The sequence below is a fragment of the Ranitomeya variabilis genome, chromosome 1, assembly GCF_051348905.1.
Source record: "Ranitomeya variabilis isolate aRanVar5 chromosome 1, aRanVar5.hap1, whole genome shotgun sequence".
NCBI lineage: Eukaryota > Metazoa > Chordata > Amphibia > Anura > Dendrobatidae > Ranitomeya > Ranitomeya variabilis.
In genome coordinates, this window is record NC_135232.1 from 313602824 (window position 1) to 313674912 (window position 72089).

A 72089-nucleotide genomic window follows, 5' to 3' on the forward strand; every position below is an offset into this window, starting at 1 on the left:
ATAGTCGTGCAGAAATTACTGCAGCACACTTTCATTTCTCACATATAGAATGCAATCCTGCAAGTTTTTTTTTCTTTTAATAACAAATCTTAGGAGCATTGAGAGTCAATCTCATCCAACTCATTTTGCAGGGTGAAGCCTCAGCCATCCAGACATTTTTATACACCGGTCTTGAAAGATGGGGGATAAAAAAAAAAAAAAAGATTTTTGCTTTCTGTATAGTAAATAGGGTGAGATGTCTAAAGATATATACTTTAGAAAGTAGAGATTAACAAGAACGGGTGACATCCAGAGAGTGTTTCTTTATTCACACCAACAAATTTTGGCACCTTTCTCAAGGTAGATAAAAAAAAAAAAATAAATTTACCTTGAGAAAGTCACCAGTCTGGTGCTGAAACACACTGGCGCAAGTATTAAAAAAAAAAACAAAAAAAAAAAACACCTTGCTTACTCTCCTCATCTCATACTTTCCGTGAATGAAGCTTGTGCATCGTCATAATCTCTACTTTGCCAAAGTATTATTTCTAAAGATAGACATTTAGCAAATTGTAGCGCAAGGAAATTGGAATTAAGTTAATTTAATATTCATATGTGAATTAAAAAAACAAAAAAAGGCACTGGAGTGATTTTATTTTTTGAGCATTAAAAAAAAAAATAAAGTTATATAGCAGTTAACATGCTAAATGCTTTTATCTCTGACAGCTGCATTTAACATGCCCGCTCCAGGAGAGTCACTTACTCCATCTATCGGCACCCCTGCGACATGATCGTGAGGCGCCGATAGGTTGGCATGAGAACTGGGGGTCTGCAGAAGTTCCCTGTGGTTGTCATTGCCGATCTGCTATGAAGTTCAAATCAGCCCCCTTCACAAAAAAAAAAAAACAACAAAACACATTTGTTTTTGCCACATTCAGAAACGCCTGATCTCTCAAAGTATATAAAGAATTTGTAAATGGTGTAAGAAAAAAAAAATATTATATATATATATATATATATATATATATATATATATATATATATATATATATATATAATATTTTTTTTTTTTTTTTTTCTAGTCAGGCAATCAAAGCATATCAATGCCAAAATGGGATTAATAATAAAAGTCAGCTTGGTGCGTTAAAAATAAGCTCTAAATCAGCCGCACATCAGAAGAAAACCACTTGGAGTCCCCCCCCCCCCCCCCCCCCATTTTCCAGTACACTATATGGTAAAATCAATGTTTTCTTTCAAAAGCACAACTCGTCCCACAAAAAAACAAGTCCTCACATGGCGCATGTTAAAATCGGGCAAATAAAAAGTTATGGCTCTGGGAACAAGCGGAGCAAAGAAATGAAAAAGCAAAAACAGAAAATCCCCCAAGGTGGTTAAGGGGTAAAGAACGCTTGCACTCATTTTTTGAAGGAATTCTCCAGGAAGGTTGTCCTAAACTTTTGGAGAACTAAACACAGATCTTCTGTGGATGTAGACTAAAGCAAATCCTTCTGTCTCATAATATGAGATCACACAGACCCAATGAGGAGATCAGGGCACTGTGATGGTCATATAAGTTTTTCCAAGACTTATTCTTTGCACACAAGATAGTTCTTAGGCCGGCCGGTGTCCCACTTGCAACTGCAATGCAAGAAACTCGCCTCAATACCCGGCACTGCCACCAACACTCGGGATGGGAGTGTGCAGCTGCATGTATTTCTATGCAGCTGAACACTCTTGTCCAAACCGCTGGTGGTAGTCCCGGGTATTGAGGGGAGTGTCTCGCATTGCAGTTGCAAGTGGGATAACTGCCTTAGAGAAGCACTCCCATCAAATGTGTTATCCTCTTAATATATTGCAGTCATCATAATGCACTGTGGACTTACAATTGCTCATTTTCCCTTCTACCCACTTAATTCTTTTTTCCATTAGTTATATGATCTCTCCTGGTTAAAAACGGACTAGCTGATTCCTTCTAAGCTCTATGTGGAAACAGGAGGTCAATTTTCCTTCAGTATGACTCAGTCATTGCAAAAGTCAATGGCATGGAGGAGAGGTGGAGCAGCTGGGTCAGGATTTGGAGAGGAATGAGTCATGCAAACAAGAGACTTCCTGTTTCTACATAGGAGGAAAAAAAAAAAAAAAAATTAGCTGGGTAAAAGATGGGCAAAGTGAGTAAAATTGTAAGTACACAGTGCTATATAATGATTGTAATATATTAAGAGGATACAAACTTTGATGGGAGTGCTTCTTTAATGATATTAGCTGTATGTTTGGCTCTAAACTAATTATGCAGCAAGACACTAACCCCAGACACCTCCCTGATGCCATTACATGATGGATAAGTATCCGTCTGCATTTCTCAGGACTGAGGACACCATTATTATGGACCAAATCCCAAATTGTCTGCACACATTTGAGGAACATCCACCATGCTCCACTGTTACCGGCAGACACTTGTACTGCTCTGCAACTTTTTGGCCAATAAAACTGCCTTTCCTTGCAGTCAAAAAGTAAAAATTTTAACTCATTGGTCCAAAGTACCTGCTGCCATTTTCTTCAGCACCAAAGTTCCTTTTTTTGTGCATAGTTTAGTCGATCGGCCTTGCTTACATGTTGAAGGCATGGCAATTCTTCCAATGAAGAACACCTTTAGCCAAATCTCTCCAAACAGTAAAGGGGTATAGCTAGATCCCTTTGGTTGCTGCCCATTCTGAACATCCGATTTTGAAAGGAAAGAAACAATGTCTTTCGTCCGCTGTACTAAGTTTCCATTTATTGGTGCTTCTTCAAAAGTGCTTCAACAGCCCATCTTGATACCCTAGTCTGCCTTGAAACCTTTGCCTGGGAGAGATCTTATTGATGCAGTATATCCCCCCTGGCAGTATATATTAGCTCACACATACACATAATAGACAGGTCATGTGACCGACAGCTGCCAGATTTCCTATATGGTACATTTGTTGCTCTTGTAGTTTGTCTGCTTATTAATCAGATTTTTATTTTTGAAGGATAGTGGCGAGTTTTGCTTCGACTTATGTGGCGAGGTTGGTGTATGTGTGGTGAAATGTGTGCGGAGGGTGGTATATGTGTTCAAGCACGTGGTAGTGTGTGGTGCATTTTGTGTGTGTTCATATCCCCATGTATGGTGAGTATCCCATGTCGGGGCCCCACCTTAGCAACTGTACAGTATATACTCTTTGGCGCCATCGCTCTCATTCTTTAAGTCCCCCTTGTTCACATCTAGCAGCTGCCAATTTGCCTGCAACACTTTTCCCCTCACTCTCCCCCCCATTATGTAGATAGGGGCAAAATTGTTTGGTGAATTGGAACGTGCGGGGTTAAAATTTCATCTCACAACAGCCTATGACACTCTTGGGGTCCAGACGTGTGACTGCAAAGTTTTGTGGCTGTAGCTGCGACGGTGCAGATGCCAATCACGGACATACACACATTCAGCTTTATATATTAGATGTCTAATGTAAAATGATAAAGAGTTACAACATTTTTTAAATATATTTTTAATTTTATATTATTGCTACAAACACCAAATAAGCAAGGATACATTCTTCCGCTATACAGAGATAAATCTCTATAGAAATGTGCTATCGTGACACTGGTATACACAGTAGAAAGAGTACTTAGTAAGCAGAATGCAATAAACTGCTGACTGAGCCGATCTGTAAATTTTCCCTTAAAAAAAATGTGATCTGATAAAGAAAAAAAAAAAGTGACATCTGTACTGCTTAACGAAAACAATATCTGCAAATGTACAGAAACTCATCAGAACTTACACTGGAAGTGTAACAAGAACTTGCATTTTTTTTTTTTACTTAAAGACAGAAAAAGAACATACCTCCAAAACATGTAAAGGCACAAACATGACCCAACAATTACCGTATATTATATCCATTAAACAGTTATCCACATGTTCATAAATGGGTATCGTCAGATAGAACTGTTAAATACTAGCAATTTTGCCTTTTAGTGCCTTCTACTGCTAAATTTTACAACCATTCTTGAGATACTAACACTTATTAACAACTAATTTCTTTAGAGACTGACCACTACTGCTTGACAGCCGAACATGTGTAGTGCTTACAAACTCTTCTATTGAGTTTGTGCCCTAGCAATGCTTGCCCAATTACAATGTTGCCTCCTAGTCCCAGCCAGCTTCAACCCAGTGCTTACAAGCTAGACAGAAGTGGTGGTCAGTCTCCTAGATAAGGACACCATTACCATCTAATCCCAGCCAGCTTCAACACAGCGCTTACAAGCTAGACAGCAGTGATGGTCTGTCTCCTAAACAAAGCTGTGAAAAGAAAAAGTGTTCTCAAGAACGGCAGCAAATTTTAATAAGCAGTAAATTGCAAAAGTGCATCTAGGAAGATGGGATTAACCTTTTAAATAGCCCTCTTAAGATGAGAAATGCCTACCTTGTACAGTCTTAGTGTTATTAGGCACTGGTATAAATGAAAAAGTAACCACCAAGTATATTGAGAACTACAGTAAAAGTAGCCCCCGTAGCTCTGTGAAATAAGGCACTTACTACAAATGACCCCACGCACGACCGGGTGGAGCTTACAAATGTACGAGGTATATATTTACCTTTCAATAATAGGACAAGCAGAGCTCATACTGTTTAGTAGGATAACAATCAATTTCTGAACTAAATGCAAAAATGGAGTGTATGTAATAAGTGGGAAACCCACCATATGTCAATTTATGTGTTAGCAGTACTACGTATACAACAGAACGTCTCTTCAGGACACAGGGGCAGGATTTCTGTGCACTCCAGAATATGGTCATGGTGGACTACAAGAAGTAAAAACACCGTAAAGCTTAAAATTTAAAGCCCTATTGTTGGTGGAGAAAACACCGAATTCAACTAGATGTCATGAAATACAAATGTGTCCTGTTTGAGACAACAGGTAGTACACAAACACACAAATCGGAGCATTGCTTACAACAAACTTCACAAGTGCTATTTAGGAAAACCCAGTAAGGAAATTGAAGGATATTTCTTAATCAGTGGAAATGATCAGCAAACAATCCATGGATCAGATAATTTGATTTAGCCTTCGGCTCATTGGCACTGGATATACTGCTGTAGCAGCAGGTAGACAGTTCTCTTCATTGTCCATACTATTGCTTGAGATCGCATACCTCTAATATCAGAAGTGGACAAATGCTTAGTCAATACTTCTCATGTCTGTCACTGCTGCAGCAAGACAGGGGCTATACATTCGCTTTTATTTTCCTCCCGCTCAAGTAAAAATGTGATCACAGTGTCAATGACGTCTTCTGGAACCTATTACGAAAGAAAAACTTAATGTGATCCACACTTTCTAGGCAACCAAAACCTGTCACTTTCAAGAACTAATGCACATAAATAGGACACGAGAAGTTATTTGATCAAAAACGGAACCCTTTAAATCATGAAGAACAAACTTAGTTCCTTTTAATAAACACTACTGTAAATTTCTAAGCTAATGAGCACTAGTTACCTTGACCTCAGCCCCATTTTTAACTATGTAATTTTCTGAAATGCCGCAGTGTTTCAAAGAAAAACATAGTTGAACATGTGGCTGGAAAGGAGTTTACTAGTCACAGAGGTATGCCCCTGCCCACACAACTAGAAAGACATGCAGTTCCCTATAAAAAAAAAACAAACAAACAAAACACTATGGGCGCAAAATGTTAAGACTGGTGTTTTTCACACCAGAAATAATAAATGTACCATTGGAGTAAGATGCACCCAAGTCATTAATAGACAAAATTAATTAGGTGCACTTTACAAATGGTGTGCATCTCCACCAGAAATGCTACTTCAGTTCATTTCTGGAGTAACTTTGGATACATTTTCCAGGTGGGCTTCCAGACTCCCTGTCCAAGTCCCGACCACTTTATAGCAGTCTTAGGGTATGTGCGCACGCTGCGGATTTTGCTGCGGGTCCGCAGCAGTTTCCCCATGCATTTACAGTACCATGTAAAGCTATGGGAAATGAAATCCGCAGTCCACATGCTGCGGAAAAGCAGCGGTTTATTTTCTGCAGCATGTCAATTCTTTGTGCGGATTCCGCTGCGGGTTTACACCTGCTCCAATAGAAAACTGCAAGTGAAAACCCGCAGCGGAATCCGCAATAAGTCCACAGGAAAAAAACACAGCGGATTTATCAAAACCGCTGCGGAAAATTCCACAATGGAATCCGCAGCGTCTGCACATACCCTTAGACTGCCAAGGACGCTAAAAATTTGGAACATTTAGAGGAGTCTTATGCCAAAATTCTGGAGTAAACACCTTAGTAAATAGAACCCATAGTGCGAGACCTGTATCTAAAGTGGCAGGTAGCAATGCTGGCAAGGACATTTTACTGGTCACCTTGACCACAGCATTGTTCTCCATCAGGTTTGTTTTCTGAAACAACATTTCAGAGAAAAACAGATGTTTGTAATATAATGATGGTCTCCAATTCAAGCTGCACATGGTTTGGGCAATATGAATTGTGTGTCAGGTTCCTTTTAAGTGGAAAGGAGCTCAGTTTAGTATTGTTTCCTAGAACTGTGTGGAACCCCGACCTCTTATCACTTATTCCTAAATACAGCTCACCCCAGCCAACTGAAATCATGTCTGGGAGAAATACACACATTCTGAAGGATGCCACGTGCACTCCAGAGAGAATGTCACCATTACAAATGGAAATGGCTACTAAATTGTGGTCAAAAGTTCTTCTCAAACCTAGACAGATACGTGCACAGGTTGAAGACATAATTACAGCTACTGTTCTCAAAAATGTCAAAAGGGGCCAAGATCACATGAATCATGAGATTATATAAAATGGGGCTTACTCATCTGGACAACCCTGTCATTATGTACCGTTAGGTAACCATTAGTCAAAGCTGAAGTCTTAGGAAACTGTCTACCGTGCTGGAGGACTCTGACCATACAGTACACAGTTGCTCATTTACAGACTCATGCCTGCCCTTAGAAAAGGTCATCCTGAAGGGAATTACTATTAAAATAATTCATTATACCAAAACAAAAAAAAAACCAAAAAAACAAAACACATTTTTATCTAAAGGCTGTCAACTTACCAATGCATGGTCAAAATTAAAGGTGCTAATATAATAAGCGGATATATCTGCTGTAGCCAGAGTCCCCGCTATCTGTGCTACTATTCCACACTCATCTGTAAAAATAGGAAAGAATAAAATTAAGTGTGAACAAGGAACTCTATTTTCTAGAAACTACATGGTGAAAAGTGCTTACATATGTACTTAATCTATACCTCATTCCAAAACATTGGTTTGCAAAAGTGGGGCCAAGTCCATGTTAATGACAAACAGCAGTCATTGTTCTGGGAAGAACATATTGATATATTACGTGATGATACAGATGAAGCAAAAGTCCCGTAAGGTAGATGCTAAATTGCCGCGAATTAGGGGAAAAATTCATTACAGACTACACATATGGCAATCAGACTAGTTTCCTGGATCAAAGGCTCAACCCCAGAACCCAATACCCATAACTAAGATTATATTTCTCAATAAACAAGTTTAATTTTTGCTGTGTTTCCTCCATTGATACAGTTGGAAGCAGAAGTTTACATACACTACATAAAGAGACACATACATGTCTCAATATCTGACATGAAATCAGAATAAACCTTTCCCGTTTTAGGTGAATTAGGGTTACAATAATTACACAGGTCAACAAAAAAAATTTTTTCTGGTGTCCAAAATATTTTAATGAATTTGGGGTATTTTTGGGGTGCTGATTCTGAATATGTCATCAGTTTTGCCAGATTGGCTCAAGTTTTTGACATTTTTGGTACCTTATTTATAGCACTTGTTGGTAAATGCGACGCATCATCTCATTAATTTCTTTGGATTAGTACTTGAACTGAGCAGTTCTCAATATAGTTTTGTGTTAATTAGTGTTCTAAAAGTTTGTTCATAGCTTGATTTTTGCACTAACTTTATGTTGTTGTCTGTTTTCCAGTGAAAAGCATGAACTCATCAAGAAGTTGTCTTAACGATCCAGACTCATTCTGTTACATTTGTGGTGAATACACACTGCCAAAACATAGAAGAAACATAACAGACTTCGTAAAAAAAAGTGTATTTTGCCTATTTTGGGGTTATGCTTGGGGACCAAGACAAGTTTTGGGCACCACAGTGTGCAAAGCATGTATCGAATTACGAAAATGGAGCAAAGGACAAAGAAAAAGCTTCAAATTTGGTGTTCCAATGGTGTGGAGAGAGCCAAAAAAATCATCATGATGACTGTTATTTCTGTGCAGTGCAAGTGCAAGGATTCAATAAGCATAAGAAACGAAAATGGGAGTAACATGGAATCTGCAAGAAGGCCTGTCCCTCATTGTGAAGATGTGCCTGTACCTGTGTTTACCATAAATAACAGTCATCATGATGATTTTTTGGCTCTCTCCACACCATTGGAACACCAAATTTGAAGCTTTTTCTTTGTCCTTTGCTCCATTTTCGTAATAATTCGATACATGCTTTGCACACTATGTGTGGTGCCCAAAACTTGTCTTGGTCCCCAAGCATAACCCCAAAATAGGCAAAATACACTTTTTTACGAAGTCTGTTATGTTTCTTCTATGTTTTGGCAGTGTGTATTCACCACAAAAGTAACAGAATGAGTCTGGATCGTTAAGACAACTTCTTCTTGATGAGTTCATGCTTTTCACTGGAAAACAGACAACAACATAAAGTTAGTGCAAAAATCAAGCTATGAACAAACTTTTAGAACACTAATTAACACAAAACTATATTGAGAACTGCTCAGTTCAAGTACTAATCCAAAGAAATTAATGAGATGATGCGTCGCATTTACCAACAAGTGCTATAAATAAGATACCAAAAATCTCAAAAACTTGAGCCAATCTGGCAAAACTGATGACATATTCAGAATCAGCACCCCAAAAATACCCTAAATTCGATGAAATATCTTTGGCACCAAAAATGCTGTTGACCAGTGTTATTAATATTTGCTAAATGCCAGAAGAGAGAATGCTTTAAGTGCAGTCACCAGACAACCCCTCCAGCCCATGCTGCCATCTTGTCGCCACAACTTCTGACTGATCAGAAGTCAGATAACGGCCACAAATTCTCTATGGAAGTCCATGAGGGCCTTGTTCTGGCTCTCAGACTTACATTGAGGTGTGACTTCCGGATTGTCCTAGCAAACACTGGAGCAATACGGCAGGAAATAATGGAAATCACCTTTTATCTGTTAGTATGACCCATATGGGGGGGGAGAGAATATCGTTGAGGTGATTTAGGGGACCATCACAGAGTGTGGGATAACAGTGAAAGGGCCATCATACAGTTGAAGAGCTACTAAGGGATCACTATACTGTGTGGAGGGTACTACAGAGTGAGGGGTCAATATACTATGTATAGAGGAGCTGTACAGGGGAGACTCGGGACATTTATAAATGTAAAGTGGGCCCTTATTGTTATAGGGGAACGCAGGTTTTTGTTACAGTCAAAGGGGCACACAGAGGGCATTACTACTTCCTAGGGGCAAAATGTGGACATTGTTTTCTAGGGCACTTGCACAGGTAAGTAATATATTCTAGAGGTTTGTTTTAACTATCTATAGGCACACAGCAGGTGCAGTAATAGGGACTCGTATGGCGGCAACAGCAGCTTTGCATTGGGGCAGGATAAGGTGTTTGTGGAGGTTGGAAATAGATGGATACGGTGCTGAAAATGTGAGAAGTCAGATATGTCCATTTTAATCTCTGCAAACGAGTCCTGGCTGGAGGAGCTGTCACGTCGGTCTGGGCCAGTAGGAAAAGACTGTAAAAGTGAATGACACCACCAGAAAGAACGTCAGCTTGAAGTCACTATCAATAACTGTGCTGTAATCTATTACATGTTCTGCAGCACTGGTATCTACCAATTTATGGGTGTAATATCAATGTTGGTCTTTGAATAGCAAATTTTTAGTAACAGGTCGGTGATGTGATGAGGTACCTCCAAACCCATTATTAAGGGGTGCCACCATAGTTGTAATCAGGGCTACCTGGTTAGGGGCCCCACTTTGAAGTTTTGCCCCCCTGAACCAAACCCATAGCTACACCTTGGCATACACCAAAGACAACTGCTTAAAAGCAACAACTTGATTAAATTGGTACCAATAACTGATTTTTATTTTTTGAAGTTCTTCCAGACTGAAAAATAAAAAGGTTCCCAAATAGACCAAAATATAAATAGCATATTAAAGGTGAGCGATGGGAAGTACATTACTCTCATCATGTGTGTTAGAACAGTCCATATGATGAAAAATCTAATAGATGTCCCTTGGCTATAACAAGGAAATTAAATCAGCCCATGACGTGCGGCACTGCCTGCAAGCGGGGGGGCCCCGTGGCATGTGGCACTGCCTGCAAGCAAGGGGGGGGGGGGCACGTGGTGTGTGGCACTGCCTGCAAGCAAGGGGAGGCGCGTGGTGTGCGGCACTACCTATGGGGCTTAGTGAGCGTTTACACAAAGCGCCAATCACTCTTGATAAGCCCCATCAGCTCCCAGAGCCTGAAAGTGAGGTAGAATCTGATAAGACACCACAGGAAGAAGGCGATTCTCTCAGCCGGTGGTCATGTGACCAGGAGAGCAGCTAAGGTTACAGCAGGATATGCCAAAGCAAAGAGTTTAGTGAGCTGCTTATCTGTGGGAGTTCGGGCACATGAGAGGGACATGGAAACTAGTCGTCAACCCCTTTAACTCCTGCAATATTGGGGCTGTGATTCTCTGCAGTCATGTGACATGGTTATGTCATCATTAGTGAATTGACACAATGAGGTCACCTGCCCGCTGTGAATCACAGTGCCAACATCACAGGGGTGGCATTTGAGGGACCACAGCTTAAAAAAAAAAAAAAAAAAAATTATAACCCGATATGTTCCTTGACTTAGTTTTTACAGTGTCACTGTAAAGAACGGTACATAAAATACATGAGAACACAGCAAGCATCCTGCATCTGAAACATGTAGTGCAGTGTCCCCGATTTCCAGAACAAGGAGTCAGTGCAGACAGGAGCGGAGACCCCCCAATCCCATACTGCTACCAAGTCTGAAGTCACATCTGTTGCCATGACCGGCGCCACAAAACACTGGTGACAGCTAGCATCACATGCAATCCTGAGTGAGAAAGTCAGAGCTGATCACAACTACCCCACCAGCACTGTCACCAAGTACGACACAGGAAATATTTGCATTAGTTGGGGTGTGCATTTCTTCCTCTTCGGATGTCCCAATTTAAAAAAAAAAAAAAAAAAAAAGAAAAAAAAAGCTGGAACTTACCAAAGCCCAGGGGCTGCCCCCCGATTCTCACCATGCGCCATAGTTCCCCAGACGAGCTTGTTAGAAGTAGGTCTGTGGGGAATCTGAAGGAAGTTGCAAAACATTAACGTCAGAATACTAACACTAGGCTCACGCATCCTTTTCACCTTCTGACCTCATTACAAATGAACAAATAATAGCACACAAAACACAAGTTCCTTCTCAGTGTAGATTATATATAGAGAAAAAAGCACAAATACTACAAGTTCCTTTTTTCTATATAAATCAGATTATATCATAGGAAAAAAAAAAAATAAATAGAAGTGCAGTCCCATTTATTACATTATTTTCATTGGATCTAACTGCTAAGTAGAAAACACTCACTTAGCCACACTAAATCTACAGGGTGGCCCAAAAGTAGGTATTTTATAATATTAGAATATATAATTTTAAAATATAAAAAGGTATATTATTTTTTCATTTTGTGTATCACTGTACACATTTACCCATAAATGTACGGTAATTGATTCAACATTAGTTTGCCTACTTCTGGAGCATATTGTGCCAACCTCATTCGGAAAAGGCTTTCTTTGGTAAAGGTACATACCTGACTGAGCTCATACAATTAGTGTCTGATACATGTTGCCAGTAGATCAGGCAGCATGGATCAGCTGTCAGGTTCCCTTTTAAAGAGGTATTCCCATCTGCAAGATCCTATCCAAATATGCAGTAAGTAATAATAATATTAGCAAATACCTCCAATTAGAAGTGTAGTCTAGTTCTGATTCACTATGTCTCTTACCCAATATGCAGGGGGTTGCAGTAGCTAAAGTATCCATGGTTACGACTAGTGATGGGCGAACCCGAACAGTAAATATCAGGATCTGTAGCCAACACCTAGTGTCTGTGCATGGACCCCAAACAGGGACTTCTTGGAAAAGTCATGTTATGTCTCACTCACACTAGTGATTAAAAAAAAAAATTTGAACAAATGCAATTGTACCAATTTAATCCAATGCTTGTATTCTGTCGTTTTTATTTCCTGGGAAAAAAAACGAAGCATGCTGTGATTGCACACAAGGTTTGGATCACACGCACCAATATAAGTCTAAGTCTATGAGTTAAAGTGAAACATCACACTGAACTCAAATATCACACAACTGCAGTGCGATTCCCACCGACGCCAGCAACAGAGGAGATGGAGAAATTAATTTCTCCGTCTCCTCCGCAGCTGTGCTGCGATCCTCATGCGAGAGCATCGGAGGACAGATCACTGACGCTCTGTTCACGCTCACAGCAGAGCAGGAGCCGAGTGTCATTAGCATATCGCATCCGCTGCTCTCACATCCGCAAGTGTATCTCCAGCCTTACTTTTCTGGTTCAGAAGCCCGAATTTCCATGCTGTCATCTGCGTGACAGCGTGAGAAACTACTGCAGCTCTGATTGGCGGTAAGTTACCGCAGGTCTGAGTGCTGCAGTCCCCACACTGTGAAATGACAGGGTGTGAGCCAGCACCTGTGATCGGCGGTAAAAAGGTTACCGATGGTCACAGGTCTCTGGCTGATGAGATAAGGGTCCCATGCTGTTTTTTTTGTTAATTTAAATAAATTAAAAATAAAGGCACAGCATACCCCCCATTTTTGACAACCAGCTGAGTTAAAGCAGCCAGCTGCTGGGGGGAGGGGGGGGGGTGGAGGAGGATTGTATCCTCACGCTAGGAAGGGGCCTTCGATATTGCCCCCCCAACCTAAAAATAGCAGCCTGCAGACACCCAAGAAAAAAGTTTCATCTATTAGATGCACTTTTCCCGGCTCTTCCCACTTGCCCTGGGGTGCGGTGGCAAGTGGGGTAATACGGTTGGGGTTTCTCAGCTGTTTTATGGCCGCTGACATCAAGCCGAGAGGTTAGTAATGGAAAGGTGTCTATAAGACTCCCCCCCCCACCCATTTCTAACCTCTAGTTAGATTATTCTACTGTCTTTTTCGTACAAAGTCCTTTAATTGAAATAAAGACACTGACACCTTTATTTGAAATAAAATTAAAGAAAACAAAAGTTACTTACCGTTATACTTACCGTATATACTAGAGTATAAGCCGAGATTTTCAGCCCATTTTTTTATGCTGAAAGGGCCCCTCTTGGCTTATACTTGAGTCATTGTCATTGGCAGCTGTCAAATCATACTCACCTGTTCCCGGCAAGTCTCTGCATGTCCCTGCTTTTCCGGCGCCCACAGCTCTTCCTGTGTTCAGCGGTCACGTGGTACCGCTCATTAAAGTAATGAATATGGACACGACTCCACTCCCATAGGGGTGGAGCGCATATTCATTACTTTAATGAGCGGTATCAGTGACCGCTAAACACTGGAACAAGCTGCCAGCGTCAGACCATTGCATGGGAGAAGCTGCCAGGGACTGCGCCGGGAGGGCGAGTATAACGGGGGAGGGGGAGCATTGCAATATTCACTTGTCCCCATTTCACCGCCTTGCACCACTCAGTCTTCTGTGTCCTCTGGCTGTGACATTCAGGTCAGAGAGCGCGATGACGTGTTTAGTATGTGCGTGCCGCCCTCGCCTGAACAGTCACTGCAGAGAGAAAGGAGCGCAGCAGTGGAACGGGGACAGGTGAATATCGGAAGTGCCGGTGTCCCCGCCTGCTCAGGACAGGAGGTGTGTGTGTGTGTGTGTGTGTGTGTGTGTGTGTGTGTGTGTGTGTGTGTGTGTGTGTGTGTGTGTGTGTGTGTGTGTGTGTGTGTGTGTGTATTTTTTTCGCAGCATATGGGGCAAATGTTTCTATGGAGCATCTTATGGGGCCATAATCAACCTTTATGCAGCATTATATGGGGCATATTTTTGTATGAAGCATCTTATGGGGCCCATCATGAACTTTATGGAGCATTATATGGGGATCCTGATTCAATATGGATATTCAAAAACACTTAACCTACTGATGTCTCAATTCATTTTATTTTATTGGTATCTATTTTTATTTTTGAAATTTACCAATAGCTGCTGCATCTCCCACCCTAGGCTTATACGCGAGTCATTAAGTCTTCCCAGCTTTTTGTGGCAAAATTAGGCTTATACTCGAGTCTATACGGTACCTTTATGCCTAATCCATTGAAGCCCATGTCTCCTGTAAAAGACAGAAGAAAATAAACCACCATATTCCTCACCTGTCCAATGTGAAGATAATCCTCTGATGCCTATGTCCCACGCAGCCCAGGGTGCCGTAAGTGAGGTGACTGGCGTTCAGCTATGAATCCTGGTGACTTCTCATGGCAGCTCAGCGCTACACAGCGCACAACTACGCTTCTCTGTGTGAGCAGGCTGGCATGGAGAGCAGTCACTAATGTTACTGCTATCCAAATCATCCAGATCTTCGTGGAACAGATATGGATTATCTTATCAGACAGGTGAGAAATATGGTGGCTTATTATTTTCTGTCTTTTAGAGGCGACATGGGCTTCAGTGGATTAGTTGTAAAAGGAGAGTATAAATTTGCTTCATTTCAAAATAATGGTGTCAGTATCTATTTCAATTAAAAGAACTTTATTCTGGCTGGGTTTTGTTTTTACAATCTAACTAAGGCGTTGGTAATGGGGGGGGTGTTATAGATGCCTCTCCATTACTAATCCATGGGCTTGATGTCAGCTGACAACACAAAACTGAAATCAACCCCAATACTATTACCCCACTTGCCACCACAACAGGGCAAGTGGGAAGAGCTGGGCAAAGAGCCAAAATTGATGCAACTAAGATGCACCTTTTCTGGGGCGACTGGACTGCTATTTTTAGGCCTGGGGGGGGGGGCCAATATCCATGACCCCTTAACAGTCTAATAATATCAGCCCCCGTCTGTCTGTTATAGCTTGGCTGGTTGTTAAAAAACAAAAAACAAACTGCCGCACACAGCTGTCAATTTTGCCTGTGCTGGTTACCAAGGATAGACGAGACCCCACAGCAGATGTATACTGATATGAGTAGTACTCATCACCTGATGCCGTGACTAGCGGTGACCTTTTTACTGCCATTCACAGCTGCTTGCTCACATGCTGTGATCAGATAGCGTGGGAACTGCAGCGCTCTGATGGTGGTAACAATATTACTGCGGATCAGAGCCAGTGTTTGCCACCTTGTCAACTAGTTGACAGCATGGCAAACAGCGGGTGTTTGGGACACTCATTCATCTGAATGAGGTTCGGATTAGAGTTTGGGTACTGTTCTGGCACCTTAACCGAACGGTTTTAAAATGATCAGCTGAACCCGAACATCAACGGGTTCGGATACCTAGTTATGACCACTCATAATGACAGTAAGGCTATGTTCACACGTTATGCTTTTTGGGCAGGCAAAACCTGCTATCTTGGCAGTAAAAAAGCGGCTTACAAAAAGCAGGTTTTGCTGCATTTTTTTTATTTTGTAGGTACATTTGTCTCTAGTACAAGCTTATAAAATTTAGTGCAAAAAAAAAAAAAAAAAAAAAAAGCGATTTCTGAAATCTTATGACTTTCTAGTACTGAAAAATGCAGCTTAAAATTTGCATTAAAAAAAAATGCAGGAGTGAACATATCCATTGTTAAGAGCACTAAGGCTACCTAAGCAAATGCAATGCCCTGCACCTGCGGTAAGTGACATACTAAGGCTATGTGCACACGTCTGGAATTGCCACGGAAATTTCCGTGGCAGTTCCGCAACTGTGCCGCGGGTAAGAAACATGCGTTTTCCCACTAAACACTAGCATTTTGCAAGCATAATTACCTTGCAGAGTGCTAGCGTTCTCCAAGCGATCTGTAGCATCGCTTGGAAAACTGATTGACAGGTTGGTCACACTTGTCAAACCGTGTTTGACAAGTGTGACCAACTTTTGCTGTGTGGCGCACAGGTCACTTTCTGAATTTTCCCATTGCAAGTGTGCAGCTCAGAACAGCAGGAGAGAAGATTGCTTTGAGCCTCAGACTTAGGGCTCATTTCCACATGCGAGGCACACGTCCGTATCTCGCATGTGGAAACCAAGCTGTGGAGCCGGCACTCCAGAGCGGAGCGTGCGGCCGCATAGGAACACATGGAGCTGCACAGCTCCGCTCCAAAGTGCCGGCGCCAGAGCTTGGTTTCCACATGCGAGATACGGACGTGTGCCTTGCATGTGGAAATGAGCCCTAAGGGCCCCTTTCCACTTGCGAGGAAAATGGACGAGTGCAATCCGATAAAAAAAATTAAAAAAAAACCGGATTGCACTCGGACCAATGTTATTCAATAGGTGTCTTTTCATTTGCGATTTTTTTCTCAGCCGAAATCGGACTGAGAAAAAAAAAAAATAAATTTGCAGCATGCTGCGTATTGCTGCGATTCTCGGACGAGACTTGCCAATGCAAGTCAATGGGTGCGAGAAAAAAAAAAAAAATACGCACAGCACTCGCACCATGCGAGTTCTGTCCAATTTTTACGCACCGCTGTCCTTTGAAAAGCTGGTAATTCAGCACGGTGTACAGTAAAATCACACTGACAAGATAGATAGATATACACACACATATCTATATATATTTAATTCAGCGCTAGATAGCATAAAAGCCGCTAATTCAATTGCCAGCTTTTCATTTCTCCTTCCCAAACCCGACAGGATATGAGACATGGTTTACATACAGTAAACCATCTCATATCCCTTCTGTTATTACATATTCCTCTTCAGTAATGTAAAGTGTGTGTCAAATTTGGGGGCTCTAGCTATGAAATTAAAGAGTTAAATGGCGGAAAAAATTGGCGTGGGCTCCCGCGCAATTTTCTCCGCCAGAGTGGTAAAGCCAGTGACTGAGGGCAGATATTAGTAGCCTAGAGAGGGTCCACGGTTATTGCCCCCCCGGCTACAAACATCTGCCCCCAGCCACCCCAGAAAAGGCACATCTGGTAGATGCGCCTATTCTGGCACTTGGCCTCTCTTCCCACTCCCGTGTAGCGGTGGGATATGGGGTAATGAAGGGTTAATGTCCCCTTGCTATTGTAAGGTGACATTAAGCCAGATTAATAATGGAGAGGCGTCAATTCTGACACCTATCCATTATTAATCCAATTGTATGAAAGGGTTAAAAGAACACAATATTGCTAAATATTTTAATGAAATAAAGAAACAGGTTGTATTAGTATTTTATTGCTCTCAATCCACCTGAAGACCCTTGCTTGGAAAAATAATAAACCAACAATATACATACCTTCAGATGATCTATAACGTCCCACGATGTAAATCCATCTGAAGGGGTTAAAATATTTTACAGGCAGGAGCTCTGCTATAATGCAGCTGTGCTCGTGCCTGTAAACCCCGGGGAATGAAGGAAATGTAGGTCAATGACCTGTAGTTACCTTCAGTCGCGGTGAGGTGCCCCCTGCTGGATGTCCTCATGAACTGCAGCCTGGGAACTTTTTCCCACGCTCGACGTCATGTGTGTTTATTTCATTAAAGTATTGGCCCCCCAATAACCGTGGACCCTCTCCAGGCTATTAATACCTGCCCTCAGTCACTGGCTTTACCACTCTGGCGCCCACGCCAATTTTTTCCGCCATTTAACCCTTTATTTTAGCAGCTACAGCGGCCAAATTATGTACATACACACTACTAACATTAGAAGTGTGGAATATGCAAAAAAAAAAAAAAAGGAGACATGAGATGGTTTACTGTCTGTAAACCATGTCTCATATCCTGTCGGGTTTGTGAAAGAGCAAAAGCCGGCAATTGAATTAGCGGCTTTTATGCCATCTAACGCTGCATTAAATATAAATATACATATATAGGTGTCTCAATGACATATATGTATATACACACACACATTCTATGTGTATATATCTATTCTAACCTGTCAGTGTGATTTTACTGTACACAGCACTGATTTGCCAGCTTTTCAAAGGACACCGGTGCGTACAAATCGGACAGTACGGATGATGCGATAAAAAAAAAAAAATAAAAATTGCATTGCACTCGCATGACAATCGCATACGTTACATCCGTTTTTTCGGTCCAGATTACAGACCGTTTTACCTCTCGCAAGTGGAAAGGGACCCTTACACTGAGAAAGTGACCGCTGTTACACACCGTGACCCGGCAGGTTACAAATGCAGTCACAGTGCTGGAGCGGACCAGAGCGCCGCTGAAAATAGAAGATAGCAGCCATGTGACTACCATCACTACACCCAACAATGGGGGGGGGGAAGAGACACTGGAGTGAGCCATAACCCCCCCCCCCCCCCAGACAAAAATTTGGTCAAATTTTAACACTGTACTCTAACACATGTCTGACTATATGCATTGACAAATTAAGAGGATTTTTCTGAAACATATTTATATGATATAAATGTAACTGAATATTACATACTTCTTCTGTATCTCTGCATCCATAACAATGGATATATATCCGTCTATCAAGGAGAAGGCAAAAAAACTAAAGGATTGACTATTCTGCGCAGCAGTCTCTTCATGTGACCTAGAACAAGATTGAAAAAAAACATTTTAAAGACGACGTGTCACCAGGTTATATGTAACAAGTTTCTCATTTTATTCCCACTGCTCCCCTTAGTATTCTGCTTTTTTTTTTTTTAACTTGTTTTCATGCCAGCATGACCGCAGAGGCGAGTGAATGGCTGTAGAAGACATGTATGCCAGACATGAAGTCACTTTTAGGCCAGTGTCGCACTTGTAACTAGTGTCAGTCTCTCACCTCAATACCCGGCACTGCCACCGGCGGTTAGGACCGGAGCGTTCAGCTGCATAGAACTACATGCAGCCGCACCCTCTGGTGCCAGGAATTAAGGTGCGAGTTTCTCACATTGCAGTTACAAGTGGGACACCAACCTTAGAATGTAACCCTATGGAGCCTCAGAACATATGACTTCTGGGCCACTAAAAACCCCCATGTGATCTGGCGAGTTGGAGTTCAGGTCACATGATTCAGAAGAGGAGCGGAGTGGTGCTGGAAACTGGAGAAGACAGCTATAGGTACGCATTTTAATAAAAACACTACACTGCATACATAATCAGAAAGCCTTAGTGGATATAATTTGTCAAGAATGCTTCTTTATGAACAAAACATTCATGATTTCGAAAGGACCTTGACATTGTCAACACCGTGGTGTTTAGATGTTTCCAGGATATAAAAATGACCACTTCCTGTCTATTCCTATCCTGTCTGGGCACTGATGTGTTGGCAGCCTCCAATAACAAGCCTCCCTGTTCTAGGAAACATGAAACCAGAACTGAATACTAAACTACTTCTGCGGATGTACTCGATTCTTGTGGGGGGGGGGGGGGGTTTAAAGTCGTTCCTGGATCTATATGTAGTGCTCGTGGTTCCAATCCATTTCTGACAAACAACCAGACTCTTATTATTTAAAAGGATCTGTCAGCAGGTATTTGCTACTTCATCTGAGAGCAGCATGATGTAGGAAAAGTGACCCGGAATCCAATGATGTATCACTTAGCTTACTGGGTGCAGCAGAATGGCAGAATTTTAGATGTAGAATGCTGCAGACCTGAGAAGGCAGGACCTGCACACTCCAAGCTCTGTGTAAGCTGTACGGACAGTGAGCTCCTTATCACAGGAGGGGACAGAGTGGGACTAGCGAGCACTTGCCTTCTAGTCAGGGCAATGATAATTTACTAGTGATAAAACTAAGTAAGCCACAGCACGCAGCTTGAAAAGCGCCATTGAATGCAGCGTTTTATTCCCTACCTCATGCTGTTCTCAGAATACATTGCAAAGAGCTGCTTAAATCTGTATGAATGGGATCAGGCGATCTAAAAAACAAAGCGTCACATTGGAACAAGCCTGCCTATCTGGGTCTTGCCTCAGTAAATTGGCTCTGCTGTGAGGGAGTCTTACATTTGAGAGCCCGGTTAGTTTTTGTTTTTATCTCCCCTTCTTCCAAGAGCCATAAATTTTTTTTTTTTTTTTTTGGCATGCTTCAATAGCCTCCATGGGAGACTAGAAGCTGCCATAACCCAACAGTCTCTGCTACATACAAGCAATGATCAGTTCACCTGTATGTAGCTGAATTACTCACTTTCTATGAGGGTTGACCACTGGGCGGTGCCCACAGCAAGCCGGCAATGACCACCAGAGGTCTCTGGTTGTCATGCCAAACCTATCGGGGGTCACCGATGGGCAGATTTCTAGCACAATTGCAGGAAGCACGTTAAATGCCGCTGTCAGCGAACAGTAAAAACAAATACTGAGCACCCGCAAATAAGATGATGCTAATCGTAATCCCATGCAGTAGAAAATACCTTTAGTATAATTAGTACAAAAATATACCACTACAAATCTGAAACTACAATTACTGGAAGGATGTCCATAAAAACAAATTACTGAGTGCCTGCAACCATCTGACACCGATTTACATATATAGAGCTATAGAAAATATATATCGCTATCTCTAATGGGGGTTAGAGGACTTGAAATTGCAATCAGACTGTTTATAGGAGATAGTGGCCTGTGCCATATAGTATAAAGGGTGTTCATAGTAGCGCTGTCCTGACAAGCACAAGAATCTTCAGCAGGCTGTCATTGTTATGTGGGGGCAATGAAGGGCGGTTAGAACAGCACTGTATATGATGCTATTTGACAAGGACCATTGCATTTCACAGGCACAGCACCACTCCACTCGCGGCTTTTAGAGGCAGATGGCTGCATAACACTCATTGCATGCCGGAATGGGTCAGGCTCAGCTGCTGAGCCTCCTTCGTTCATCTGCTCCTGCTGAGTAGTCATTAAAAATCTTGTACCCTTTCCCAGTCTTTGGTGTTGCACAGTCTATAATTGAAAACTCCAGTAAGCTTTTTGGTGAGGGCTTTAACCAATCACATTTCCGGTTACTTGCCAATGAAGGGGAAACGTCAAGCCATTCAGCTGTCAGTGTGATGTGCCAACTGTGAAAATATGCAGAACAGTGCCATGGATGCAAGTTACCCTGATGACATTCTGGAGGGTTACAATTAAACAATGCTCTGTTGCTTGGGTATTGTGGCAAATTTCACCCTGTGAAGATGTGATATCCAGGAGTAATCTGGAAGAAATCTGACATACAGCGAGGCATCGCATTGTATTTTGCTGCAGAGATTTTTTTACAAATGGTATAATATCCTCATACACACTATATACAGATTATTGTACCTGCTATTGTAATATGTTACTTATACTGTACATGGTCAAGATCTGACAGAAAGAACATTCTTCTAAATTAGGCATATAACGATCATAATTAAAGGACAACATTTTTCAAAACCAGGCTAAGTACAGGAACGGATAGAGAGTAAGAAAATGAGCAATACTCCTCTCCTTAAAGCGCCATCATTCCAAAAACGCAGCCTTTGGTTGGTCATGCAGTGATGAAAGCCACAACCAATTACTGGTCTCATCAGTACATGCCAGCGAGACATGACTGCTAAAGCAAGAGATTGGCTGCAGCGGTCACATGAATGCTGGACATGGCGTCACCACTACAGACTTAGCACTGACCAATCGAGCAATAGGGGGGGGGGAGTGCATGGCAAGTAATGCACAGGTTAGCGTTTCCCCATCCTTGAAAGATCCAGATTAATTCAGTAAAATAAATATTTAGTTTCATTGACTCACTCCCGGGAGTAGAAAAGGACATCCAGCAGGATGGTGGAGATGGATGGCAGGGTGTCACGGTCCAGTGTCAGAATGCAAAATCGGTTTGCAGGACTTTGCACAGGATGGACTCTCACAGTAAACACTAAAAAGACAGTAGAAAGGTTAAGACAGAAACATACAGCATTTAAGTGTTCGGTCACAAACAGTTAGTTTGTCTGAAGACCTGCACGGGATGTCCTAACATTTCATTTGAACATTCTAGAAATGTTGTAAAAAAAAAAGTTCACTTTCACCTGAGGTTTGGGTTTCAGATCTAACATTATCCAGCATCTTCTGGTACAGTGACTATTCCCCGGGGGTCTATGCACTGTCCAGGGGGCAGGTGCATCTTTGTCCTCAGACCCTACATCTCCCTCTACATGCAGAGCTGCATTATCAGCATGATATACAGAGGACAATACATGTGGACATCTTACCAGACACTTTTGCATAGCTCACCTCTTCACATGTTTATGCCAATATTTCCCCACTCCATCTCCCCAAAAAGGACAAAAATGTACAAGTTGGTAATTGATGCTATGGAGTCGTGGTTTTTTTTTTTTTTTTTTTTCATAATATAGGCCAATTACATATCAGCACCCTCTCGTATTTAAAATGTAGTTACTCTCTAGATGCAAAATAGGCAACTACAAATGTAATTTGAAAGAGAATACATTGTAAAACAAACACTCCGGATCTATATTTTTTCCATATGTTGAGTCTGGAAAAGCCCCTGTGCCTGTGAGACACAAAAGAATCGCCAATGCAAAGAAAATAAGTGGTCTGGACCTCCATCTAGTGGTGATGTACTGCAACTACAATACGAATAGGCAGTTGCATTAGTACACGCTATTGGGCATCTCTGGCGTAGAATCCAGTGTCAACATGAGTACTTTTTTTGTTTTGTTTTTTTTAAAAAGAAATATAGGCCTGAATAATTTGCATCCTTTTTTACACTTCTACATATGCTATAGGTGTATATATGCTCAACAACGCTCCGACAAACCCCAAAATGTTATTACTTTATGTAATATAAAGAGGATCTGCCACCAGGTCAAAACTAACCAGTTTTTGCTCTTTTTATTTCTTCTCTTCCCTGAGTATTTTTAACTCCCATCATATGGTTCCAAAGAAATGGACTTTTTTTTAATAGTGTAAATTTTTGATCTTTACAAAGGGGTGGTGCAGCAAATGATAAAACATACTGCAAGTCTTATCTTGTGCTATAAGCCAGAGAAACCAAGCAAAGACCTTCCCACATTTGTGCTTCGGGGCGGCCTGCGGACAGGTTTTCCTTGCTTTCTCTGGTTAGAGCAGGAAGATAAGATTCTGCCTACAGTCCTGCCCAAAGCATGGGCATCTCATTAACTGAAAACTTGTAACACTGATTACACAAGAACCACAAGACGGATTTCTTCACCCCAGGTGTCATTTTAAGGCCGGCCTCACACTAGCGAGTTTTATGGACGTATGAGCGCATAAACTACGTCCGTAAAATTCGCATTACACACGGGCCCAATGAATCTCTATAGCCCAGCTCATATCTGCCGTATATTACGCATCCGTAAGGCCAGTCTCACACGTCCAGATAATTCCGGTACCGGAAAAAAGTCGGTACCGGAGTTATCCGTGTCCGTGAGCTCACGTAGGCCATCCGTGTGGCACACGTGCGGCAGCCGTGTGCCGCCTGGGTACCACACGGACCGTGCAGGAGAGACAGCACTAAAGTTTAGCGCTGTCCCCTGCATCGTGCTGAAGCCGCAATTCATATCTTCTGTGCAGCAGCGTTTGCTGTAAAGAAGATATGAATAATCCTTTTTAGTGGTATTTCGTGTTTAAAATAAAGCTCCATGTCCCCACCCCCTATGCGCCCCCCCGCTGTTCTGAAAATACTCACCCGGCTCCCTCGTTGGCTGTCGCTGCTTCCTGTCCTGGCCGCACCTCCTACTGTATGCGGTCATGTGGGGCCGCTCATTTACAGTAATGAATATGCGACCCAACCACCCCTATGGGAGGTGGAGCCGCATATTCATGACTGTAAATGAGCGGCCCCACGTGACCGCATACAGTAGAAGGTGCGGCCAGGACAGGACGCAGCGACAGCCAACGAGGGAGCCGGGTGAGTATTTTCAGAACAGCGGGGGGGCGCATAGGCGGTGGGGACATGGAGCTTTATTTTAAACACGAAATACCACTAAAAAAAAAAGGATTATTCATATCTTCTTTACAGCAAACGCTGCTGCACAGAAGATATGAATCGCGGCTTCAGCACCATGTGGGGGGGGGGGGGGAAGGGGGGGGGGGGGGACAGCGCTTACTGGAGCGCTGTCTCCTGCACGGCACACGGAGAACGTCCGTGTGCGGTACGTGTTTTACACGGACCCATTGACTTTAATGGGTCCGTGTAATACGTGCGCTCCCACGAACACTGACATGTCTCCGTGTTTGGCACACGGAGACACGGTCCGCAAAAAAAAACAATGATATCTACACAGATGCATTGATTTTAATGTGTCTACGTGTGTCAGTGGCTCCGGTACGTGAGGAAACTGTCACTTCACGTACCGGAGCCACTGACGTGTGAAACCGGCCTAATATACGGTCTGTCACCGTATTGTGCAAAAAAAAAAAGCCAATGAAAGTCTATGGGGGCGAGAAAAATACGGATTCCACACGGACCAGCAGTGTGACTTGCGAGAAATACGCAGCGGTGTTCGTGAAAAGCCGGTAATTCAATTGCCGGCTTTTCATTTCTCCGTCACAAACCCGACAGGATATGAGACAGTTTACATACAGTAAACCATCTCATATCCCTTTTTTTGCATATTCCACACTACTAATGTTAGTAGTGTGTATGTGCAAAATTTGGGTGCTGTAGCTGCTAAAATAAAGGGTTAAATGGCGGAAAAAATTGGCGTGGGCTCCCGCGCAATTTTCTCCGCCAGAGTGGTAAAGCCAGTGACTGAGGGCAGATATTAATAGCCAGGAGAGGGTCCATGGTTACTGCCCCCCCCCCCCCCTACAAACATCTGCCCCCAGCCACCCCAGAAAAGGCACAGAAAAGAGGCCACTCTCTTCCCACTCCCGTGTAGTGGTGGGATATGGGGTAATGAAGGGTTAATGTCACCTTGCTATTGTAAGGCGACATTAAGCCAGATTAATAATGGAGGCGCGTCAATTATGTCACCTATCCATTATTAATCCAATTGTATAAAAGGGTTAAAAACACACATTATTAAAAAGTATTTTAATGAAATAAACACAGGTTGTTTTAATATTTTATTGCCCTCTCAATCCACCTGAAGACCCTCGCTCTGCAAAATAAACCAACAATATACATACCTTCTGTTGATCTGTCACGTCCCACGAAGTAAATCCATCTGAAGGGGTTAAATCATTTTACAGGCAGGAGCTGTGCTAAAGCACTCGCTCGTGCCTGTAAGCCCCGGGTGCTGAAAGGAAAGCTGGGTGATCTGTACTTACATTGAGTCGCGGTGAGGCGCCCTCTGCTGGATGAACTCATATGAACTCGAGCGTGGGAACTTTTCCAAGGCTCCAGTTCATGAGGACATCCAGCAGAGGGCGCCTCACCGCGACTCAATGCAAGTACAGATCACCCAGCTTTCCTTTCAGCACCGGGGGTTTACATGCACGAGCGAGTGCTTTAGCACAGCTCCTGCCTGTAAAATGATTTAACCCCTTCAGATGGATTTACTTCGTGGGACGTGACAGATCAACAGAAGGTATGTATATTGTTGGTTTATTATTTTGCAGAGCGAGGGTCTTCAGGTGGATTGAGAGCAATAAAATATTAAAACAACCTGTGTGTTTATTTCATTAAAAAACTTAATAATGTGTGTGTGTGTTTTTAACCCTTTCATACAATTGGATTAATAATGGATAGGTGACATAATTGACACCTCTCCATTATTAATCTGGCTTAACGTCACCTTACAATAGCAAGGTGACATTAACCCTTCATTACCCCATATCCCACCGCTACACCGGAGTGGGAAGAGAGTGGCCAAGTGCCAGAATAGGCGCATCTTCCAGATGAGCCTTTTCTGGGGTGGCTGGGGGCAGATGTTTGTAGCCAGGGGGGGGGCCCAATAACCATGGACCCGAAGGTCACGAAGCTTCGGTAACTGTCCAAATATTACGGACAACATTTTGGTGACAAGTCACTTACAGCTCTTGACCTTCAAGCAATCGGAGACGTCGCTGAGACTCATGCGGACCAATTCTCCATTTTCTTCTTTGTAAATTGTAAGTTCTTCTAAGAGAGTTTTGATAACCAGAGGCAGGTCATCCTCCCGCACCTGTAAAAGGTCCAAAAATGTCAATTAAATAGAATGCACTTATCTTAAAAAGGGATTGCAAAGACAGGAAAAGTGGAGTAGAGTATGGCGACAGATTTAGGCAAAACCAAGCCAAGCTTGTGACACCTTGGCTGATATGTTATTCTGACTTCTCAAAGTAAAGAGGTTATGTTATATTATTACCATGTCCATAGAGAACTAAAAAAAAAAAAAAACACACAAATGTATGACTAGCACAGGACCAAGCAGCTTAAAAGGAAATTATTGCATTAGGCGTGGGGAATACAGAAGATTTGCTTTATATAGAAATAAGAAAATAGGTCAGATTCCAGATTGTAAACTGATGAATCGACATCCGTTCATTTACAGAAGAGAAAACAGGAGTTAGGTGTTGTGTAAAAGGCTAAAAAAAAAATATATAAATATATATATATATATATATATATATATCTCACTCTGGACGAACCATGATGAGAGATTCACATATATTTTATTTTATTTTGTTTATTTCTTCTGCTAACCATAACCAATATTGTACATGTTTAGAAATACAGTTTAATGCTGTAGACTTGGTTACACCACCAATTGCAAAAATGTTGTCTGAGTTCTAATTTATTGACTCCCTCCCCTTCTCAATGTTAACCACCCTTGTTAAAAAAAAAAATTTAAAAGAAAAAAGTTAAAGTTGTTAGCATGCATTGCAAAAGTGGATATTATTGTGTGCAGATATTGCAGTATAAGTATGAAATGTGAAAATGAATCACTGAAAAACAGTAGGTGAAAGATCAGTCCACAGATTCAGACGTACAAAGACCGCACGTTTCAGCAGAAGATTCTGCCATGTTCTTCACAAAGTAACAGTTGGATCATTGTTTCCCTGGTTGTCAGGGTGAACAATTTCGTACAGGGCAGGAAGTTTTTGAGGTCTATGGCAACCCAGACAGAGCGCGGCCAAGACTCGACACTGAAGCGGTAAATATGCTTCAGAAATCTGTAGATAAAGCCTTCTAGAGGTTCAGAATCCAAAATAAAACAGAACAACCACCCAAGAAAATGACCACTACAGTCCGGCTCTCCCAGGCCTAAAAGGCGAGAATGGGAAGCAATAGATTATATTTGGGAACAAGTTGAATACATGCAGGATAAACGAATATGTGCTTAAATGGGTCATCATGAGATTGGGTCATGAATATTTAATTGGTGGGAGTGAAACTCCTGTGAACCCAGGGCCACATCCACCATTTAGATAATTAAAGGGAACCTGTCACCACGTTTTTGGAAGATGGGATAAAAATAGCGTTAAATAGGGGCAGAGGTGGGCGTTACATTAGTGTGTTTGTTATGCGTTTATTACCCACCTAAGTTGCCGAAATACCTTTGCAAAGTCTCCGTGTTTGCCTGTCAATCAGGCTGGTCTGGTCAAAAGGGCGTGTTGTCTTCCCCCAGATTTTGCGTAGTTTTCCGTTGGTGGCGTAGTGGTGTGCGCATGCCCAAGGTCCCGAATCCTCTGCCAGGGGATTTAAAACAGCGCGCTGTTCGTTATTTCATTGGTGATCGGTGGGCGCGGCCATCTTCCTTTGGCCGCACGTGCGCAGAAGCGGCGCTCTTCTGGCCGCGGCTTCAGGAAAATGGCCGCCGCGATCTCCATCTGCGCACGCGCGGCATCCCGCGGCCATTTTCCTGAAGCCGCGGCCAGCAGAGCGCCGCTTCTGCGCACGCGCGGCCAAAGGAAGATGGCCGCGCCCACCGATCACCAATGAAATAACGAACAGCGCGCCCTTTTAAATCCCCTGGCAGAGGATTCGGGACCTTGGGCATGCGCACACCACTACGCCACCACCGGAAAACTACGCAAAATCTGGGGGAAGACAACACGCCCTTTTGACCAGACCAGCCTGATTGACAGGCAAACACGGAGACTTTGCAAAGGTATTTCGGCAACTTAGGTGGGTAACAAACGCATAACAAACACACTAATGTAACGCCCACCTCTGCCCCTATTTAAATCCCATCTTCCAAAAATGTGGTGACAGGTTCCCTTTAAAGGGAACCTCTCACCCTATTCATGCTGCCCAAACTGAGGGCAGTGGGAATCAAAGCCTGGCTGCATGATCGCAGCCAGGCATAGTTATGGATCCAGCCGGCACTTCCCACAACTACTGCAGAAGATTTTGACAGCTCTCCCCCACAGGAGGGGGGGGGGGGGGGGGAGAGAGAGAGACCTGTCAACCACCTACAGCGGCGCTAGGAAAAGCTGTGAATCTTAAAGAAAGAATGTATATTTCATGCAGCCAGGCAATTATTTGTGCTGTCCGCAGATTAGGCAGCATGAATAATTAATGTAACAGGTTCCCTCTAAGCATGTCACCTAGATGACAAGGCTCCTCTACCTAGCCGTTATTATGCCAGATATGAGCTACCTTAAAAACCTCACTACTGCTTCTCTAAGATTCTTCACTGATCTCTGCAACAGCAAAACTTCCTAGTTTGCTCCAATCCAGCTCTGTGGATGGAGACATCAGTACAGTTATCCCTCCCCCAAGAAGGATTAAGCCTGTCATATTCAGCCCCTCTGGCTAGCATTTTTCCTATGGCGCCTCCCATGCACAATAAAGATCCATCTAGGCTGCACAAGAAAAGCACCAGGAAAAATGTGGGTATAAGCAGAGCCCCATTCTCTTCAGAGATATAAAAATGTAATTACAGCACCATTTATTCCATGGCACTTTACATGTGAAGAGGGGCATACATACTGTAATAAAAAACAAGTTCAGTAATCTTGAACAAAATGAGTCACCGACTGGTACAAAAAAAAATAAATAAATTTAGGGCCTACATGCCTTTCTTGAAAATATAATGTTACAGAGTATAATTACTATAATAACATACCAGAACTGATAATATAAAATGACCATATTTCCAAGGAAAAACTCAATATAATTGCAAGATATACATAGAGAAACCAAGAGCTTTTAAATTCCAACGGTATAATACCATAATATATCTATTTTGTAAAAAAAATAATCACTAATGTCAAGCACATAACTATCAATAGAAGCAGCGGTGAAACGCGCGTTGGGGTATCTGGCAGCGGGTGTGTGGCATCCATGGGTAAGACTTGCTCTATGCGGACTATTTGCACTTTACTCTTTGGATCTATGGGAATATGGTGATTCGGCCACATGGCATACATTATGATATACTATTTCCTGTGACCTAGGATGTTTTGTCTTTCCCATTTATTTTGGGGTAATCTTTTGGCAACTCCTTTTTGTATATGCATGTCATTATGCTACCCAGCTTATAATATATGATCGCTGGGTATATATTTTACTGTTGAGTGCCTCCCCTTATGTGGATTACTTACCCCTGCCAGTTTGCATTATCGATCATTAGACCAATCCAGTAACTTTTTTCTGTACTGTTTCTTATTATATGCACTTTTTTCATGTCTTGTTTGTATTTTGTAGCATTAATAAAATTATTATTGATAGTTATGCGCTTGACATTAGTGATTATTTTTCTTACAAAATAGATATACCGTATTATGGTATTATACCGTTGGAATTTAAAAGCTCTTGGTTTCTCTATGTATATCTTGCAGAGTATAATTACTGTATTTTAAGATAGGACGTTGATCCAGGGAAATGATTATCGTTTGTGGAACGGGAAGGAATTCTACTACTAAAAAGGGAACCTGTCACCCCCCCAGTGCCTATTAAGGTAAAAGCCACCTTCTGCAGTACTAAGGGCTGCATTCTGTGAAGGTGGCTGTTATGGTTTTATCCCTATTACTGCAGAAAGCATTAAGCTACTTACGGGTAGCGGCATTTTTCAGAGGCCCATGACAGCACTACGAGAAAGAGGATCCGCTCTTAAGGAACAGGAAACCTACGGATACAAAAAGGGCGGCACCTCTCCCATGCATCAGTTGTATTTCAAAGCCCGAGAGGACTACCGCGGTTAGTGGCATACAAATATACATTTTGAAAACGAAATTATACTATTAAATTGTAACTAGATACCACACGTGAGATCTACATATCACACTATATACATATTTAGGAAGTGCAACCCCCACGTGAATAGGGAGGGAACTAAGGGTGCTGTCATGGGCCTCCGAAAAATGCCGCTACCCGTAAGTAGCTTAATGCTTTATTCGGACTCCCATGACAGCACTACGAGAGATTTACAGAGATGTAAGCCACCTTAGGGAGGGACTATAGTCTGCAGCACCCTTAACCCGAAGGTGAGATCAGAGGAGGACCCCAAATCCAACCGATAGTGCTTAAGAACGTGGAAGGGGATGACCATGTGGCCGCCTTACATATTTGTTCCAATGATACTCCAGATCTTTCTGCCCAGGATGACGCCATGGCCCGGGTGGAATGTGCCTTTAGATTCTGCGGAGCTGGCCCCCCACCCGCTGTATAAGCCAGAGAGATAGTTTCCCTAATCCAGTGAATATTTTGACACTACACCCTTTCTTTGGACCTTGGAAGGAAAGAAGCAGTGCCTCATCTTTCTTCCAATTATTGGTGACCGAAATGTACTGTAGAAGAGACCTAACGTATGAAGCTCCTGCTCTTTAGGATTAGAGGGATTAGGAATAAAAGATGGCAGAACTATCTCCTGCGATCTATGAAAACGTGTCACTACCTTCGGCAGATATGCTGGGTCAGGCCTAAGGACTATCCCGTCTGACAAGATTTCTGTGTATGGGGGGGGAAGTCTGAAAAGTGCCTGGATATCCCCTATCCTGCAGGCTGAGGTTATGGCAATCAAGAAGGCAGTCTTAAGTGTCAACATCTTGATCGAGGCATCTTGTAGAGGTTCAAAGGGGGGGGGGGGGTTGTTAGAGCGGACAGACCTAAAATTTAGATCCCACGGAACCGTTCTGTCTTTATATACTGGTCTAGTTCTACAAACTGCCTTCATAAATCTCGCTATCCAATAGTTGTTAGCTATATTACAGGAAAACAGGGCACCCAGAGCTGAGACCTGTACTCTAAGGCTAGGTTCACATTGCGTTAGTGGGTGGTCGCTAACGGACAGCATTGCACGGCGAAAATGTCGCAATTAACGCCGTGCAACGGGTCCGTTAGCGCACCCATTGACAGCAGTGTAAATTTCTCCTGCAGCGCATCGCTAGCGCGTGCCTTTTTCGGCTCGCGCTAGCGATGTGCCGTTCTTTTGTAGCGCGCCTCGGACGCCGCTTGCAGCGTCCGCGGCACGCTCGAGGTCCGTTCCCCGCTCTCTCAGAACGGGGATCTGCGAGAGCGGGGACGTTAGCGCGACCCCTAAACGCGGCCCCTACAAATACATTGCGTTAGGGCAATCCTTTTAGCGCTAGCGGATTGCGCTAACGCAATGTGAACCTAGCCTAAGGGTACTAGCAGAGAGTTTTAACTCAAACCCCTTCTGTAGAAACTCTAAGATTTGTTGTATCGGCACCCCTTCATGGATATTAAATTTTGAACAGGTCAAGAACTTTCTCCAAGTCCTAGAGTAGATTTTCGTAGTTATTTGCTTCCTACTCTTTAGGAGTGTTTCTACTAAGTTCGGAGAGAAGCCTTTATCTACTAACAGTGACCGTTCAAACTCCACGCCGTTAAATGAAGTGCTGCCACTTGTGGATGGGAGACTGGTCCCTGAGAAAGCAAGTTCGGGATTTCTAGCAGTACCCAGGGAACCGATACAGACATTGTCCTGAGCCAGGCAAACCAGGTTCTTCTGGGCCAAAAGGGGGCAATAAGGATGACTTTTGCTCGATCTTCCTCACAACTAGGAGGTATCAGGTTCAACGGTGGGAAGGCATAAGCAAGCGGGAAATCCCATTTTATTAGAAACGCGTCCACCGCCAGGGGATTCTCCCTGGGATTTAGAGAGCAAAAAAAAAAAACTTTTCTGTTGCTTCTGGTGGGGAACAGATCCACCACTGGCTGACCGCCATCTGTGGACGATATGGTTGAAAATGTCCTCATTGAGAGACCACTCTCCTTGCCTTAATATGTTTCGGCTTAGGAAATCTGCTGTTATATTCTCTTTTCCTTTGATGTGGAGAGCTGTCAAACATTGAAAATTGAGCTCTGCCACCTGGAACAAACGATCCATGATCTGCATTAATGTCTCGGAACGTGTTCCCCCTTGCCGGTTTATATAGGCGACTGCAACTCTGTTGTCCGACAGAATTCTGACGTGCTGGCCCTGCAGATATATGAGGAATTTTTTAACAGCCAATTCAACCGCCAACAACTCCCTTTGATTGGGAACCCTTCACAACATTCTCATCCATTGTCCCTGGACCACCATGTCTCCCATATAAGCTCCCCACCCCGAAGAGCTGGCATCTGTGGTTATCACCTGGGTGACGTCTACTATCCAGGGAACCCCTGTTGATAAATTTCGTTTATCTAACCACCATCTAAGGGAATCCAATGTTATTGACCCCAATGTTAATTTCCCATTTAATGCGCCTCCTAAGGCCCTGTCCTGGAACAAGACCTCTTTTTGTAGGGATCTGGTGTGAAACTGAGCCCATTTAACTGCTGGAATGCAAGATGTGAGTGACCCAAGCAGGGACATTGCTTGCCGAAGTGTCATGGAGGGCGTATTAATTGCTTTTAATACATAACTCTGAATCAGTTCTATTTTTTCAATAGGGAGAAGACACTTGTGTTACTGAATTCAACATTAACCCCAGGAATTTTTGAATATTTAGGGGCTGTAACATACATTTTTCAAAGTTTGATCCAACCCAGGTGTTCTAGTTTAGCTCTAGTAATCTCCCATTGGGACAGACAATGGTCTACCGAATTCCCTACAATGAGGAAATCATCCAAGTAGGGGATTATAAGGATATTTGATTCCCTTAAATGCACCATGACTTCAGCAATTATTTTAGTGAACACTCTAGGAGCCGAAGTTATCCCGAAGGGGAGTGCCCTGAACTGGAAATGTTGAATCTTTCCCCCCCATTAATACTGCTACCCTCAGGTATTGTTGGAAATCTGCACGAATGGGTACATGATAGTAGGCATCTTTCAAATCCACTACCACCATAAAACAATTGTTGAAAAGCATTTTAATTGTTGAATTGATGGACTCCATTTTGAACGTATGTTTGTTTGACCAAAAATTTATTGAGACCCTTAAGATTTATAATAGTTCAATAAGTCTTATCTGGTTTCTGGATCAGGAATAGGGGAGAGTAAAACCCTTTCCCTGCCTGAGTATACGGCACTTCTACCAGAACGTTTTTAGAGCAAAGAGTCCTCACTTCCTCTAAGGCAAATTGTTCAGTGGGAGATGAGCGCCAGGGTGTTAACTTGAATTTATCCCGTGGAGCATGAGTAAATTCAAGTTTGAGACCATGGGAAACAGTGTCTTGTATCCAAATGCTGTTTGTGATTTTTGACCATTCTGCCGAGAAATGCACAAGTCTCCCTCCCACCGGAACTGTTAGTCATTGATCCTGTTTTTTGTTTTCTGTCGGGTTACGGCGAAACATGAGACCTGTAACTCGTTTCCGTTTATCATCCCATCTGGATCGATCTCTGCTCGGTGAGAAGGCACGCTTCCCTCCCCGATTGAACCTTCTCTTGTTGAAGTGACGATATGAATTGAATAAATTGGGAAATTTTTTCTTATCTCCCGCTTTCTCCAGGAGCTCATCCAGGGTAGGCCCAAATAGATATTCGCCTTTACAAGGGATAGCGCAGAGCTTTGCTTTCGCCTGCATATCTTCTGGCCAGCATTTCAACCATAGGGCTCTCCTTGCAGCATTAGAAAGACCTGCTGCCCTAGCTGCCAATTTAACGGAGTCAATTGAAGCATCTGATAAGAAAGCTACCCCCTCCTGGATTACCGGCAATGCTGCTAGAATAGAGTCTCTGGAGGCCCCCTGTTTTAATCGGGTCTCTAACTGGTCCAGCCAAACCATCATCGACCTTGCCGTGCAGGTTGACGCCACCGCAGGTCTTAAGGAGCCAGCTGCCATTTCCCAGGTCCCCTTTAGGAAGGTATCAACTTTCCTATCCAAGGGGGTCTTTAAGTGTTCCCCTATCTTCAAATGGCAGAGAGGATCGCTTTGCTACCTTGGCAATTGCTGCATCCAGTTTAGGGTCCTTTTCCCAATTATTTACTGCTGGGTCACCAAAAGGATACCTACGCTTCTGTGCGGGTGGTAAGGAGCCTTTTCTTTCTGTTTTTTTCCCACTCATTAATAAGCTCCTGTATCTTTTCATTCAAAGGGAATACTCTGCGCTTCCTTTGTTCTAACCCACTGAACATCATTTGTTCTTTAGATAGTTGAGGCTTGGGTTCTGTTATACCCATTGTGCCTCTGACTGCCTTTATTAATTTGTCTATTCTCTAAGGGTAAACAAACGAGCAGCATCTTATTCCGAGGAGGAGGAGGATGCCGCTGAATCGTCTGATTCTTCGCTCTTGTCCTTATCCACAGATGAATCGGATGTCCACTGCGTTTTCTGCTTAGAGCCTCCTGGTTGTGAAAGGTTCTTGATGGACTGTTTGACTTCCATCCTAACCATTTCCTTCAAACTGGCCGCAATAGAGGAGGATTCTTCCGCTACCTGAGGGGGCAAGTAAGGCAAACTAGTCCATAGATCTAATGCCAAAAACCCCTCCCCCTCTCCCAGACCTCACCGTCTGCTGGATACAGGGGGTCACATAGCTTTTTAGGGTATGAGTCGGGCAAGGGAACCCCGCAGATGGCACATTCCCTATGCTTTGTTTTACTGGCGCTTTTCTTCCCCTGTGAAAACATACACGAGGGGAGACTAGTCACTGAGTGAACATTCTCGAAGATCACTTACCAGTGGATGCCCATACCCAGAAAGCTACCGAAGTACGAGGGGGATTTTTCCTGGCTGACGCTCCGGACCCCTGTCCGGAGGAGCTTCTGCGGCCAGATCCATCGCTCCTTTTCTCACGCTCCTTCTGTATAGGCTTCTGGGGTGCTTCATCCAGCAGCAGAGGCTGCTGATCCTGGTCAGACTCCATTCTTACAAGTATGGAGACCAGAAGCAAGGAACGTGCACCTGAAGCTTGTTATATAGCCCCTCCTTCGGTCAGCGAATATTGCGCAGTGCTCCTTTGGATATCCACCCTCCTCCGCAGCTGCAGGGGGATCGCCTAACATCTGAGGGTGATCAGCGCACATTTTCCGGTGGGCGCCGCCATCTTGGAGCTCCTGCGCATGCGCAGAAGCTCCGCGACCTGGAAGTCATCGCCGACTCCGCCCCCGACATTACCCCCGGTCCACAGCGCTCTGTCAGCACTGCAGACAGCGTGGGACGCCGAGACATCGCCAGCAGAACTCCAGATGGCGCCACCATGATGCCGCCGCCCCGACAGAGCCCCCACAGCACTCGAGGGAGGGGATCCATCATACTTACCACGCGCCGGCTCCAGAGACAGGACACCCCTGGCGACTTGCTCCATGCTGATTCAGTCACAGCCGTGCAGCCCCGCTGGGGCCACCGTGACCGCTTCAGGTACCCCGCACCGGCCGAGGTAGGAGACCCCCTCGCTACCTGAATCGGTCCGGCCGGCCTGGAAATCCAAAGCTTCTTCTGTAGGATCCAGTCCCTTTAGGAACAGGAAACCAACTGATGCATGGGAGAGGTGCCGCCTTTTTGTATCTGTAGGTTTCCTGTTCCTTAAGGGCAGATCCTCTCTCTCTTAGTGCTGTCATGGGAGTCCGAATAAATAATTGCTTCTATAAATTTGGCGCCATACTTGTATTGAGTCCATGGAGTACGTTTTCTCCCACTGACTCAAGCGCCTCGCGTCAGTCCATCATCCATTGGTCACCAGGCGCCACCTCCACACATCACCATGCAATCATTAATCGGGCATGTGCCGTACGCACTGCCCTGGAACTTACATCAACTGATGTAAGGATATCGCGCCTGCGTGTAGCGCAGGCCCCAGATCCAGCCCCGCAGTGTTATGATTTACTAAACTGGGGGGCTGGGAATCTGGCGCCTGCACAGTGAGTCTTTCTGCAGGTTGTCCCCATCTCCATCCTGTGGGGCAGGCAATCTGGCACCTGCACAGAGAGACTCAGTGCGCATGCCTGAAAAATGATTGCACAGAGCAGGCGCCGGTGACAGTGCCCAAAGGGGGATGATTGACTGATGCGAGGTGCTCAAGTCAGGGGGAGAAAACGTACTCAATACAGGTATGGCACCAAATTTATAGAAGTCATTATTTCTACAGTAACAGGGATAAAAAAAAAAACAAACATACCAGCCACCTTCACAGAATGCAGCCTTAGTGCTGCAGAAGGTGGCTCTTTTATCTTAATAGGCCCTAGCGCCACCGTGACATGCAGCGCTATGTCTGACATCAGGCTTAAGCACTGGCGTATCTCACTTCTAAAAGAACTTCTGATCTAGTGATCTTACTGAGTACCACTGACACCCTCAGTGAATTTGAATCATTTCACACTAACTGATGAAGGTCTGAAGCAAGACAAACGTTTTACTACAGTGAATCACATTAAAAATCCTGTTTGATCACTTAAGTTGAGTGCTGGGTTTACTTAATATATACTAATAGATCACAGACTGCACATGAGTCAGCGTTCTGCAGCAGCAAAAAAGCAGACAGTTCTAGATCATGTGAAGTAGTTATTACCCTCTACTCCTCCTTGGTCAGACCATCTGGAATTCTGCGTGCAGTTATGGGCACCACATTTTAATAAAAGACATTGAAAAACTGGAGTAACTTCAGAGAAGAGATACCAGGATGGCGAGTGGACTGCAAGGTACAGGTGCTTCTCACAAAGTTAGAATATCAAAAAGTTAATTTATTTTAGTTCTTCAATACAAAAAGTGAAACTCATTACATACAGTAATTACAGAGTGATCTACTTCAATTGTTTATTTCTGTTAATGTTGATTATTATGGCTTATATCAATCCAATGAAAACCCAAAAGTCATTATTTCTGTAAATTAGATTTTAAAATAATAATAATAAAAAAAAAAAGCCTGCAACGGCTTTCTAAGCATTTAAAAAGGTCCCTTAGTCTGCTTCAGTAGGCTCCACGATCATGGTGAAGACTGCTGACTTGACAGTTGTCCAGAAAGCAGTCATTGTCACTCCACAAGGAAAGTAAATTTTGAATTTCATTTGGAAATCAAGGTCCCAGAGTCTGGAGGAAGAGTGGAGAGGCACACAATCCAAGCTGCTTGATGTCTAATTTGACATTGCCACAATCAGTGACGGTTTGGGGAGCCATGTCATCTGCTGGTGTAGGTCCACTGTGTTTTATCAAGACTAAAGTGGCATCTGCCACACTGCTAAAAGTACCAATACCTGGTTTGAAAACAGTATCACTGCTTGTTTGGCCAGTAAACTTGCCTGACCTTAACCTCATATAATCTATGGGGTATTGTCAAGGGGAAGATGAGACACCAGACCCAAGAATGCAGACGAGACGAAGGCTGCTATCAAAGCAACCTGGGCTTCCACAACACATCAGCAGTGCCACAGACTGATCGCCTCCATACCACACCGCATTGATGCAGTAATTGATGCCAAAGGCGCCCTGACCAAGTACTGAGAGCATTTACTAAACATACATTCAGTAGGCCAACATTTCGGATTTTAAAAATGATTTTTTCAAGCTTGTGTTAAAGTATTCTAATTTACCGAGATAATCACTTGAGTTTTCACTGGCTGTTAAGGTACCGTAACACTAAACGACTTACCAACGATCACGACCAGCGATGCGATCGTTGTGTGGTCGCTGGGGAGCTGTCACACAGACAGCTCTCTCCAGCGACCAACGATCAGGGGAACGACTTCGACATCGTTGAAACTGTCTTCAACGATGCCGAAGTCCCCCTGCAGCACCCGGGTAACTATCGGGTTACTAAGCGCAGGGCCGCGCTTAGTAACCCGATATTTACCCTGGTTACCATTGTAAAAGTAAAAAAAAAAAAAAAAACCACTACATACTCACCTTCTGATGTCTGTCACGTCCCCCTCCGGCGGCTTCCCTGCACTGAATGTGTCAGCGCCAGACGCCCGTAAAGCAGAGCACAGCGGTGACGTCATCGCTGGATCGGTGTCACACACACCGATCCAGTGATGACAGCGGGTGATCAGCGACAAAATAAAGTTCTGGACTTCTAGCTCCGACCAACGATATTACAGCGGGATCCAGATCGCTGCTGCGTGTCAAACACAACGAGATCGCTATCCAGGACGCTGCAACGTCACGGATCGTCGTCGTTCTCGCTGCAAAGTCGCTTAGTGTGAAGGTACCGTAAGCCATAATCATCAACATTAACAGAAATAAACACATGAATAGATCACTCTAATGACTAAATATTTGAGTTTCACTTTTTGTATTGAAGAACTCAAAAAAATTAACTTTTTGATGATATTCTAATTTAGTGAGATGCACCTGTATTTCATGGGAAATACAAATACTCACTCCTTGTCTTCTGTCTTGTTGCTGTGGTTTACCCCAAAACCTCCACCCCCAAAAAAAAAAACAAAAAAAACAACCACATACTCACCGCTCCATTTTCCTCCTCCTCTGCATTGACGGTCAGGCAGAGGGCGCACACTATGTCATCGCGCCCTCTGACCTCAGCATCACTGCAGAAGACAGAGCGGCGGCTGGAACGAGGAGCAGGTGAATATCACGCAGTGCAGCGCTCCCCCGGCGCGGCTGCCTCTTCCTGTACTGAGCGGTCAGTTACCGCTCATTACAGTAATGAATATGCAGCTCCACCCCTATGGGAGGTGGAGCCACATTCATTACTGTAATGAGCGGTACCATGTGACCGCTCAGTACAGGAAGAAGCCGGGGCGCCGGGCAGCCAGGGACCGCGCCAGGAGTAGGTGAGTATAATTAGACATCCCCTGCTCCCTGGCCCTGCCAACCCCCTCCTTGGACCGCCGCATCAGGCGGCCCGCTGGTGCCCCCTGTCAGCTGCGCCCGGGGCACATGCCCCGGCTGCCCCCCCCCTGGATTTGTGTGTAAAGGCTGCATTATTGTCTCAGTCCACACCTGGCCATTTTTATGATTATTACTTGTGCCCTTTTCCCTGGAACTGCTGTTGGTTAAAAAAAAAAAAAAAAAAAAAACAGTCTAGGCAACCAATATACTATGTTACATTTTAGCATTTCTATTTTACACTCACAAATTCCCTCCTCATTATCAGGTAAAACACCACCCTTTAATGAGTGCAACCGCAAGTTTTCTATCAATGTTATTAACCTCAAGTTGACAATTATTTACTTTACTTTCTGGTTTTTAATTTGTCCTTTGCCCTTTTCTTTTCTTTAAACAGGATGGCTAAAGAAGATGTAGTTATGCAGTTAAAGTCCAAAGAACTGAAAAAAAGTCATACGTTCAATTAGTTAACTTTTTGTTCTGCAGACGTTTGACAACGGGTCCTCTGTCAGGGGAAAAAAATAAGTTATTAGAGAAGGAAAAAGGTGTCAGACTAAATCCCTGGATTAATTAACAATTACCAATTATTCTGTACAGATGGTCTGTAATATTGTGTTTTTCTAGATCTTTTTGGACAGGTTTGGCTGTCTTATCAATGTTCTGGGGAAAAAAGTTCATAGTAATTGAAAAAAATTAAAGGAAATTCACCTACTTCAGAAGAAAGGATGGGAAGTACTGCAGTTAGAATATAAATGTATCTGTAAAACAATAACGCACAAGTGCCCCAAATAAGGAGAATGATGCAGCAGATTGGCGGGCTCCTGCTACCTCTGTATAGAGTCTATGAAGTAACAAATCTATGCACTTAGAAAAACCAACATGGGGAGAATTCATCATAAATGCTGCATTGCTGCGCTCTCGCATGATCGTCTCCTGGTTCCACATGGGGACCTGCTGCAGGCTGGATAACGACACCTTGTTCTAATAGCACCTAGAGTAGGATCGTATGTGAATAGATGGACAACGCTAAGACTGTCTATATTGTAGCAGAACTAAATACTGAAACACTGATCTCATGGGACACTCCTCACTGTTTGATAGCCAAAGTCATGCTTTTTTGGTAAACTTCCTCAGGAAGTGTTCTATAATAGCACTAGCGGGTTCTCCTATATACAGTATACACAATCACTGACCTTACGCTCATTGAGCAGCACGTGTCACCAGGAATAAATGGTTCTTGTGGATAGTGCCGCTTTGTAGCTATAGAATTAGGGTTTGTAGTATGAACAGCAAAGGGCACACTAGAACTAACGCTATGAAGGACTATATCTCATGATAAGTCGTGATATTTGGTGCCCCGACATGGGCGTCTTATGGTTTGGGTTAAGATGTTAGACCCGTGGTACGTTAAGGGTGAGGTTAGCATGGTCAGACAGTATTAATGAGCAATGAGAAATACTGTTTGTTCTTCTGTTCTATGGTGTAACCTTGTTAGGTTGTATAATCTTAAATAAAACGAGTTAAAAAAAATATATATATAAAAATCTTTTCCCAATATTTCCACCCAACCAGGAGGAAAAAAGTAAACAAAATCCTATTGCTGCATATTTTGTAGGAAACATGCTAGTATAGGAGATTTTTAGGGGACAATTTTGTTTTTTTTACTTTTATTGTGCAGATTTCCTATAACTGGACCTCTCATAGGAGTAACCGGAACAGAGAACTGCCACCCCTGCCATGACACTGGCAGAGCTGATCTGCTAAGACCCAGGAGTATAGCTACGCCAGAGATAGTTGGTGACTACCGTACATGGTCCCTGGCTCCAATAAAAGCAGAGGAATTGCTGATGCTTCTATTCACTACAGAGTGCTCATTATCACTTTTTTTTTTCTCCCCAAGACAGAAGTTTGTATAAACCGATTCTATCTTGTTCAAAAGGTCCCTGGCTGAGAGACAAGGACAAGCCCTGCTCCTGCTGGACTGCAGGAGTGGTAAAGGCAGCAATGTAAAAAGATGTAGCTGTGTAGTCTGCCTGGCCCACCATCAAACATGGGGCCATTGCTTGGATATTAGAAAAGAAAAATAAGCTGAAAATCTTAGGTTACAAGTAAACAATCTTTAATAACTTGAGTATTTCATCAGTCCAAGATGAGAGAAGCATTTATCTTGTTTATTATTTTTCTTTATCTTAACATATACTATTTACTTATGTAGAAAAAAAAAACAAAAAAAAAAAAACACACCTTAAAGAGTAGCCACTGTTTTAAAGCCAGGCTTGGCTGAGTGCTATAACTATGGATTGCACCATTTTATACAATGATCATAGCACAATTAAATAAGAGTGGGCAGATGTGCAGTCACAGCAAGGCAACTGTTTTCCCTGATAGTTTTCCATTGAAAATGCTTGTGTTTTTACAGTTATTACCACATGCACACCATGTTGCCTGATATGCCAGAATGCACTGCTTTCACAGACTGGCAAACAGTGAAATATGCAAGTTAAAAGGGGTTGTCCCATGAACAAAGTACACTTTAATAGTCTTGGAGTAATAATTTCCACAATTAGAGATTAAAATACATACACACCTTCCTGTGCGGAGATAATCTTATAAATGTGCCCCTGCTGTGTACTGTGTAATGGCCGTGTAGGAACATGGTCTGATCACACCACAGCTCCTGGGCAGGGGAGGAAGGAAAGTAGTATACAGATATTACAGCACGGTACTGCAAATTACTTTTTCTGAGAGATAAAACATTTCACTTGCCTGCTTAAAAACTTGACAGAAAGAATCCGCTGTGATCCCATGCTGTTCTGTCTGTATACTCTTGCTTCCTCCCCTGCCCAGGAGCGGTGATATGATCAGACCATGTTCCTGCATGGTCAGACACCGCCATTACACAGCAGGGGCAGATTTATAAGAGTCTCTCAGCACAGGAACATTTTATTTAAATCCATCCAGTTGTGGAATTAATTATTATTTCAATATCTATTAATTAAAATGTACACTGTTTGTGGGAAAACCCCTTTAAGTTAAAACGGAACAAGAAATAAACTGTTCCACAGCAAGCCTATGACGCTACATACATGTAAGCTAAAAGGGTTGTCTGACTACTTTTCTCCAAATTATTAAAAAGTCACTTTTCAATTAACAAACATAACATTTTGCTGCATTTCCCCAATTCTCGGGGGCAACTATGGGGTGATGGGACTGTTGGAATTGATCCATAGCAGTGGAACATCAGCCATGCCCTCACTTTCTGGGGCTGTTGGGACGCTTCTATGCATGTATGGCATCACCCTCAGTGTTCCAGACCACTCGTGCTCTGTAGAGAAGTGGAGAGAGCTGGCAGGTTCTGCTCTATCAGCATCTTGCGGAAATTAGAAAGATACCCCTGAACTGAAAGTGCCATTTATTTACATTGGTGCTCAGATAAAGTCGATATGGGGGAGTGGGGAGAAGGGGTGCGATTACTGAAAAAACATTTTTATTATTTGCTGTATGATCGGACAACCCCTTCAACATTCACTAACTTACCAAAATGTAATCAGTCTGGTACGTGGAAAGCATCAGAACGGAGACATTTTGCTCTGCCAGTGGAGCAATGACAGACTTGGTAATCTTCGTAACGCCTCCAGTATGGAACCCATTGGACAGCACATTTAGGACCCTCCAAGTATGCTCTGCCACATGTAGGAAATCTGACTGCGGTAACTCTGCCAAATACAGATCTCCATTAGACTCATAAGTATAATGACTATAAAGAGAAGCAAAGGAAATATACAAACATCCCTGAAAGGTAAAACATACCATGGCATACAATATATTGTATAAGGACTGGATAAAGTCTGGTCACTAATTATTCCTGGTGACAGGGGCTTCCTCCCTGCACTAAAGGCAGTCACCCACAGCCACTGAGTGCATGGAGCAAGCTGCAAAACTGCACGCAATTCCCTCCGACTCCACAGAGGTTGTCAATGACATTGGGGCAGAAGAATGGAGCCCAGCCATTATACTTACTACAGGGGTAGGAAAGTGGAAGATGGCATTTGTAGCAGTATCAGACTAAGTTGTAAAGAAAATAAGTGCCCTGCTACCACTGCAGAGAGTGGGCGATGTATTACTGACACCACTGTGGGCACTGCTATGACGTGGATGGCAGCAATCATACATTCTGGTTGCTATGTGTTTGCTGCCAAAATTATTTGCCAGTAGAAAGAACTGGTCTAACAGGGTGGGGAAATAGGAGCAGTAAGAGTGTTCTTAAAAAGGTATAAGTATAAAAGTTCATTGATAGATAGTTTAAAAGTATAACGGTCGCTTAAAATATTATGTAAAGCAATAGCACATAAGAAAGTACTAGGAGAAATTTGCCTCTTTTTGCCAGAATCGGTCATTATCGGAGGTAAAATCTGTATTCAGTGAAGACAGACTTCCCATTACCGAGATAGCGGCTGCTACTATGATTCCATCAGAGCTCTGCCTCCAGCGCCTCCCTCATCCGGTCTACATAACAATTAAAACAACGGTTACTCTTAATAGTACTTTTAAGCAAGTACTGTACTATGTTGATAAAGTTGACTGTTTGTCATTGTCAGTTACTTATGTTATTGTTTACAGCCTGTCGCCTAGGAAACTGGCCACTTCTGCAAGCATGTGCACAGCTGGCAAGTTCTTTCCAATTGAGCTGGTAAGCACTGCACACAGGCTGCCCTGGGTTTCTGGAACAGGATACTGGCTCAGATCCCAGGCAGCTTAGGCTACTTTCACACTTGCGTCGTGCACTGCACGTCGCAATGCGTCGTTGTGGCTAAAAAAACGCATCCTGCAAAATTGCTTGCAGGATGCGTTTTGTCCATAGACTAACATTAGCGACGCATTGCCACACGTTGCAACCGTCGTGCAACGGTTGTGTTGGCACCATTTTCGACCGCGCATGCGCGGCCGGAACTCCGCCCCCTCCTCCCCGCACCTCACAATGGGGCAGTGGATGCGTTGAAAAACAGCATCCGCTGCCCCCGTTGTGCGGCGCTTTCACTGCTTGCGTCGGTACGTCACAATTCGTCGTACGATGCTAGTGTGAAAGTAGCCTAAATCTCACGTCTTTTTAAGCTGCTAAGACAAAGCAGTCTGGTATAGGAGCATCAACAGCTCACATTTTGGATGTTGCAGGTCCAGTGTGTCAAACAAGGAGCAGCACAATCCCTTCCCAGCAATCAGGAAGTCTTATGCCAAATTCACACAATCAGTATTTTACCTCAGTATTTGTAAGACAAAACGAGGAACGGAAAAAGCAGAGAAAAGTATAGAAACACGTCACCACTTCTGTAGTAACTCACTTCTGGCTTTGGCTTACAAACACTGTGATAAAATACTGAGCAAATACTGAAAGTGTGAATGAGGCCTTAAGTCTAGGCAGCAGTGCGTGCCAGGTGGAAAAAAAAAATCCAGCTGTACTGCTCGAAACGTGTTGGTTTTGATGGGAGGGTATTCACTTCACCTTTCGTACACTCTTTTTAATGTATTAAAAAAAAAAATTATATATATATATATATATATATATATATATATATATATATTTTACACACACAGGAAGCTGAATCCTTTACTCTTCTTGTACCTATATTGTTTATTAGTAGCAGTAGATTTGAGTTAAGGGAACAACAAGAAAAAAAAAAAAAAAGACACAAACATTACAGCCTCCTCAACAATCCTCTACTACTCTGAGCAAAAGGCAACCAGGCACATTGAGTCAAACACAACAGCAAAGTGCCATCACCAGTTTGTCTGATGACAGGATGAAATCATCCCTTGTGTTCCCTGCACGATTTCTAAATGGTTTGCCAGTCTGCCGTATTGTCTGCATGCGTCTAAAACAAATCGTGTTGGCAAGCATTTTTCCCCGTTTCTTTTAACTGGTCATTTTTAGGTGTAGTGTTCTAGGTGTAGGGGGTCTTCTCATCTAATTAAATAGGCAAAAGTGCTTGTAAAAACAAACAGCTATGAAATCTACCTCGCTTACAATTTGATTCCTATAGATTTTGCACAACGAAGTGGTTCGGATTGCTCGATCCAGCCAGCTACAGTGTTAGGACATTTTCACACATTCAGTATTTCACATCAGTATTTGTAAAGGCAAAACCAGGAGTGGGAAAAAGAAAAGAAATAGAAATGGTGACATGTGTCCCTCTTCTGGTTTTGGCGTACAAATACTGATGTAAAATACTGAACGTGTGAATGTGGCCTTCCTGCGCTACTCCGATGCTGTGGGGACAAAGTTGTCCCTATTATCAGCATGGGGGAGCACAAAAGGTCATGTCACCAGCTCAGAAATGCTGCCAGCCCAAACGGTCAATCCTCAGGAGTGCGCCACCCCCAGGCCAGCAGGAGGCCGAGGAGCACTGCACTACTGAAGACGGGAACTTGAGATACCCCTTAAAAACGATCACAGACTGGATTTACAAGCAGCAATAAGGTCTCCAAGCAGATGGGCGTCTCAATGATCTGGATCTTAAATCTCACATGCGGAGACATTTCACTAGGATGGGAACAGAAAAATGGTTTCCATCCCAACAGATGTTCCCAATTGACATTAGCACATCAAAAACATTTTTAGTGCAGGTCAGAGGATGAGACATCTGCTGTGATGAGGTGCATGTCACCTGGACTGTAACAACTACTAGATGCTCATTGTCAATTACAAAGAACTACCGTAAGTGTCTTAGCCATTTCATTTGTATGAATATTCCATAATTAAAGGCTATTAAAGACACAGCAGTTTCACCAAATGCTGCCCAGTGCCAAGGAGACGATTTGCTTCATAAACAAAACTACACTTTATTAATTAAGGCAGTGTTCCCCAAGTCCGGTCCTCAAGAGCCACTAACAGGTCATGTTTTGAGGATTTCCTTAGTATTGCACAGATGATGGAATTATTGCCTGTGCAGGTGATGCAATTATTACCTGGGCAATACTAAGGAAATCCTGAAAACATGACCTGTTGGTGGCTCTTGAGGACCGAACTTGGGGAACACTGACTTAAGGAGACCCACTGAACAAATACGGTGACTGGGAACACCACAATGAATCAGACTTAAGTAGCTTGTAATTGTCCGCTTCTGAAATCCAATCGTGTCAGTACAAATCCCTGCCGTCTCACCGTCTGAGGTGCATTAGCTGCAAGAAGGAGCTCGCTGCACCATTACAGAGCTGGATGTCCCGGTTTCCTTCCTGGCACATTTCCTTTCCCTGCCCAGCTCTGATGCTTTCCAGTATCAACATTCCTAATGTGTTGTGAACGGATCGTTTGGATCTGCACTGTACCTAAGCATATGAATCCCATACTGAACATGCAGAGGGCACCACCTTGGAAACAATAACAATAATAATCTTGTCTACCCTGTACCCCTCCCCCACCATGAGCAAAACGTGAGAAAACACCGTCCTGTTCACGTGCCAGCCATTACATCACTGGACAGATGCTTTATTCCCACACTTCCCTTTGAAAAGTCCCATAGCAAAACAAGAATTAAAAAAAAAAAAAAAAAAAACACCACACACCAGGAAACAGGCCGACCCATGAGCATACAAGGCGATACGGCAAAATATATAAAACACAATACATCATCCGGGAAACATCACCAATCATTTATGGTACAGGAAATGTGAGGGATATGCAAGAATAGGCAGATACTATCTGTGGAAAATAAAGCACTACATAAAGGTGCATGGAGCCACCCCTGCCCAGAGAGGGCGCGTGTACAGCCACCACACCCCCCTGCCCAGAGAGGGCGCACGTACAGCCACTTCAATAGGCGTTGCTCAGCTTTTCTTTAGTGGAGGGGCAGTGATGGAACTTTAGGTTATGTTCATTCTGGTTGGTTTTTCAAACAGAAGATAGTTCAGGATTTGCTCATTTTCTCTGGAGTTTTGTAAACCTGTAGAGCCTAGGGTTTTTTTCCCACCCCCAAAAACACTTACAACTTTATTTGTTATGTTTTTTTGTTTTGTTTTTTTTCAGCCTGAATCTCTCTCTTTTTTTTTTATTTTTTCAGTACTTCCTAGCATCTTTTTACTGGATATCTATTAAACAATTAAATTGCAGCCATTTCCCCCCCCATGCAAAAACAGACAATTCTCAAACATACGACCGGGCGTTTTCTTTAGACTTCCTACTGAGTTCTATTGCAAATTATTGAGGATCTTCCTAGTGGAAAACGCCAGAAGAATGGCTACTTACAAGTACTTGGAGTCTTTAAAACCATGAGCCGTTTAAATAGCCTAACCATATGCACAGCAAATCGTTTTTTCATAGAAGTTAATAGGATCATTCTTTTGATAGTTTTGGTAGCGCAGTATCCACTGCGAACCCACTCAAAAAGGCCAAAAAGACTCAGCGTGGACACACCCTTACTCAGCGTGGACACACCCTTACTGCTGGATTTTTCTGCAGATTGCAGGCAATCCTGGCAAGAGGACTGGAAAAATCAAATTTATGCAGTAGGTGTCAGTTTGTACTTAATTTTATACATATAATAATGTGGTCATGGATGTTTCTGCTCCATTTTTTCATGTCAATCTCTGCTTGGAGCTATCCTTTTTTGCATACGCCCGGTGGGTGTGTAGAGGGAGCTAATGAGGTTTGCTCCCCAATACTATCTATAGTGTTGCTTCAGTATTTTTCAATTAAACACTGAGTATTTGGTCAGTTTTTTACCTCAATATCCAAGCCAAAACCAGGAGTGGTGATAGAAACACATCACCACTTCTGTATTTATTATTACACTTTTCCTCTGTGCCACTCCTGGTTTTGACTTACAGATATTGAGGTAAAAAAACTGACCAAATAGTGTGCAGATAAATTACCCATCGAGCAACAAACAACATTATAGCCGTTTGACCAGCACTTGTATGAGGCAATTATGTCACTATGTTAATATGACAGATTGTGAACAGTGTGACCCAATTCTATACCTACATGTAAACCCCTACTAATGACAGCCGGCAGTACGGCCACACACTACACCAAAGGGACCGTCTGGCGTCTGTCACCGCATCTATAGGCCATGACCAGATATAACTAGCACTGAACAAATTGGGACGTAACCGTACCTGTAAAGCCTTCCTCATCCAGCATCAACGTGTAATCCTCTGGAGTTTCTGTCAAACTGAAAAACTTGCATCTGGCAGAAAACAAACATTTACCGTGAAGTCAAATGTTTCATGAAGATAGAAAAAAAAAAAGTCAATAAAAGCAGCAATGCTCATGTGACTGCTCCCCGGTCCATACTGCAGTGACATGTGGAGATAGATGTACCGGAGACGGCCCTGGGACCGGACCCCTAACAGTATGGCCCCGAGCTTACCACTCAGAGGCAACGGGAGGTGATGGGCAACGGCCCAGAGAACGGGAGGTGATGGGCATGCCCCAGGCGTCAGCAAGCAGAGAAGCCAAGTAACGGCCATAGTGGCAAATTAGCTGCCCACTTGCTGCACTGTAGTACCGTGCTGGGCTGTGGTGAAGAGGAGGAACTAGGGGCAGGAGGAAGCCTGGAAGAGGCCGTGTGTGAAGGAAACGTTCGGGAAGCTATGCGCCCGAACCATCAGGACCATGATGGCTTTGGCTGGTCCTGGCCAGCCAAAGTCCTCATGGAGCCTGCAGTGGCGGACCCCCATCTTCATGTAGCGTGCTGGGGCATAGAAGACGAGTACCTCACCCACAGCTACCACCTTACAATGGGGGCATCAGTCTGCATCCAGGGCCATGGTGCCCCCAACCCATGTGCCCACTAACAGCAGCAGCACATGCCAGCCGGGGCACATTCTGTTATATTCATTGGAGAGCAAACACCCCAGCGGCATATGGCCAGGAGTATTCTATTAGTGCACCCCACGTGGGCCACCTACGGGGTGACAGCCGGCTGGGAGCAGTAGTTCCCGGAGTATCCCGGGCCACGCTGTATGCGAGCTCTCTGGCTGATGGGCGCAGCCGTCACTGGTCATTACACCGGGGAGGAGGATGAGGGGCGCAGTGTCCCCGGGAAGATGCACATACCTTGTACGATGCCGCAGGAACAGTAACTTGACGATCGGGTGAGTGTAGAACCAGAGGCCGGACTTGTCAATGCTTGTCACTCGCACCCGGTGCTCCAGCAGCTGCAGGTCCATGGTGGGAAGAGCCGAGGTGCAGCGTGAGCACTGAGGGGCCGAACGAGCGTGGCCGGGCTGGTGTGGAGGGGCGGGGCATACAACGGTCACGCCCCCGGGGTTATCAGACGTGTCCCAGAGCTGTGGAGGCGCTCGGCGGCACAGCGCACTCAGCAGCCGGTGTCCATAGGTGCCGGGCAGCGCAATATATAGCGTACGCCCTGGGAACGGCAGACCGCGAGCGCTCACGTGATCGGATGTAAAGGGGCGGGGCTGGAGCGGATTGGCGGCGCGGCTTCTTCGCAGACTGTAGAGTAATGCACATTGTGCGGATTTTCTACTATAAATAGTTCCAAGGCGGTAGTCTCCTCAGCCAACTAAGGCTCGTTTCACATTTGCGGTCTAATCCGCAGTGTTTAATCCGCATCTGCAAGTGCAGGAAAAAACGCATGGAAACACATACAACCGCTGCGTTTTTTAGACACATGCGGGAACGCATGCGGAAAAAAACGCCGCGTTTTCACACTTTTCCATGCGTTTTGTCATGCGCTTGCGTATTTTGTGCGCATGGTGGAAAATTTTACAGGAGAAAAATCTAGATAACTAGACCCTAGGACTGCTGAAATCTTAACAGTTTGCTGCTGTATCCTGTGTCATGATGGATCTTCGCATGGAGAGCTTTTATTTCAACCTGGATTTCAGCTTCAAGCTGTTTCTGGCCTGCGCTTTTGCTTGGGAGCAAGACAGAAATCGTGAAAGATGGAGAAAGAGACAACGTAGGCGTTTTTGGCGACACCCCATTATCGAACTACGTGAGAGCCGTGGAGCCCATCACACGCTGTATGCCGAGCTTAATGCCAACCCGGAGAAATTCCAGGAATACACAAGGATGTTGCAAGACTTGTTCCGGGATTTGCTTGGTCATGTGCTTGGTCATGTCCAAGGAGCCATCCGAAGACAGGACACCCAGCTCCGTAGAGCGATTCCACCGGAGGAACGTCTGCTGGTTACACTAAGGTACGTAATAATTCTAAACAAATGCCAGTCATAATTATTGTTGGTCTGACATGCATTCTTTGCATTTTCCTTTATGTCTTTAGCAGAACACCACCATAAATAGAATTGATTGTAAAAAAAAATGTTTATTATTATTTTCTTCCAGATTTCTGGCAACCGGAGAGAGTTTATCATCCCTCCACTTCCAATACCGGCTTGGAATATCCACCCTGTCCAGAATAGTTGCGGACACCTGCCCGGCTTTGTGGAGTTGTAGCGCCCCCACCCGCCGCAGGGCCGAGGGGTACCCAGTACCGGGCCTCCGAAGTCTCTGCTCTGGGGTTGTCACGGCGGCTAGGCCCCGGTCCGTGACCCTGCCGTGGGGCGCACAGTGAATGATAGGTGTGGATGATGATAGTGGTGGTGCGGTGCAGTAAATAACGAGGACACCAGGTTGCAGTCTCTTTACCTCTTTACTGAAGATCTCTGAGTCCACAGTCCAGAATACGGTTCACCAGGCTGCGCAAGTCCGGCCGGTCCAATGGCACCTCCAGAGTTCTCTTCACAGGTGGAAATCGGTGCCTTCCTTCTAGCGCTATGTGTTGCGGTCCTTCCCTGCTGTGCTTACGGAAAGTCCCCACAACTGTTGTGTCTGTTTCTTAAGTTCCCTCACAACTCGATTAGATGATGTTCTGCTAATCCTCCGTCCCTCCCTGATGTTCTGGTTGGGACGGCACCCGTTTGACGGGTAGGCTCGGAGCTCTTCCGGGACCCTAGAGTCGCCCCTCTCCACAAGGTGCCCCCCAAGACTTCATAGGTGATTTGTGTGAGACAGCCCGCCTTAGACTGACTGTCCTGCCGCTGTTTAGAGTATTGCTTGAAGCTGAATGTTATGATACTCCCTCGGCGTTCCGGCCACCGGTAGTGCGCCTCAGTAGGGTGTTGCTCCGGTCTTACAGCACGACCCCTACTGGTATTCTCCTATTGCTTGATCTCGTTTCTCACTCAGCACAATCTATCTCGCTTCTAGTCCTTTCTTGGGCACCGCCGCTTCCCGGAGCAGGCACGAACCCGTTACGTTCTTTCCAATGCCAAGCCTCTGTCAGGATCCCACCCCTGACAGAGACCCTACTGTATCTTCCCCCACAACACCCTCTGCCACAAGGTGATGCCTGGTTCCATCCCAGTCAGCTTTCTGATCTAACTTCCTGCCTGACCCCCAGTTTACCCACTATGGTGGGGAGTGGCCTAATGAATAGCACCCTTAGCTCCCCCCGGAGGCCCAGCTGTGAAATGTATTGGTGTCTGTGATACCTGATCAGATGAACTCCTTCAGTGCCATCGGACGCACCGTAGCTCCCCATAGTGGCGGAGCCACAGTACTGCAACGACCAGGACTCTGGGGCGCTGCACTCCCCCCTGGTTAAACACAGTACTCCGGGACTGGAAAGAAAACAACAATACAAGTTAGCAAAAAGACATACAATTTTGTTGAGTGTAATAACAATAAGTATACTTGAACAGGCTTCCCTTTATGGGAGGTAAGGACACTTGAACGATACAAACATGGTTAACATTATAAATTACAGGCTATAAATAACTCCTGTTACCCAACCGGGTATTCTACTAAGTGCAAAATTGCTGAACAATAATTTAACTTTGCCTTTAAGGACATACACTCTTTTATCCACTAAAGACCTTCCTATAATCACATTATAAGGCAATTTAACTTTTTCATTCTCCTTCTTTAAATCTGCAGGACCGCCTGTCCTATCGGCACCAGACCTACTGCCTCTCCTTTCTGTTACAGGACCGCCCCGTTCAGCCAGGGCCTACTGCCTTTTCAACTACTATGCACAGTATAGAACATAACATTACTTTCAGTTTAAGAGCACTAAGTCATCTCTACATGACTCCTATGAGGACTCAGGGTTTACCTTCTATCCTAACTATCTATCAGCATTATCAAAAACATTTTCTATCGAACATTAAACCTTCTCATTATCTTTCTTCCTTTCATGCATGCTGGACTCCACATCTATCCCTACGAGTCCACTGCATCCCTCTTCTATCTTTCACCTTTTACTTCTCAGAGCACATCATCAGTTTTTCTTCACATTTAACTAATTAAACACATAACTTTCTCATGTAAACATTATCATCACTTTCTTTGGTCAAGACATTATTGCTTCCAATCTTAAAGCAATATCACAGTTTAAGCGCAACAAATGAACATCCCCTTTAAGAGGGGACCAAGTCTCTATGAGGTAGCGTATCTTCTCAAGCTACCAGTCCATACTCAGCAAAGGTTCCAGTGCGGTATCTTCACAAAGAGTCCTTTTTGAAGTAAAACCAGTAGGGAGCGCCTTTAATAAGGTGCAAACTATTTACAAGAAGTTCGGATCATGCACTGTTCATGATTTCAGCAGTTCTAAAACTTGTGCAAAAACTTTGGAAAGACAAACAAAACAAAACACTAGGGATCCCGGGTCAACAAAAGGATCCCTTTAAAAATTTACCCTGAGCGGGTTTAGCAGCCAAACAAGAAACAAACAGTTAAAAACTATGTACATAGTAATAAAGCAATTATGCTTACTCCTCCTTTGTGGAGCAGGGTGGTTTCCGATCTGGCCTCACCAGGCCAACGGATCGCACTGGTGAGCCAGGACGCGGTTCCGGTCCCCGCAGCGATAAGATCCCTCGCCGGGAGGCCCTTCTCACTGGCAGGTGCACACGTCCCTCCGGGGCACGGCGAGGCCGGGCCTCTCGAGGTTCTGCGGGGCCGGGCTCTGCTGCCCCCTTTACGGGATCATCTTCTTCCGGTGTTCCGGCAGCAGCCTGGAGGGCAATGCATCGCTGTACGCCTCGGGCTATCCAGCCCGTCCCACCAGCTTCCCTCCTCCACCTCGTGTAGGTCACAGCGTCGCCCGGCTCCAGATCACGAGCGAACCTCCTGCTGCAGGGCTCCACCTCCTCCCGATCGACACGGACCTGCAGCGGCTCCCCAATCTCCTGGATGACTCCTCTCCCGTGCCGGGAGTTAAAAGACACTACCACACCCCAGTGTGATGGCGGGATCTCCGGGGCTCTGACCAAGTCAATCGGCGCTGCAGGTTGGGGCCGGCTCCGCCACGCTGCCATCAGACGCCGTAGATGTTCGGCGTCCGGCATGATCTTTAGGCCCGGCGTCTGTAGCGTACTTCCAGCCGCGGCCAAGTGGTAGGGAACAGGGGACAACCGGACCTCCGTGGGCTGGCCCAGCCGAGTAAGCACGCGGGCATCAGCCTCCAGCCGGCAGGCTAGCTGGCGGGCCTCGGCTGCAGCCACACACTCCTCAGACAGCGGCAAAGGGGGTCGGCCCATCGGTGACTCCGTGAGGGTCAGACCCCGCAGCGTTGGCGCTTCTGGGGCTGTGTCGGGTTGCGCAGCCTCAGGCCGGATCGGGTCAGTCCCACGCGGTGTTCCTGGTGTCGCCATCTTTGCCTTTCCTCCAATGTTCTCTTCCCGCGGTCTCTTTCGTGGGCGGCCCCGTCTCCATGGTCTCCACCCTCCAAGCAAGATCAGGAGGCGGACCTCAGCCGCTGACGGACACGTCCTCAGGACACAGAAATATTTAGACTGGGCGGCCATTGCTGTTCGCGCTCTCCAGCTTGTCTACGCCCACTTCACGCCCCTCTTCTTCTCCTGCGCTCCCCCCAGCGCTGTAATGGCGGCGGATTTTTGGCGGTAAATGGCACAGCACAGTCTTTGCAACAAAGTACAGTCCAAGCACAGTAAATCACAGTTCCTAGGCACACATGACCTGACTCTTCAGGCTTAAGTAGATCCTGTTCGTGACGCCAAGTTGTAGCGCCCCCACCCGCCGCAGGGCCGAGGGGTACCCAGTACCGGGCCTCCGAAGTCTCTGCTCTGGGGTTGTCACGGCGGCTAGGCCCCGGTCCGTGACCCTGCCGTGGGGCGCACAGTGAATGATAGGTGTGGATGATGATAGTGGTGGTGCGGTGCAGTAAATAACGAGGACACCAGGTTGCAGTCTCTTTACCTCTTTACTGAAGATCTCTGAGTCCACAGTCCAGAATACGGTTCACCAGGCTGCGCAAGTCCGGCCGGTCCAATGGCACCTCCAGAGTTCTCTTCACAGGTGGAAATCGGTGCCTTCCTTCTAGCGCTATGTGTTGCGGTCCTTCCCTGCTGTGCTTACGGAAAGTCCCCACAACTGTTGTGTCTGTTTCTTAAGTTCCCTCACAACTCGATTAGATGATGTTCTGCTAATCCTCCGTCCCTCCCTGATGTTCTGGTTGGGACGGCACCCGTTTGACGGGTAGGCTCGGAGCTCTTCCGGGACCCTAGAGTCGCCCCTCTCCACAAGGTGCCCCCCAAGACTTCATAGGTGATTTGTGTGAGACAGCCCGCCTTAGACTGACTGTCCTGCCGCTGTTTAGAGTATTGCTTGAAGCTGAATGTTATGATACTCCCTCGGCGTTCCGGCCACCGGTAGTGCGCCTCAGTAGGGTGTTGCTCCGGTCTTACAGCACGACCCCTACTGGTATTCTCCTATTGCTTGATCTCGTTTCTCACTCAGCACAATCTATCTCGCTTCTAGTCCTTTCTTGGGCACCGCCGCTTCCCGGAGCAGGCACGAACCCGTTACGTTCTTTCCAATGCCAAGCCTCTGTCAGGATCCCACCCCTGACAGAGACCCTACTGTATCTTCCCCCACAACACCCTCTGCCACAAGGTGTTGCCTGGTTCCAACCCAGTCAGCTTTCTGATCTAACTTCCTGCCTGACCCCCAGTTTACCCACTATGGTGGGGAGTGGCCTAATGAATAGCACCCTTAGCTCCCCCCGGAGGCCCAGCTGTGAAATGTATTGGTGTCTGTGATACCTGATCAGATGAACTCCTTCAGTGCCATCGGACGCACCGTAGCTCCCCATAGTGGCGGAGCCACAGTACTGCAACGACCAGGACTCTGGGGCGCTGCACTCCCCCCTGGTTAAACACAGTACTCCGGGACTGGAAAGAAAACAACAATACAAGTTAGCAAAAAGACATACAATTTTGTTGAGTGTAATAACAATAAGTATACTTGAACAGGCTTCCCTTTATGGGAGGTAAGGACACTTGAACGATACAAACATGGTTAACATTATAAATTACAGGCTATAAATAACTCCTGTTACCCAACCGGGTATTCTACTAAGTGCAAAATTGCTGAACAATAATTTAACTTTGCCTTTAAGGACATACACTCTTTTATCCACTAAAGACCTTCCTATAATCACATTATAAGGCAATTTAACTTTTTCATTCTCCTTCTTTAAATCTGCAGGACCGCCTGTCCTATCGGCACCAGACCTACTGCCTCTCCTTTCTGTTACAGGACCGCCCCGTTCAGCCAGGGCCTACTGCCTTTTCAACTACTATGCACAGTATAGAACATAACATTACTTTCAGTTTAAGAGCACTAAGTCATCTCTACATGACTCCTATGAGGACTCAGGGTTTACCTTCTATCCTAACTATCTATCAGCATTATCAAAAACATTTTCTATCGAACATTAAACCTTCTCATTATCTTTCTTCCTTTCATGCATGCTGGACTCCACATCTATCCCTACGAGTCCACTGCATCCCTCTTCTATCTTTCACCTTTTACTTCTCAGAGCACATCATCAGTTTTTCTTCACATTTAACTAATTAAACACATAACTTTCTCATGTAAACATTATCATCACTTTCTTTGGTCAAGACATTATTGCTTCCAATCTTAAAGCAATATCACAGTTTAAGCGCAACAAATGAACATCCCCTTTAAGAGGGGACCAAGTCTCTATGAGGTAGCGTATCTTCTCAAGCTACCAGTCCATACTCAGCAAAGGTTCCAGTGCGGTATCTTCACAAAGAGTCCTTTTTGAAGTAAAACCAGTAGGGAGCGCCTTTAATAAGGTGCAAACTATTTACAAGAAGTTCGGATCATGCACTGTTCATGATTTCAGCAGTTCTAAAACTTGTGCAAAAACTTTGGAAAGACAAACAAAACAAAACACTAGGGATCCCGGGTCAACAAAAGGATCCCTTTAAAAATTTACCCTGAGCGGGTTTAGCAGCCAAACAAGAAACAAACAGTTAAAAACTATGTACATAGTAATAAAGCAATTATGCTTACTCCTCCTTTGTGGAGCAGGGTGGTTTCCGATCTGGCCTCACCAGGCCAACGGATCGCACTGGTGAGCCAGGACGCGGTTCCGGTCCCCGCAGCGATAAGATCCCTCGCCGGGAGGCCCTTCTCACTGGCAGGTGCACACGTCCCTCCGGGGCACGGCGAGGCCGGGCCTCTCGAGGTTCTGCGGGGCCGGGCTCTGCTGCCCCCTTTACGGGATCATCTTCTTCCGGTGTTCCGGCAGCAGCCTGGAGGGCAATGCATCGCTGTACGCCTCGGGCTATCCAGCCCGTCCCACCAGCTTCCCTCCTCCACCTCGTGTAGGTCACAGCGTCGCCCGGCTCCAGATCACGAGCGAACCTCCTGCTGCAGGGCTCCACCTCCTCCCGATCGACACGGACCTGCAGCGGCTCCCCAATCTCCTGGATGACTCCTCTCCCGTGCCGGGAGTTAAAAGACACTACCACACCCCAGTGTGATGGCGGGATCTCCGGGGCTCTGACCAAGTCAATCGGCGCTGCAGGTTGGGGCCGGCTCCGCCACGCTGCCATCAGACGCCGTAGATGTTCGGCGTCCGGCATGATCTTTAGGCCCGGCGTCTGTAGCGTACTTCCAGCCGCGGCCAAGTGGTAGGGAACAGGGGACAACCGGACCTCCGTGGGCTGGCCCAGCCGAGTAAGCACGCGGGCATCAGCCTCCAGCCGGCAGGCTAGCTGGCGGGCCTCGGCTGCAGCCACACACTCCTCAGACAGCGGCAAAGGGGGTCGGCCCATCGGTGACTCCGTGAGGGTCAGACCCCGCAGCGTTGGCGCTTCTGGGGCTGTGTCGGGTTGCGCAGCCTCAGGCCGGATCGGGTCAGTCCCACGCGGTGTTCCTGGTGTCGCCATCTTTGCCTTTCCTCCAATGTTCTCTTCCCGCGGTCTCTTTCGTGGGCGGCCCCGTCTCCATGGTCTCCACCCTCCAAGCAAGATCAGGAGGCGGACCTCAGCCGCTGACGGACACGTCCTCAGGACACAGAAATATTTAGACTGGGCGGCCATTGCTGTTCGCGCTCTCCAGCTTGTCTACGCCCACTTCACGCCCCTCTTCTTCTCCTGCGCTCCCCCCAGCGCTGTAATGGCGGCGGATTTTTGGCGGTAAATGGCACAGCACAGTCTTTGCAACAAAGTACAGTCCAAGCACAGTAAATCACAGTTCCTAGGCACACATGACCTGACTCTTCAGGCTTAAGTAGATCCTGTTCGTGACGCCAAGTTGTAGCGCCCCCACCCGCCGCAGGGCCGAGGGGTACCCAGTACCGGGCCTCCGAAGTCTCTGCTCTGGGGTTGTCACGGCGGCTAGGCCCCGGTCCGTGACCCTGCCGTGGGGCGCACAGTGAATGATAGGTGTGGATGATGATAGTGGTGGTGCGGTGCAGTAAATAACGAGGACACCAGGTTGCAGTCTCTTTACCTCTTTACTGAAGATCTCTGAGTCCACAGTCCAGAATACGGTTCACCAGGCTGCGCAAGTCCGGCCGGTCCAATGGCACCTCCAGAGTTCTCTTCACAGGTGGAAATCGGTGCCTTCCTTCTAGCGCTATGTGTTGCGGTCCTTCCCTGCTGTGCTTACGGAAAGTCCCCACAACCGTTGTGTCTGTTTCTTAAGTTCCCTCACAACTCGATTAAATGATGTTCTTCTAATCCTCCGTCCCTCCCTGATGTTCTGGTTGGGACGGCACCCGTTTGACGGGTAGGCTCAGAGCTCTTCCGGGACCCTAGAGTCGCCCCTCTCCACAAGGTGCCCCCCAAGACTTCATAGGTGATTTGTGTGAGACAGCCCGCCTTAGACTGACTGTCCTGCCGCTGTTTAGAGTATTGCTTGAAGCTGAATGTTATGATACTCCCTCGGCGTTCCGGCCACCGGTAGTGCGCCTCAGTAGGGTGTTGCTCCGGTCTTACAGCACGACCCCTACTGGTATTCTCCTATTGCTTGATCTCGTTTCTCACTCAGCACAATCTATCTCGCTTCTAGTCCTTTCTTGGGCACCGCCGCTTCCCGGAGCAGGCGCGAACCTGTTACGTTCTTTCCAATGCCAAGCCTCTGTCAGGATCCCACCCCTGACAGAGACCCTACTGTATCTTCCCCCACAACACCCTCTGCCACAAGGTGTTGCCTGGTTCCAACCCAGTCAGCTTTCTGATCTAACTTCCTGCCTGACCCCCAGTTTACCCACTATGGTGGGGAGTGGCCTAATGAATAGCACCCTTAGCTCCCCCCGGAGGCCCAGCTGTGAAATGTATTGGTGTCTGTGATACCTGATCAGATGAACTCCTTCAGTGCCATCGGACGCACCGTAGCTCCCCATAGTGGCGGAGCCACAGTACTGCAACGACCAGGACTCTGGGGCGCTGCAGAATGTTCTCCGAGATGAGTTTATACCCCTACCCACCTTGGACAAGTGGATTGAAATTGCAGAAAAATTCTGGAGTGTGTGTGATTTCCCCAACTGTTTGGGAGCGGTGGATGGAAAGCACATCCGCATTATCAAACCTGCCAGAACGGGATCGGAGTATTTCAACTATAAAAAATATTTTTCTCTAGTGCTCATGGCAATAGCCGATGCGAACTGTCGCTTCATCGACGTGGACATTGGAGCTTTTGGCCATGGCAACGATTCCCAGACTTTCAAGAACTCGGATATGGGCCGCCGTGTGGCAAAAATTTTAATTTTCCACGGCCACAACCTCTCCCCAATACTCAAGGTCCATCGATGCCATTTGTTATGGTTGGGGATGAGGCCTTTCAGATGTGTGAAAACCTACTGAAGCCATATTCCAGTCGGGACTTGAACCACACTAGAAGGATCTTTAACTACAGACTGACCAGGGCCCGAAGAACAGTAGAGTGTACCTTTGGGATTCTTGTCTCAAAATGGCGCATTCTTGCAACAGCAATTAATCTAAAAATAGAGACAGTCGACCAGGTGGTCAAAGCCTGTGTGGTTCTCCACAATTACATAATGGCTAAGGAGCGACCCACCATTGAACTAGATGAGCCAGTTGGAAACCCATTGCCAGATTACCAGCATCACCCGCTGCGGTCAACTGCTGAAGTTGGCCACATGCGGGACCAATTTGCCGCCTTTTTTGATTCTGATATTGGATGTGTGTCATGGCAGGACAATATTGTGTAAATGTCCTGTTGGGATTTGGTCTGTACCAGTTATTTTTTTAAATGTTACTAATATTTGTTGTTAAAGAAGTTGTCCACTACTATAACCTTTTTTTTTTTTTTTTTTATAAATCTTGCTAATTATGTGCCACTGAAAATATCTACTGTGTTTATTTTAGCAATATTACCTTTTATCATGCTGTAGCAGCACATCTTTAGTGCTGGATCCAGCTCTAATGGGGGTTAATCGACAACTTCCTTTCTCCTGACTTACTGTGCTGTAATACTACAAGTTCCATAATTCATTGCACTCGCCTGTAACTCTGCACCTGGCACACCCACTCCAAAACACACCCCAACCCCTCCCTCCTCTAGCTTCAAAACGATTTGTGATGTCATTTCTGTCCAACCTCCTCTTTTACATTTGTACAACCCACACTCCATTACACACGGATAGATAGATAGATAACAAATAGATAGATGAATACATACAGATATCTCTATATATCTGTCTATTTCCATAGATATGTCCATATCCATGTTTCTAAACCCCTTCACCCCTGGAGCTTTTTTGTTTTCGTTTATCGCTCCTCTTCTTTCCAGAGCCATAATTTTTCCATCAATATGGCCATGTGAGGGCTTATCTTTGGCGGGACAAGTTCTACTTTTGAACAACATCATTGGTTTTACCATGTCGTGTAACAGAAAATGTGAAAAACATTCAAAGTGCAATGAAATTGCAAAAAAGTGCAATCCAACACTTGTTTTTTGCTTGTTTTTTTTGCTAGGTTCACTAAATGCTAAGGCTGTGTGCACACGTTGCGGATTTGATTGCAGATCCGCAGCTTTTTTTGCCGCACTGAATTGCATCAAATCTGCAGTGTAGTGCACAACCAATGTAAGTCTATGGGAGCCGCAGACTTGTGCACATGCTGCGGAAAAAGCCGCACCGAAACGCAGCTTTTTTTTATCGCAGCATGTCACTTCTTTTGTGCGGAACTGCAGCGTTTCTGCACCTTTAGACTTGCATTGAGTCAGGCACATCCGCAGCAAAACCGCAGATGTATAAAAGATCTGCAGTTTAGATGCGGATGTGGGTCTGTGAAACGCTGCAGTTCGGGAGGAGGTGTGTTGGGTGGAATGTGGGCAGTGAAGGTGTGCGTGTATGTGTGTGCTGGGTCTGCGGGCTGTTCGGATGTGTGCGGGACTGTTCAGATGTGTGCGGCCCTGTGCGGGACTGTTCGGGTGTGTGCGGCGCTGTGCAGGTGTGTGCGGGACTGTTCAGGTGTGTGCGGGGCTGTGCAGGGGGTCTTTTGGGGTGTGTGTGCAGGCATCATCCGATGGGACTACAAGTACGCAGCATCCAATCTGCAGCTCATTCGGATGTAATCCGGACAGTGGACACACACCCTACGCTATCCATACATCTATCAATAGATATATCTATCCAGATACATCTATAGATAGATATATGAATAGATAGATGTATGCATCTATAGATCTATCTATATGTAGATCTGTCTATCCATTTCATCTATCATCTATATGTCTATCTGTGTGTGTAATGGAGTGTGGGGTGGGTTAGACAAATGTAAAAGAGGAGGTTGGACAATAATGACATCACAAATCTTTTTTTTTTTCTTGTTCAATAATACATCTTTATTTAGCTTTCCAAAACGCAGAAAAACCGAGCAAAAACCGCACCAAAAGCGAATTAAAAAATGCATCAAAACCGTGCAAAAACCTGCACAAAAAAATGCATCAAAACTGCACCAAAAACTGCATCAAAACCGCACCAAGAACTGCATCAAAACCACAGCAAAACTGCACCAGGTTTTGATGCAGTTTTTGGTGCAGTTTTGATGCTTTTTTTGGTGCGGTTTATGCGCGGTTTTAATGCCGTTTTTGGAAATAAATAAATAAACGGAAAATGTGCATGATTTGAATGGAAACATGCATGAAAAAACGGATTCCAAGGCCGGATTCATCATTTCACATCTCAGTTTCATACGTTTTTTGCCGGATCCGTCGCTGTGCGTTTTTTCGCCGGACAGAAAAAACATTCCTCTGTATGTGTTTTCCGTCCGGCGGAAACAGCTTTTTTGACGGATCCGGCAAAAAACGGATGAAACGTGTGGCCATCAGGCGCAATCTGGCGCTAATACAACTCTAAGAGAAAAAAACGGATCCGGCGGAAAAAAATGGAACCGTTTTTTTCAAAACTCGCCGGATTGTGCCTGACGGCAAAAACCTGATGTGAAAGCAGCCAAATATATGGATAGATACATCTAGGTATCTATAGATATATCTATCTATAAATATATCTATGGATAGATATATCCATAGATATATAATAGGCCGATATTTCTAAGGCTACTGTTATGATCCGGTGACCTTGGAGCCGCATGAGAGACTTTCTCAGGAGTAGGTGGTACCTGTACTGACCGCAAACCCTAAACTAACACCGCAACTAGAAGTAGCCGTGGGATGTACCTAACACGTCCTAGACACCTTGACACAGCCGGAGGACTAAATACCCCTATGTTATGATCTGGTGGCCTAGGAGCAGCATGGACGAGCTCTGGAGTAGGTGGCCTCTATACTGACCGCAGACCCTGAACTTAACACCGCAACTATAAGTAGCCATGGGATGTTCCTGTCACTCCCTCGACACCTCGTCACAGCCGGAGGACTAATTACCCCTAAAGAAAGAAACAGGAAAACTATCTTGCCTCAGAGAAAATCCCCAAAGGAAAGACAGCCCCCCACAAATATTGACTGTGAGAGGAGAGGGAAATTACAAACGCAGACTGAAAACAGAATTTAGCAAAGGAGGCCACGCTACCTAGAAAGAAAATAAAAGAAAGAACCTGGCACTCAACTTAATGCTTGTGAGATTTTAATCGTAGTAGCCAAAACGTTTCGGTCCTATATCTGGACCTTCATCAGTTACGTACTATGATGAAAAAAGTAAATGACTGTAGTGTCATATAAGGCACAGCATGGTCTGCGTCTGGTATTTGCGCAGATAGGTTTAGGCACACAGAATGGACTTATTCACGCTGATAGGTGCTGTGCTTGTGTCCAGACACGGAATCCCCGCTTGTAAAATCTCACAAGCATTAAGTTGAGTGCCAGGTTCTTTCTTTTAGTATCACATGGTGTGGGAACCTACCTGGGCACCACCAGTAGTAGTGCACACGGCTTTATCTTTGAAATTGACCTAGAAAGAAAAGACAGGACAGAGTACTGTGCGGTCAGTATTAAAATACTACAAAAATCCACCACAGAGAATACAAAAATCTCCACACCTAACTAAAGGCATGGAGGGTAACTCTGCGACTCCAGAGCTTCCAGCTTGGCTGAATAAATCCTTACACAGACAAAGCTGGACAAGAAAAAACATAGCAATTCACTGAACTATAAAGTCCACCGCATGTGGACTGCAAAAACAAAGCCAGGACTTATCTTTGATGATTTGGACAATCCAGCAGGAGAAACCAAGCAGAGATGTGAATCCTCCAGAAAAACAATGGACAACTGGCACTCACTAAAGGGTGAAGCCAGACTAAATAGCCCCGTCCAAAGTGGAAGCACCTGATGACTGCTGTGAAGCACAAACAGCAGCACTAGCCCAAGAGCAGAACCCACAACAGAATTCACAACAGTACCCCCCCCCTTGAGGAGGGGTCACCGAACCCTCACCAGAGCCCCCAGGCCGATCCGGATGAGCCAAATGGAAGTCACGAACCAAATCGTCAGCATGAACATCGGAGGCAACAACCCAAGAATTATCCTCCTGGCCATAACCCTTCCACTTGACAAGATACTGAAGCCTCCGTCTTGAAAAACGAGAATCCAAGATCTTCTCCACAACATACTCCAACTCCCCATCAATCAACACCGGGGCAGGAGGATCAACAGAGGGAACCACGGGCACCACGTATTTCCGTAACAAAGATCTATGAAAAACATTATGGATGGAAAAAGAGGCTGGAAGGGCCAAACGAAAAGACACTGGATTGATAATCTCAGAAATCCTATAAAGACCAATAAACCGAGGCTTGAACTTCGGGGAAGAAACCTTCATAGGAACATGACGAGAAGACAACCAGACCAAATCCCCAACCCGAAGTCGGGAACCCACACGCCGACGACGGTTGGCAAAACGCTGAGCCTCCTCCTGAGACAACACCAAATTGTCCACAACATGAGCCCAAATCTGCTGCAACCTGTCAACCACAGAGTCCACCCCAGGACAATCAGAAGACTCAACCTGCCCTGAAGAAAAACGAGGATGAAACCCAGAATTACAAAAGAATGGTGAAACCAAGGTAGCAGAACTAGCCCGATTATTAAGGGCAAACTCGGCCAATGGCAAGAAAGCCACCCAATCATCCTGATCGGCAGACACAAAGCATCTCAAATAAGTTTCCAAAGTCTGGTTAGTTCGCTCAGTTTGGCCGTTTGTCTGAGGATGAAATGCGGAAGAAAAAGACAAATCAATGCCCAGCTTAGCACAAAAGGCCTGCCAAAACCTAGAAACAAACTGGGAACCTCTATCGGACACAATATTCTCCGGAATGCCATGCAAACGAACCACATGCTGAAAAAACAACGGAACCAACTCAGAAGAGGAAGGCAATTTAGGCAAAGGTACCAAATGAACCATCTTAGAAAACCGGTCACAGACCACCCAGATAACAGACATCCTCTGGGAAACAGGAAGATCTGAAATAAAATCCATAGAAATATGCGTCCAAGGCCTCTCAGGGACCGGCAAAGGCAAAAGCAACCCACTGGCGCGGGAGCAGCAAGGTTTGGCCCGCGCACAAGTCCCACAGGACTGCACAAAAGAACGCACATCCCGTGACAAAGAAGGCCACCAAAAGGACCTACTAACCAAATCTCTGGTACCAAAAATCCCAGGATGGCCAGCCAACACAGAACAGTGAACCTCAGAAATCACTTTACTAGTCCATCTGTCAGGAATAAACAGTTTCCCTACTGGACAGCGATCAGGTTTATCAGCCTGAAACTCCTGAAGAACCCGTCGCAAATCAGGGGAGATAGCAGAAAGAATCACCCCCTCCTTCAGAATACCAACCGGCTCAAGAATCCCAGGGGAATCAGGCAAAAAACTCCTAGAGAGGGCATCAGACTTAACATTCTTAGAACCCGGAAGATACGAGACAACAAAATCAAAACGGGAGAAAAACAGGGACCATCGGGCCTGTCTAGGATTCAGCCGTTTGGCAGACTCGAGGTAAATCAGATTCTTATGATCGGTCAAGACCACAATACGGTGCTTGGCCCCCTCAAGCCAATGTCGCCACTCCTCAAATGCCCACTTCATAGCCAACAACTCACGATTGCCGACATCATAATTGCGTTCCGCAGGCGAAAACTTTCGAGAAAAGAAGGCACACGGTTTCATCAAGGAACCATCAGAATTCCTCTGAGACAAAACGGCCCCTGCCCCAATCTCAGAAGCGTCAACCTCAACCTGAAAAGGAAGAGAAACATCCGGCTGACGCAACACAGGGGCAGAAGTAAATCGGCGCTTAAGCTCCTGAAAGGCAGAAACAGCCTCAGAAGACCAATTAGCTACATCAGCGCCCTTCCTCGTCAAATCGGTCAGGGGTTTAACCACACTGGAGAAGTTTGCAATGAAACGGCGATAAAAATTAGCAAAGCCCAAAAATTTCTGAAGGCTCTTCACGGATGTGGGCTGGATCCAATCATGAATGGCCTGAACCTTAACCGGATCCATTTCTATAGATGATGGAGAAAAAATGAAGCCCAAAAAAGAAACCTTCTGTACTCCAAAGAGGCACTTAGACCCCTTCACAAACAAGGCATTATCACGAAAGACCAGAAATGCCATCCTGACTTGTTTCACATGAGACTCCCAATCATCTGAAAAAATCAAAATATCATCCAAATATACAATCATGAATTTATCAAGATAATTCCGAAAAATATCATGCATGAAGGACTGAAACACAGATGGAGCATTAGAGAGTCCGAATGGCATTACAAGATATTCAAAATGGCCCTCGGGCGTATTAAACGCAGTTTTCCATTCGTCACCCTGCTTAATACGAACAAGATTATATCCCCCTCGAAGGTCAATCTTAGTAAACCAACTAGCCCCCTTAATCCTGGCAAACAAATCAGAAAGCAAAGGCAAAGGGTATTGGAATTTGACCGTGATCTTATTCAAGAAGCGATAATCAATACAGGGTCTCAAGGAGCCATCCTTCTTGGCAACAAAAAAAAAACCTGCTCCCAATGGAGAAGAAGATGGCCGAATATGCCCCTTCTCCAAAGACTCCTTTACATAGCTCCGCATGGCGGCATGTTCAGGCACAGACAGGTTGAAAAGTCGGCCCTTAGGAAACTTACAGCCTGGAATCAAGTCAATAGCACAATCACAGTCTCTATGCGGTGGAAGGGAACTGGACTTGGGCTCATCAAAAACATCCTGGAAATCTGACAGAAACTCAGGAATTTCAGAAGAGGGGGAGGAGGAAATTGACATCAGAGGAACGTCATCATGAACCCCCTGACAACCCCAACTAGTCACAGACATAGATTTCCAATCCAACACCGGATTATGTACCTGTAACCATGGAAACCCCAGCACAATAGCATCATGCAAATTATGCAACACCAGGAAACGACAATCTTCCTGATGGGCTGGCGCCATGCACATGGTTAACTATGTCCAAAACAGGTTTATTTTTAGCCAATGGTGTAGCATCAATACCCCTCAAAGGGATAGGACTCCGCAAAGGCTGTAAGGGAAAACCACAACGTCTGGCAAATTCTAAGTCCATCAAATTTAAAGCGGCGCCTGAATCCACAAATGCCATGACAGAGAATGACGATAATGAGCAGATCAGGGTCACAGATAACAGAAATTTAGGTTGCACAGTACTGATGGTAACGGAATTAGCGATTCTCTTGGCACGCTTAGGGCAATCAGAAATAACATGAGCAGAATCGCCGCAGTAAAAGCACAACCTATTCTGACGTCTGAATCCTTGGCGTTCAGCTCTAGACACAATCCTATCACACTGCATTGGCTCAGGACTCCGCTCGGAAGACAATGCCATAGTGTGCACAACTCTGCGCTCACGCAAGCGCCGATCAATTTGAATGGCCAGAGACATAGAATCACTCAGACCTGCAGGCGTGGGGAAGCCCACCATAACATCTTTAACAGATTCAGAAAGACCCTTTCTGAAAATTGCCGCCAAAGCATCCTCATTCCACTTAGTAAGCACAGACCATTTTCTAAATTTCTGGCAATATGATTCTGCCGCTTCTTGACCCTGACACAGGGCCAACAAGGTTTTCTCAGCATGATCCACAGAATTAGGTTCATCATACAATAACCCAAGCGCCTGAAAAAAGGTGTCTACATTAAGCAAGGCCGGATTCCCAGATTCCAGGGAAAATGCCCAATCCTGCGGGTCGCCACGCAACAGAGAAATGACTATTTTTACCTGCTGGATGGGATCACCAGAAGAACGGGGCTTCAGAGCAAAAAACAGTTTACAGTTATTTTTAAAGCTCAAAAATTTGGACCTGTCCCCAAAAAACAGATCGGGGGTAGGAATTCTAGGCTCTAAAACAGGAGTCTGCACGATATAATCAGAAATACCCTGTACTCTAGCAGCAAGTTGATCCACCTGAGAAGCAAGTCCCTGAACATCCATGTCAGCACCTAACTCTTGAGCCACCCAGAGGTGAAGAGGGAAAAAAAACACAACAGAGTACAGAAAAAAAAATGGCTCAGCACTTTCTTTCCCTTCTTTTGAGATGCGGTTAACTCATTGTAGGCCAGTTGTACTGTTATGATCTGGTGGCCTAGGAGCAGCATGGACGAGCTCTGGAGTAGGTGGCCTCTATACTGACCGCAGACCCTGAACTTAACACCGCAACTATAAGTAGCCGTTGGATGTTCCTGTCATTCCTTCGACACCTCGTCACAGCCGGAGGACTAATTACCCCTAAAGAAAGAAACAGGAAAACTGTCTTGCCTCAGAGAAAATCCCCAAAGGAAAGACAGCCCCCCACAAATATTGACTGTGAGAGGAGAGGGAAATTACAAACGCAGACTGAAAACAGAATTTAGCAAAGGAGGCCACGCTACCTAGAAAGAAAAGACAGGACAGAGTACTGTGCGGTCAGTATTAAAATACTACAAAAATCCACCACAGAGAATACAAAAATCTCCACACCTAACTAAAGGCATGGAGGGTAACTCTGCGACTCCAGAGCTTCCAGCTTGGCTGAATAAATCCTTACACAGACAAAGCTGGACAAGAAAAAACATAGCAATTCACTGAACTATAAAGTCCACCGCATGTGGACTGCAAAAACAAAGCCAGGACTTATCTTTGATGATTTGGACAATCCAGCAGGAGAAACCAAGCAGAGATGTGAATCCTTCAGAAAAACAATGGACAACTGGCACTCACTAAAGGGTGAAGCCAGACTAAATAGCCCCGTCCAAAGTGGAAGCACCTGATGACTGCTGTGAAGGACAAACAGCAGCACTACCACTTATAACCACCGGAGGGAGCCCAAGAGCAGAACCCACAACAGAATTCACAACACCCTATAGATGAAAATGGGAATTCTATCTTGCCTCAGAGCAGAACCCCAAAGGATAGGCAGCCCCCCACAAATATTGACTGTGAGTATAAGAGGAAAATCACACGCAGGCAGAAAAACAGGATTTAGCAAAAGAGGCACTTCTAGCTAAATAGAAATGGATAGGACAGAATTCTAAGCGGTCAGTATTAAAATCCTAAAAATATCCACAGAAGATAATACAAATATTCTACATCTAACTAAAGACATAGAAAGTATATCTGCATCTCCTGAGAATCCAGCATAACTGAAAAATCCAAACAAAGTCTAAGCTGGACAAAAACACAATGAATTGCACTAAATTGCAAAGCACACTGCATGTGTGCACAGAGACAAAAAAAACCAGACACTTATCTTAGCTGAATTGGCAGCAGGGAATGAGAAGCCAGAGAGAGATGCAATCTGTTGTGAACTCTGTTTTCGGGCTCCCTCTTGTGGTCACTGGTGGTATGGTGTGACTTTTGCTTTGGGCTCCCCCTGGTGGCTTTGTTTGTTATCCTGCTGGTCTCTGGCTATCAGCTGGTTCGTTATCCTCTGGGAGGTTCCTATATAGCTCTGTTTTACTTCCACTTGTGGCCGGCTGTCGATGTAATCAGTGCTACTCAGATTCCTTCTGACTACCTTGCTCCCAGTCCATCCAGGATAAGCTACGTTTTGTTTGCTCATTTTTTGATCAGCAGTGTTTATCATGTTTTCTGTTCCAGCTTGCTAAAATGTAATTCCCTCGCTTGCTGGTTGCTCTAGTGGGCTGAGTTTCTCCCCACACACCGTTAGTTGGTGTGTGGGTTCTTGAAATCTCAGGATGGATATTTTGTAAGGGTTTTTTATTGATCGCATAGACCCCTGCTCTATTTTCTGCTTTCTAGTACTAGTGGGCCTCTTTTGCTGAATCTGATTTCATCCCTATGTATGTGCCTTCTTCTTACTTCACCGTTAATATTTGTTGGGGGCTTCGATATCTTTGGGGATTATTTCTCTGGAGGCAAGCAAGGTTTTTCTTTCTCTTTAGGGGTAGCTAGTTCCTCAGGCTGGCTCGAGACGTCTAAGAATTTTTTAGGCACGTTCACCGGCTACCTCTAGTTGTTTTGGATAGGTTCAGATTTGCAATCAGTCCAGTTACCATCTCCCTAGAGCTCGTCCTTAGTTTAATCACTTGCTGATCTATTTGTGATCCTCCGCCACTTGGGATCATAACAGTACAGCCGGCCCGTAAAGTGTTAATTGCATGGCAGAAGCAGGGGAAAAGAAGCCTTGAGAAATTTTTTTTTGTTTGTTTGTTTGTTTGTTGTTGCCATGTGTCTAGCTGCTGTTGCTGCTTCTCTCCTCCTCTTAATCTTGGTGTGGCTCTGAGTTCAGCTGCTGACATGGATGTCCAGAGCTTGGCTTCCAGTCTGGATCATCTTGCTGCTAGGGTTCAAAGTATTCAGGATTTTGTTGTTCACAGTCCTATGTCAGAGCCTAGAATACCTATTCCGGAGTTGTTTTCTGGAGATAGATCTAGGTTCCTGAATTTTAGGAACAATTGTAAGTTGTTTCTTTCTTTGAAACCTCGTTCCTCTGGTGATGCCGTTCAGCAAGTTAAGATTATCATTTCCTTTTTGCGTGGTGACCCCCAAGATTGGGCCTTCGCATTGGCGCCAGGGGATCCTGCATTGCTTAGTGTAGATGCGTTTTTTCTAGCCCTTGGAATGCTCTATGAGGAACCTAATCTTGAGAACCAGGCTGAAAAAACGTTATTGGCCCTCTCGCAGGGGCAAGATGAAGCAGAGGTGTACTGCCAGAAATTTCGGAAATGGTCGGTGCTTACTCAGTGGAATGAGTGTGCCCTGGCTGCAAATTTCAGAGAAGGTCTTTCTGAAGCCATTAAGAATGTCATGGTGGGGTTCCCTACGCCTGCAGGTCTGAATGAGTCAATGACTCTGGCCATTCAGATTGATCGGCGTTTGCGGGAGCGCAAACCTGTGCACCATTTGGCGGTGTCTTCTGAACAGACACCTGAATCTATGCAATGTGACAGAATTCTGACCAGAAGTGAACGGCAAAATGATAGACGGCAAAATGGGTTGTGCTTTTACTGTGGTGACTCAGCTCATGTTATCTCAGCATGTTCTAAGCGCAAAAAAAAGGTTGATAAATCTGTCACCATTGGTACTTTACAGCCTAAGTTCATTTTGTCTGTTACCCTGATTTGTTCCCTGTCATCTTACCCGGTTAATGCTTTTGTAGATTCAGGTGCCGCCCTGAGTCTGATGGATTGGTCATTTGCCAGGCGCTGTGGTTTTGATTTGGAGCCTTTAAAATTCCCTATTCCACTAAGGGGAATTGATTCTACACCATTGGCTACGTATAGACCTCAGTACTGGACACAAGTGACCATGTGCATGACTCCTGTTCATCGGGAGGTGATTCGCTTTCTTGTACTGCATAATTTGCATGATGTCGTCGTGTTGGGTCTACCATGGTTGCAGACTCATAATCCAGTCCTGGATTGGAAAGCTATGTCGGTGTCAAGTTGGGGTTGTCAGGGAATTCATGGTGACGCTCCTGTGATGTCAATTGCTTCGTCCACTCCTTCTGAAGTCCCTACGTTTTTGTCAGACTACCAGGATGTATTTGAGGAGCCCAAACTCAATTCTCTACCTCCTCATAGGGACTGTGATTATGCTATAAATTTGATTCCTGGTAGTAAGTTTCCTAAGGGACGACTTTTCAATTTATCTGTGCCGGAGCATGCTGCCATGCGGAGTTATATAAAGGAGTCTTTAGAGAAGGGACATATTCGCCCGTCCTCATCCCCTCTTGGTGCAGGATTCTTTTTTGTGGCTCAAAAGGATGGTTCCCTGAGACCCTGTATTGATTATCTCCTTTTGAATAAAATCACGGTCAAATTTCAGTATCCTTTGCCATTGTTAACTGATTTGTTTGCTCGCATTAGGGGGTCTAGTTGGTTCACCAAGATAGATCTTCGTGGTGCGTATAACCTTGTGCGTATAAAACAGGGTGATGAATGGAAAACTGCATTTAATACGCCTAAAGGCCATTTTGAGTACTTGGTGATGCCTTTTGGACTTTCTAATGCTCCTTCAGTCATTCAGTCCTTTATGTATGACATCTTCCATGAATATCTGGATAAGTTTATGATTGTGTATCTGGATGATATTCTGTTTTTTTCGGATGATTGGGAGTCTCATGTTAAGCAGGTCAGGATGGTCTTTCAGGTCCTACGTGACAATGCTTTATTTGTGAAGGGCTCAAAATGTCTTTTTGGAGTCCAGAAGATTTCTTTTTTGGGTTTCATTTTTTCTCCTTCTACTATTGAGATGGACCCAGTCAAGGTTCAGGCTATTCATGTTAAGAGTCTTCAGAAGTTCTTGGGTTTTGCTAATTTTTACCGTCGCTTCATAGCTAATTTTTCTGGCGTTGTTAAGCCTTTGACGGATTTGACCAAGAAGGGTTCTGATGTGACTAATTGGTCTTCTGCGGCTGTGGAGGCCTTTCGGGAGCTGAAGCGTCGGTTTTCTTCGGCTCCGGTCTTATGTCAGCCAGATGTCTCACTTCCCTTCCAGGTGGAGATTGATGCTTCCGAGATTGGAGCGGGGGCTGTTTTGTCGCAGAGAAGCCCCGATGGCTCTGTGATGAAGCCATGTGCTTTCTTTTCAAGAAAGTTTTCGCCTGCCGAGCGGAATTATGATGTCGGTAATCGGGAGCTGTTGGCTATGAAGTGGGCATTTGAGGAGTGGCGACATTGGCTCGAGGGAGCTAAACATTGTGTGGTGGTCTTGACT

General features: G+C 44.9%; 1 protein-coding gene across 1 annotated transcript; it reads right to left on the minus strand.

Annotated features, from left to right (window-relative positions):
• Positions 1–3484: 3484 nt before the first annotated feature.
• Positions 3485–49543, minus strand: CASTOR1 (cytosolic arginine sensor for mTORC1 subunit 1). Its single transcript, XM_077297114.1, has 9 exons — positions 49234–49543; positions 48291–48361; positions 42717–42895; positions 26109–26238; positions 21899–22022; positions 18644–18751; positions 11307–11389; positions 7069–7163; positions 3485–5284 (listed from the first exon to the last, which is right to left on the minus strand). Exons 1-9 carry the CDS (start codon positions 49344–49346, stop codon positions 5189–5191), a joined length of 999 nt encoding a protein of 332 aa, XP_077153229.1. The 5' UTR covers positions 49347–49543; the 3' UTR covers positions 3485–5188.
• Between the last annotated feature and the right edge of the window lie 22546 nt (positions 49544–72089).

Coding starts and splice junctions, on each gene's coding strand:
- CASTOR1 (XM_077297114.1), bottom strand. CDS start 49,346: ATGGACCTGCAGCTGCTGGAGCACCGGGTGCGAGTGACAAGCATTGAC. Junction 42,896..48,290: donor GGATGAGGAAGGCTTTACAG/GTACGGTTACGT, acceptor TGTATTTGGCAG/AGTTACCGCAGTCAGATTTC. Junction 7,164..11,306: donor GGGGCAGCCCCTGGGCTTTG/GTAAGTTCCAGC, acceptor CTATTTTTACAG/ATGAGTGTGGAATAGTAGCA.